General features: G+C 38.5%; 1 protein-coding gene and 1 pseudogene across 1 annotated transcript; both read left to right on the top strand.

Annotated features, from left to right (window-relative positions):
* Positions 1 to 30,871: 30,871 nt before the first annotated feature.
* On the top strand, positions 30,872 to 38,033 carry LOC101121840 (developmental pluripotency-associated protein 4-like). The gene is made up of 3 exons (XM_060400574.1): positions 30,872 to 30,943; positions 31,496 to 31,640; positions 34,994 to 38,033. Exon 3 carries the CDS (start codon positions 35,035 to 35,037, stop codon positions 35,932 to 35,934), a length of 900 nt encoding a protein of 299 aa, XP_060256557.1. The 5' UTR covers positions 30,872 to 30,943; positions 31,496 to 31,640; positions 34,994 to 35,034; the 3' UTR covers positions 35,935 to 38,033.
* Positions 36,240 to 38,601, top strand: LOC101105067 (poly(A) polymerase alpha-like; annotated as a pseudogene).
* Positions 38,602 to 72,089: the final 33,488 nt, after the last annotated feature.

Raw genomic sequence — 72,089 nt, 5'->3', positions numbered from 1 at the left:
TCTTCAGAGTAAGGATGGATTAATAGTCTCACCATGGCATCAATGAGGTAGAGTTACATATGTATCAAATTACATTTGCCTGTATTGAGTTACATCTGCATAAATGACATTTATATTGAATTCAATGTTAACCTAGAATGCTATTCCGAACAAATGATCTTTTAGGAGAGTAGGTGAATAAGGACATTTGTAGATAACAAAACAGAATTTGCTATTAACCACCCTCCTTGGACAGTATCTAACAAAAGAAGGAAGGTTGAATAAAGGTATTTTTTAATAATGAAAGTAAAATTTAGCAACTATTGACTGCATAAAAGCAAAAATGAAAATGATGGATAAAGTCATAATTTGATGTAGGTTAAATTTTTAAAATCTTTGCATTAAATGATTGTATCACTAACTCAATGGGCATGAGTTTGAGCAAACTCTGGGAGATAGTGAAGGAAAGGGAAACCTGGCCTGCTGCAGTCCATGGAGTCGCAAAGAGACAAGATTCAGTGGCTGAACAACAACAACAAGTAAATATAAAGAAATAAGAGTATACAAGGCCTCAACAGGTAGAGAAGAAAAGCATAGTCTTGAACAACAACATTCAATTCATACAGAAGCTGGGAAAGGTGAGGAGGATGAGGTGGGTCCCTAACAGTGGTCCTGCTGGAATGACGGCTCCAAACGGCTACCAGGTAGGCTGATCCTTTGAGACTGGAATACGGACTAATTAATACCTTAGCTCATCTGTTAAGCTCTTGTTGTCAACTCCAGGAAAACAGAAACAACTTGTAATACCACTCTTCAAAATTAATTGAGACGGGGCAGAGTTCACCTGAAATAATTTTGAGTCTAGGAGGGAAGGTTAGAATTAATTCAGGTGGATCTTGCATGAAGTGGCGGTTGTGAAACACTCATTAGCTGCAACTATCCTATTTTCTTTGGTACAAAGTATAGAGACTGATTAATTGAAAAGCATTTCCTATTGAAATGATGTACAATATCCTCTTATTCTGTTCTTTACAGAGTACATGTTATAAAAGAAAACTTACTGGAGAGGGAGATAAATTAGGAGTTTGGGTTTAGCATACACACTACTAAAAATAAAATAAAGAACAAGGACCTATTGGATAGCACAGGAAAATATAGTCAATATCCAAATATATCTACAATGGAAAAGATTATGAAAAAGAATTACATGTATATATAAAACTAGACCGCTTTACTGTACCACTGAAACCAACACAACATTGTAAATTCGCTGTAATTCAATAAAAAGTGGTTATAAAAATTCGAGAATTATATTTTTGTATAGAAGTCAAATATACTGCAATGTAGATTGCAAAGGCTTGTTTCAGTGTGTTTCAATAGTATTACTATTTTCAAGTGTAGATGCTCCAAATGTCAGCAAGAAGATATCAGGCCAAAAAGAATAAGATCTATTTTCCTCAAAAATTTATGCTTTCAATATGATTATGTCGTCTTGAAAAAGTTTCTAATTTTCATTTAATTAACATATGATAATATATTTAGGGAAATAAACTTACTAAAATGTCCTTTCATATTTATTTGTTTTTGTAGACAGGTGACATTAATTGATTATAATGAAAATTATAAATTACTCTATAATTTAAGGGTCTAATCAAAATAATTAGAACTCTCAGTGATTCAGTTATTTGATTTGATTAATTTAATGCATAATAATATTTCTATATAGAGAAATCAAAAAGTTTGGATGAAATTATAATAAGATAAAGATATCAAAAAAGTAAATCACAATTTTTATGAACTTGAAGGACCAAAATATCTTACATCTTGATATGATGTTAAAAGTTTCCAAACTTTCTAATATATTGAATTATATAAAATAAGGAATAATGACCACTTACAGATATTTCTGATTAAACTGATTTATTCTTTATAAACAGAATTTCTGTTGTAAGTTTGTCATCTTTCTCATTTGGCCTTGTAAATAGTATTTATTTGATTTGGATTTTGTTCAGTGTGAGATATTTTCTCTACACATTAAGCCTAATATTAAGAAATGTATCTGTTTAATTTTAGAATGTTTAGAAACTCCTTGTCATATGTTGCTTTTCTCATATTCATTGTCATTCAAGTCCCTGATTTTCTGAATTGTATCTGTCATCTTGTTTTGTCTTTGAAAAGACATTAACAATTTCCTTTATAACTTTTGATTTCACAGTGCATTGCTGGCCCCACAGAGCCTCAGGCTAACTTAGTGAATGTATGATTTATTTACTCACTTCTTATATCCAGTTGCTAACTTCTTTGCTTCTCTTTTGACTATATGTTTTAAGTGAAAAACAACAACAACAACAAAAAACACAACTTTGTTACAAGTAAAATAAATTAAGTTTTGGTTTGAATTTGCAAAATATTCAGCATTAATTAAAGAAAGTAAATACAAGTGATTCTTTCGCCCAGTAATTTTTTATCTGGTTAAGTTCTGCTAACAATATAATTCATCGTGTAAAAATGGCTTGATTCCTGCATCATTTATTATTACAGTGGTCTTTAAATACTGTCTGCCTCAAGAGTCTAGAACTCAGTTTGCATTATATGGCTGCTAAACCCTTATATTCCCAAATGAAAATAAAAGAATACCACCAAGAAAGAGGAAGATGACTCTGTGAGTATGTGGAGTGAGACAGAAACAAGGCCGTTCCATAGCCACAGGAATGCACAAACATCCCCTCTTCTGTTTGCCATGAACAATGTTTGCTTTTTGTTTTTTGGCCATAACAATCCTAACCATACTTCATTCCTCAGTGTCCTAGAGAAATATTATTAAAATGTATTGATATTAATAATTAGTTGTTGTTTAGTTGCTAAGTCATGTCCAAATCTTTTGCCACTTGATGGACTATAACCCACAAGGCTCCTCTGTCCATGGGATTTCCCAGGCAAGAATACTGGAGTGGATGGTCATTTCCTCCTCCAGAGGATCTTTCTGACTCAGGGATTGAACCCACGTCTACTACACTGACAGGAAGATTCTTAACATAATCATTATGTTAGTAATTGATCATATGATACTAATTTTACATTGTATGTTATAATACATATAACATATAATTATATGATATATTTTCATATAAATTTATATAATATAATATACATTGCAATATGTACTAGTAAAAAATAGTATATACTTTGATTATGTAATTGTACTTATATATATTACATAATTATAGTTATAATATATTTATATTTATAATTAGTTGTATAATATCAAAATAGTAACATTATTAATATTTATTGTAATCATAAAATTGTCTGTCTTTTGGACATGAAACAACAGACTGGTTCCAAATAGGAAAAGGAGTACCTCAAGGCTGTATATTGTTACCTTGCTTGTTTAACTTATATGCAGAGTACATCATGAGAAATGCTGGGCTGGAAGAAGCACAAGCTGGAATCAAGATTGCCGGGATAAATATCAATAACCTCAGATATGCAGATGACACCACCCTAATGGCAGAAAGTGAAGAGGAACTAAAAAGCCTCTCTATGAGAGTGAAAGAGGAGAGTGAAAAAGTTGGCTTAAAGCTTAACATTCAGAAAATGAAGATCATGGCATCTGGTCCCATCACTTCATGGGAAATAGATGGGGAAACAGTGGAAACAGTGTCAGATTTTTTTTTGAGGGGGGGCTCCAACATCACTGCAGATGGTGACTGCAGCCATGAAATTAAGACGCTTACTCTTTGGAAGGAAAGTTATGACCAACCTAGATAGCATATTCAAAAGCAGAGACATTACTTTGCCAACAAAGGTCCATCTAGTCAAGGCTATGGTTTTTCCAGGGGTTATGTATGGATGTGAGAGTTGGACTGTGAAGAAAGCTGAGCACCGAAGAATTGATGCTTTTGAACTGTGGTGTTGGAGAAGACTCTTGAGAGTCCCTTGGACTGCAAGGAGATCCAACCAGCCCATTCTAAAGGAGATCAGCCCTGGGTGTTCTTTGGAAGGAATGATGCTAAAGCTGAAACTCCAGTACTTTGGCCACCTCATGCGAAGTGTTGACTCATTGGACAAGACTCTGATGCTGGGAGGGACTGGGGGCAGCAGGAAAAGAGGACAACAGAGAATGAGATGGCTGGATGGCATCAATGGCTCGATGGACGTGAGTGAACCCTGGGATATGGTGATGGACAGGGAGGCCTGGCGTGCTGTGGTTCATGGGGTCGCAAAGAGTTGGACATGACTGATCAACTGAACTGAACTGAACTGAACAGAACTGAACTGAATTCAAGACTGACCTCTGCTTTCTTAAACCACCAACTTTAGAATTATCCAGTAGAAGTCCAAATGCCCTATAAATTCCTTTCCAAGCCCTTCTTCTGAGATGCCCAACAGCTGCTCTGGAGGGTGTTCACCTTTGCTGTGCCAAAACTAATAGACCTGACTCTGTTATGCAGCCATCTAAGGTCTTACTACAGGCCTAGCATCATTTCCTGCCACGTGTCTTTATTTCCTGGTCAGAAGGGCAATTAGTAGTGCCCCTGTGATCTTAGACTGTCTACACTGTGGGAACACAACGGCAACCATGTCATTTCTACTGCTTTGATGATTGAAAGAGAAGGTAATTGTGTGTGAATTATAAAATATCACTCAAATTGTAGTTACTAATGCTATCATATCCCATTTTCCTACTATTTAGGCAGAATTCCATTTTTGTCACCCAATATCCACGGCCACTTGTACTAGCTTTCACTGATAGAAAATTCTACTTTCTGCACTGCACTTAGAGGTAAGTCTGATTGCTTCAAATGTGTCATCAACAGTTTATTAATTGAAGATGCAGGGCTCAAAAACACATTTCTGAAGTTTCTCTACTTCTGTATATCTTATGACTGATGTTTATTTGGTAGACTCCATTGACTCTGATTTTAAGTAATTCATAAGAAGCAGAGTATAATTGGCAAGTTCTCTAACAAGAAGAATATTATGTTTCCTGAATACTGTTTGATTGTAAACCAAGTAATGTATCAAACATGTCAGACATTTATAGTCATGTTACTTAAGCAAAAAGCAGGATTCCATTTCAAACCTAATATCCAAATCTCCAGGGCTGGAATCCAAGCATCCTAACATTTTAGAAGTACCCCAGCTCCTGCACTAAAGTAGGGTTCCAAAGGAAGGTCTAGATAACTATGCTCTTGACAAATCTTATATACATCTTAAATTTCTAAAAAAGTTTCATCTTTCAAATCACAGAAGGGGGAAAAAAAAGTTCATGAGTCAAAACCATTTTCAAATAACCTGAACATTTTGTTTTAATATTTCCAAAAATACTATAGTATTTCAAGGAAAAGAAAGTCAACAAGCATAGTAAAATTTTCTTACTCCAAAAACAGTGATAGCAGTCATTGAGAAGAGACCTATGGTTGCCAAGAGACTTGTGGGAGGGGGGAGGATTGGAAGTTTGGAAGTAGCAGATGAAAACTATCAATATTACATATGGAATGGATAAATAGCAAGGTTCTACTGTACAACACTAGAAACTATATTTAAAATCCTGTGATAAGCCATAATGGAAAAAAATATGAAAAAGAATGTATATGTATAAATGAATCACTGCTCTGTACAGTGTAAGTTAACATAACATTGTAAATCAAGTATACTTCAGTAATCTTTTTTTAAAGGGATATAATAAATTATTCAGTTGTCATTTATGACATCTCTAGTAGATTGAAAGTTCTCTAATTCTTCGTAGCCCTACCATGATTTACATCAGGTTTAAAAATTATCATTAAAGTACACGTGTCTCTTTCAATTCTGGTTTCCTTGGTATGTATGCCCAGGAGTGGGATTGCTGGGTCCTAAGGCAGTTCTATTTCCAGTTTTTTAAGGAATCTCCACATTGTTCTCCATAGTGGCTATACTAGTTTGCATTCCCACCAACAGTGTAAGAGGGTTGCCTTTTCTCCACACCCTCTCCAGCATTTATTCCTTGTAGACTTTTGGATCACAGTCATTCTGACTGGCGTGAAATGGTCCCTCATTGTGGTTTTGATATGCATTTTTCTGATAATGAGTGATGTTGAGCATCTTTTCATGTGTTTGTTAGCCATCCGTATGTCTTCTTTGGAAAATGTCTATTTAGTTCTTTGGCCCATTTTCTGATTGGGTGGTTTATTTTTCTGGAATTGAGCTGCATAAGTTGCTTGTATATTTTTGAGATTAGTTGTTTGTCAGTTGCTTCATTTGCTATTATTTTCTCCCATTCCGAAGGCTGTCTTTTCACCTTGCTTATAGTTTCACATGTACCCCAATGTTCATTGCAGCACTATTTATAATAGCCAGGATATGGAAGCAACCTAGATGTCCATCAGCAGATGAATGGATAAGGAAGCTGTGGTACACATACACAATGGAATATTATTCAGCCATTAAAAAGAATACATCAGTTCTAATGAGGTGGATGAAACTGGAGCCTGTTATACAAAATGAAGTAAGCCAGAAAGAAAAACACCAATACAGTATACTAACGCATATATATGGAATTTAGAAAGATGGTAACGATAACCCTGTATGTGAGATAGCAAAAGAGACACAGATGTATAGAACAGTCTTTTGGACTCTGCGGGAGAGGGAAAGGGTAGGATGATTTGGGAGAATGGCATTGAAACATGTATAATATCATATAAGAAACGAATCGGCAGTCCAGGTTCGATGCATGATACTGGATGCTTGGGGCTGGTGCACTGAGATGACCCAGAGAGATGGTACAGGGAGGGAGGAGGGAGGGGTGTTCAGAATGGGGAACACATGTATACCTGTGGTGGATTCATGTTGATGTATGGCAACACCAATACAATATTGTAAAGTAATTAACCTCCAATTAAAATAAATAAATTTATATTAAAAATTATTAAGGTAGAAGAGGGATCAGAATTTTTTTTGGTTAATGGGTCATAGGGTTCAGTTCAGTTCAGTTAAGTTTAGTCCCTTGGTTGTGTCTGACCCTTTGCGACCCCATGAATTGCAGCACGCCATGCCTCCCTGTCCATCACCAACACCTGGAGTTCACTCAGATTCACGTCCACTGAGTCCGTGATGCCATCCAGCCATCTCATCCTCTGTAGTCCCCTTCTCCTCCTGCCCCCAATCCCTCCCAGCATCAGAGTCTTTTCCAGTGAGTCAACTCTTCACATGAGATGGCCAAAGTATTGGAGTTTCAGCTTTAGCATCATTCCTTCCAAAAGAAATCCCAGGGCTGATCTCCTTCAGAATGGACTGGTTGGATCTCCTTGCAATCCAAGGGACTCTCAAGAGTCTTCTCCAACACCACAGTTCAAAAGCATCAATTCTTCAGCGCTCAGCCTTCTTCACAGTTCAACTTTCACGTCCATACATGACCACAGGAAAAACCATAGCCTTGACTAGACGGACCTTAGTTGGCAATGTAATGTCTCTGCTTTTGAATATGCTATCTAGGTTGGTCATAACTTTTCTTCCAAGGAGCAAGTGTCTTTTAATTTCATGGCTGCCGTCACCATCTGCAGTGATTTTGGAGCTCAAAAAAATAAAAAGTCTGACACTGTTTCCACTGTTTCCCCATCTATTTGCCATGAAGTGATGGGATTGGATGCCATGATCTTTGTTTTCTGAATGTTGAGCTTTAAGCCAACTTTTTCACTCTCCTCTTTCACTCTCATCAAGAGGCTTTTTAGCTCCTCTTCACTTTCTGCCATAAGGGTGGTGTCATCTGCATATCTGAGGTTTTGATATTTCTCCCGGCAATCTTGATTCCAGCTTGTGTTTCTTCCAGTCTAGCGTTTCTCATGATGTGCTCTGCATATAAGTTAAATAAGCAGGGTGACAATATACAGCCTTGACACACTCCTTTTCCTATTTGGAACCAGTCTGTTGTTCCATGTCCAGTCAGGGTAAATATGTTAAACCTTTCAGTCATTCAGCTTCTATCTCAACTACTTAAGTCTGCCATTATAGCACAAAAGCAATCCTGGCAAACATAAGCGAATGGATGTGGATGTGTTTCAGAAAGTTTTAATTTACTAAAACAAGCACAGGCCTTAGTGTGCCAGTCCCTGACATGGAAGTTAAATCCTTTTTCTTTTTTTACTGAGTCAATTTTAATATGAATATGCTTTTGTTATACCATATTTTACAATTGATATAAATCTATTCTAATCATAATTCCCATGAAACCTATTTGTCAGCAAACTGATTGGTAAGAAAAATTGTTTCTAGGAATAAAACACACTTGTCAATGTTGAAAAAAATGTTAAATTATTTATTGAATTGGTAATAATATTCCTTCTGTTTTTTTAAATTGTCTATTTATTTTAAATTGAAGGTTAATTGCTTTACAATATTGTGCTGGTTTCTGCCATACATCAGCATGAATCAGCCAAAGGTATAGTTCTGTCCCCTCCCTCCTGAACCTCCCTCCCACCTCCCACCCCATCACACCCCTCTCGGTGGTTACATGGCCCCAGTTTGAGTTTCCTGCATCATACAGCAAATCCCCACAGGCTATCTATTTTACATGTGGTGGTATATATGTTTCCATGCCACCTACTCTCCTTCTGTCTTATGTTTTCGGTTTTTGACCAAGAAGCATGTGGGATCTTAGCTCCCCAACTGGGGATCGAACCCACAGCTCCTGCACCGGAAGGTGAAATCTTAACCACTGGATTGCCAGGGAAGTCCTTGGAAATCTTAACACATGCTTCATAAAATAGATTAGACAGTCTTGGAAGCTTGCAAATGGCCCTGATAGCTTCTTATCCTCAGGGTAACCATTAACTGATTGCATATTACGGATACAGTTAAGGTTAGTTGTACGACACTTGATCTAAGCCAAAAGATGTGTTTGGATGTGAACGTTGGACCATAAAGAAGGCTGAGTACCAAAGAACTGACGCTTTCAAGCTGTGGTGCTGGAGCAGACTCTTGAGAATCCCTTGTACTGCCAGGAGGTCACACTAGTAAATCCTGAAGGAAATCAACCCTGGAAATTCACTGGACATACTGATACTGAAGCTGAAGCTCCAATACTTTGGCCACCTAATGCAAAGAACCAACTCACTGGAAAAGACCCTGATGCTGGGAAAAATTGAAGGCAGGAGGAGAAGGGGATGACAGAGGATGAGATGGTTGGATGGTATCACCGACTCGATGAACATGAGTTTGAGCCAGGCCCACAAGTTGGTGAAGGACAGGGAGGCCTGGTTTGCTGCAGTTCATGATGTCACAAAGAGTCGGACACAACTGAGCAACTCAACAAAAACAAGGTTAGTTGTATTTCATGCCCCAATCAGAAATTCTATCTGTCTCTGTTCTGATTTTGTTTTATTTCAATAGATGGTTGGCATTATTCTTTTATTATTGTTTGAAAGTTCCTACTACGATTTACAAAGCAGAAGTTAGGTTTCTGGGGAGAAAGAACAAATGAGACCAGTTTCTCAGAATATTGTCAGAACAGGTTGTAGCAAGCACTTCTGAGATCTGATACAGGAAATAGGGTCAGAGGCTCAGGCTCCCAGAACCAGATGACATGGCTTGTGGAGCAGACATCTCACATATGGCCCTGAGTTAGGATTTCCAGGTTTAATGCTGAAGCAGATGATTTCAGGGGGTGAACTGCTGACTTAAGATGAGAAGAATAAAAATTAATTATCTCATTCTTGGATGGATCTGAAGAGGAAGGTTTAGCTGCAGTCATTTGACTTAAAATATGTTCACTATAGTTTTACTCTTCATTCTCTAGTTGGACTATGAGAAAACATTTTTAAAAGTCTAGTCATCAGGACTTCCTTGGTGGTCGAGTGGTTAAGAATCCACCCTCCAATGCAGGGGACATGTGTTCACTCCCTGGTCAGGGAACTAAGATCTCATGTGCCATTGGACAATTAAGCTCACATGTACCATCAAAGATCTCATAGGTTGCAGCTAAGACCTGATGCAGCCAAATAAATAAATAAAATCTAGCCACCAATTTAAACGGAATTGCTTGGGAGAATTGGAATGATACAACTTCTGAATAGTTATTTCTTCTAATTGAGCTCTCAGAATTCATAAAAAATACTTTACAGGAAATGTTATATGCATTCAGTTCAGTTCAGTTCAGTTGCTCAGTCGTGTCTGACTGACTCTTTGCGACCCCATGAATCGCAGCACGCCAGGCCTCCCTGTCCATCACCAACTCCCGGAGTTCACTCAGACTCACGCCCATTGAGTCAGTGATGCCATCCAGCCATCTCATCCTCTGTCATCCCCTTCTCCTCCTGCCCCCAATCCCTCCCAGCATCAGAGTCTTTTCCAATGAGTCAACTCTTCACAGGAGGTGGCCAAAGTACTGGAGTTTCAGCTTTAGCATCATTCCTTCCAAAGAAATCCCAGGGCTGATCTCCTTCAGAATGGACTGGTTGGATCTCCTTGCAATCCAAGGGACTCTCAAGAGTCTTCTCCAACACCACAGTTCAAAAGCATCAATTCTTCGGCGCTCAGCCTTCTTCACAACATGACTACTGGAAAAACCATAGCTTTGACTAGACGGTCCTTAGTCGGCAAAGTAATATCTCTGCTTTTGAATATGCTATCTAGGTTGGTCATAACTTTCCTTCCAAGGAGTAAGTGTCTTTTAATTTCATGGCTGTAGTCACCATCTGTGGTGATTTTGGAGCCCCCAAAAATAAAGTCTAACACTGTTTCCACTGTTTCCCTGTCTATTTCCCATGAAGTGATGGGACCGGATGCCATGATCTTCATTTTCTGAATGTTGAGCTTTAAGCCTACTTTTTCACTCTCCTCTTTCACTTGCATCAAGAAGGCTTTTGAGTTCCTCTTCACTTTCTGCCATAAGGGTGGTGTCATCTGCACATCTGAGGTTCTTGATATTTCTCCCAGCGATTTTGATTCCAGCTTGTGTTTCTTCCAGTCCATCGTTTCTCATGATGTGCTCTGCATGTAAGTTAAATAAGCAGGGTAACAATATACAGCCTTGACAGACTCCTTTTCCTATTTGGAACCAGTCTGTTGTTCCATGTCTAACTGTTGCTTCCTGACCTGCATACAGATTTCTCAAGACGAAGGTCAGGTAGTCTGGTATTCCCATCTCTCTCAGAATTTTCCACAGTTTATTGTGAGTTATGTGCATTACTGTCTAACTAAGAGTACCTAAGAAGATAATTCCCTTGAAATTACTGAGTAACTAAGAGTACCTAAGAAGATAATTCTCTTGATAATACAACATGCATTGACCATTCTTGTTTGAAAAGTAATTAACTGTTGATCTAAGTGGTTTTTTGAGTCTTTTGATTTTATGGCAAATTGTTATTTGGATAGATTAAAAAAAAAAAAAGGAACAAAACCAAACCCCATATATTCAGTCAGGCCATGCCAGAGATGTTATATTTGAAGGAAAATCACTTGATTATATATATATATATAATATAATATATATATAAAATATATATATTTTTCCTTAATTGTGTATATATATATATATATATATATATATATATATATATATATACACACAAGGAAATAAAGGCTATTTTCATACACAGAGATTATATGTGCAAATTCCTTCTACTAAACAAGTCTGTTGCTACTCGGGCTTACAGCATCCAGCCTTATAGGAACTATAGAATGTTATTTCCTGGCAGATGCCTTGGGGTACCTGGAGATTCTGGTTTCCAAGTTTGGAATGAATGACAAGAAAAGGACAATCAAGTTATATCTCACATGAGAAAGATGGTGAGTAAATAACTCTAGATACTTTGAAACTCCTGGTTTATTATTTATTGTTTTAATTTTGTCAACCATACCATAAGGATATTGTTGTATGTTTATCAGTATCATTTGTTGTCCCTGCATAAATGAAATAATAAAAATAGAACAAATCATTGGTTGAGAATAAGAGAAGCCACTAATCAAATCCACCTCTTTGTGGATGGCCACTGCATGTTCCTGGAAATGTGATCCTGCTATCTTGCCTTTATCTTCACCAAACATTTGGCTGTATGAGGAAAAAAAATAAAAAATAAAAAACAAAACAGACTAGGCCAAAACAGCTTATGTTTCTCAAAGTCTGAGATAAATAATCAACTATAAGAAATTCTTCAAAGCCATGAAAGTTAGAGCATTTCCAAAGCCTTGAATTTTGAGATTGGCCTTTTAGGACCAAAGATTTTTTTTTTTTCACTAAAATTGATTCAAATTTATCTAAATGGAATTATTGTTGACAATATTAAAATCTGAGCTATAATTACTACTTTCACACTGTATGCTTCAAACCAGCTGTTCTGAAAGTTAGACTCCCCAGCACATGATTTCCTATTACTACAAAACTGTCACTCAGGGCTCAAAAGTTGTCAATAATTTTTTTCTTTAAAGTCATGTAATGTACTGATCTCAGCAATACAGCAGTGAGTGGTGGCAGGAAGTGAGATCTTAATTCCCTGCCCAGGAATTGAACCTGGGTAGCCTGGATGAGAACCAGGAATCCTGGCCACCAGGCCAGCAAGGACTGGAGGCTAAACTGAATCTCTACCTCCAGTGAAAAATGCATTTATCACGGAGGCAGAAACTGTAAATGCAGGTACAAAGCTTACTGTTACAGACATAGAACAGCAACAAGGGGGAGAGTACAGACAGGAAAGGCAGAAGCAAGGCAGAAGCAAGGCAGAGATGAACACCCGGAGAGAAAGTGTGCAGAGTCCCCTGAGTGAGGAGGAGTGTCGTAAAGAGTGGTTTAAGTTATTTACACAGTTCAGTTCTTCCAGGTCTTTGTCTTCCTTCAGGCCAGTTATCTGTTCTCTTTTTCCACACCTGACCTATTATGGGACCCTCTCCTGGGGTGCAGGCACCCCTCAGCCAAGACGGAACTCGAAGTGAAGGCTTCTGGGATGAGCAAGACTGATTGTGGCCTGGAATTATCACCTGATTTTGACCCACTAGGAGCCTTTTCTGCACATGTGTAGTGTCTCCCTTGTTGCAAAAGAGCAGAGAGGGAGATCCTTTAATCCTTTACTCAAACAGGGTTTTGCCCCTATTTGTTCTTGCCATGACTACTACCTTATGGTGTTTGCAAGAGACAGACATTGGCTATTTGCTCTATTTCTGTTGCTGTTTCCATTTCAGAGGGTGAACAGGAGGCTGATTACAAATGCCTTAACCGGAGCCCAACTGTCTCTTGTCTCAGGAAATGTAAACAGGAGGCTGGTTGTCAGTGTTCAGCCTGGAGCCCATCTATCTCCTATGTCAGTGCTATCACATACCAGATAGTTCAAACTGGCAAATGCCTGAGATAGACACTAGTATTTCCAACTCCAGGGCAACTTTCAAACCTGCAAATTTTATGCTTATGAAAAGTGTATCATTTATGAACTCAGTTTTATGCCCATTAGATGCTTAATTTCACATGATTGAGACAGAGTGGACACTAATTATATCCCAACAATCTGTTTTCAATGAAGGGGTTGGAGGTAGAAATTCTTGTTTTATCCAGGGGAAAATTCAAAGAAATTACTACTTTTCTTTTTCATTCAAGATCAATTGATATCATTATATGTGTATCTGATAGTGAATATCATTGACTCACTTTTTAATGAATGTGCTAAGTGGCTTCAGTCATGTCTGACTCTTTGTGACTACATAGATCCTAGCCTGCCAGGCTCCTCTGTCCATGGGATTCTTCAGGCAAGAATCCTGAAGTGGGCTGCCATGTCCTTCTCCATTTTAATGAATGTTTGACTTATGAAAACAATGTACTTGTATATAAAATTTATTTCATTTTGATTATGGAATACATTTTTCCTAAGTGTCCAATATGCACCCAGCACTCTCCTGAGGGTCATGATCTATCAATGAACTAAGCGGACAGAAATCCTTGATTATTATGAATATTATGGTAGAAATATCATGTAAAAAATACTGGCAAACCATTCAACAATTCATTTAAAGTAGAAGACATTATGACCAAGTGAGATTTAGTCTAGGAACACAAGAATGATTTCAATATTAGGAAATTCAAAAGTATTATCTACTGTACTGATAGATCTAAGTATAAAAAAAAAATACAGGATCCTCTCCACTGATGCAGAGAAGGTGTGAGAAAAAAATCCAATGGGCTTTCTGATTAATAACAACAACAAACACAACTTAATAATATAGAATAGCATAGACACTCCCCTAATACAAAGTGTATATAGAGAAACCAGTAGGTGAGAATGAAATACTGTTAAGGAAGCAGTATGTAGCTGGTGAAGCTGGAATTCAGGATGTCAGTGTGAAGAAGGGAGATTAGATAAGCAAAAAAGAGTTTGCATGGTTTGTAGAGAAAATTTATTTTATCTTGATGATATTAGGAAACAAATTATGGTCAGCAGGGGATTTGATTAACTTTAGGTTTCATAAACAGCATTGTTTTCTATACATTGAGTGCTAAGTTGCTTCAGTCCTGTCTGACTCGGAGCCACTCTGTGGACTCTAGCCCTCCAGGATCCTCTAGTAGAACAAATTTGAGTCAAGGAGACATGGAGGTGATTGTAATAAAGAACGGTGGGGATCTGAGTGCAGGGAGGTGTGGACAGGATACTGAACACTTAGTTGGACTTTGATTAATGCAGTACTTAATTCACAGACAGAAAAAATAACCCAAATAATGTAATAGGGAAGAACAAATCTGACTCCATATGGGATATCTTTCTTTTAGCTTAACCTTTGTATTTTATTGCTTTTCCTACAAGTTAATCACAAAGGCATGTGGTTTGTAGTTTAGAGTATACATAATGGCTCATCTCTGGTCTTCCAGGCCTTACGGTTAAAATAAAATACCTTTGTTTAGCTTACAGGAAACATTCTTACCTGCTCTCCTATAAATAGGTATAGAAAAGAAGAAATGAACATATCTCCTTTTCAGTCTGGCAGAACCAGGAAATATTTGAGACCAATTTTTGCCTTTGTTACTGTATTGCCTTACCTCCTCTTCTTTGCTTTATAAAAGAAACTAGCATCCGAACTCAGGTAAGTTGGATCTTTTGAACACTAGCCCACCATCTTCTCGCTCTGCTGGCTTTCTGAATGAAGCTGCTATTTCTTGCCCTGACAACCTGTCTCTACATTTAATGGCCCATTGTGTGGCGAGCAGTACAAGCATGGATTCAGTAATGATAAAATTTACTCATCTTATTTTATTTAAAAATCTTTGAGGATCTTGAAATAACAAGGGGTCAATGTTTTTGGTTAAAATAATTATTTCACAATTCTAGGGATTAATAGAATATGAAGTAATAGGAAGTTTATGTTATGACTTCTGTCTTTTATTGATGTCTAAGATGTGGTTTTCTTTTGGGTTAATATTTTCTTGTTTTTATAATATTTGAAATGTTTTGTTAGATTATTTTTATTTGTATAGTTTAAATAAGTGTATAGACAACATACAGAAGAAGCTCTCTTAACTAAAAAGCAAACAAATAAAGCATATTGCACTTATTGCAAAAAAATATGTAATATGTGAGAAAAACTTCTCAGAGATACAGACTGTGTGACATGATTTTTTTTCTAGCATCTATACATTGTTATTTTCTAACCTCATGTATTTAATGACAGGAAAGAAAGAAATAACATATGCTTCTTCATATATTTACATTTTAAAATTATCCATACAAGGTTAGCATGTTCTCATTCTCCACTAGGCAAATTCTTTTATTTTCCTTTGATTATGGACAATGTACATAATTTAGGTTTCAAGATTCTCATCGTCTCAGTGGTTTCTACTATAATCAGAATCGTTAAAGAATACAATTAGAGACAAATGCAAGAAAGTATGCTATGAACTGTTAAAATGATGTGAAGTATAGCAGAATTTTAAGTGGGATACCATTGGATTTATGGGAGTGATGCAGGTGCATTGTGTCTTGAAAAATGTGGAAAATTTGGTTCAGCAGAGATGAAGTGTATTCTAGTCTTTTAGTTCAGAGCCTGAGTAAGGTATCCCCACCAAAGGAATGAATATTTATGTTAAATTAAAATGCTAGTAGGGATTCCATCCTCAGGTAACTGTTACAGATCCAGAAATTTTTTGTCATCTGTATAATGTTGGGCACCAAAAAATTTACTGCTTACTTTTATATTAATTTATTTTCAATGTTTGGGACTTGTTATTACTGAATTATATTATATATATAAAGCCTGATCTCTTTGTTGTCATTCTTCTCCATTTATTAAATAAATAAATTTTGAAGTTTGTCAACATGTTGTTGTTATTGTTCAGTTGCTAAGTCATGTCTGACTCTTTGCAACCCCATGGACTGCAGCACACCAGGCATTCCTGTCCTTCGCTGTCTCTCAAAGTTTGTTCAAACTCCATTGAATTGATGATGCCATCCAACCATCTCATCTTTTGTTGCCGACTTCTCCTCCTGCTCTCAATCTTTCCCAGCATCAGTGTCTTTCCAGTGAGTTGGCTCTTTGCATCAGTGGCCAAAGGATTGGAGCTTCAGCTTCAGCATCAGTCCTTCCAATGAATATTCAGGGTTGATTTCCTTTAGAACGGACTGGTTTGATCTCCTTGTAGAGATCATTTAATTCATCCATTTGGTGTTTACAGAAGAAAGGAGCTTTCCAGAAGAGTGTGGTGGTTCAGCATAAAATGTCCAATTTATTAAGAGCTGAGAATAGCTGACAATCAGAGGCTCTGATTCCTAAGAGTCCTGTTACTTCTTTTTTATCTAGTATCCACTTAGACAGATGCTCGGTAATTTCTCTGAAAGGTAAAATATTGAACATAACTGTGAAAGAAGTCTTAAAGAGTGCAAAAAGCATGGATTATTTTTTAACTAATAGCTGTGAGTTAGCAGAGGTTCATTTTGTGGTATGTCTTATTCTAATGAATAAATATATTGTAATTGACAAATACAATTAAATAAGTAATTTTTCTTGGTCAATATTAATATATATTGTATATGAGTGCAAATTTAAAAAAAATTGGTAGTTTGCTGTTCCAAATATAGATAGTACCTCTCAATGAACACTTAAATATAGTTTTAAGCATAAGAGCTTTTTGACCTGGAAATTTTCCTACAAAAATGGCATTATTAAACTTCATTTTCAAGATAAAGCAATTGAAGCCAGAATAATCATGTAAATTATGAAGATAATACAGTCCAGTAGTGATAATCTAAGATTCTAAATCCACTTGTGTGGCTCTCAGGTAAGCATGTCCACATTAATATGTTCCCCCACTCCACTTTTTAAAATTAAATATGATCTTTTGCTTCTATAGACTGATATTGAAGTTCAGCTTGTTTTTGCCTAAATGAAGTAAAAATATCAAGTCAGTGGATAAACTAGATTATTTTTCAAATGCATATATTTCATATTTTGCAGCCAAAGCATTGATACTTTTAAAGGAAAATGATGGAAACTGAGGAAAAACTATAACCATTTTATTTACAAAGTCATTGTTCTAAAATCAGAATCACCATTTACTTTGGCAGTAAAAACTTGCATTCTCGAAATTAATTTAATTTTTCCTATGGTGTTTAAGAAATGATTATCATTCTACCAAAACTTGGTATCTTTTTGCTATACAAAAGTTGAAATATTATCAACACTAATAATGAAAATATTTCCAACACACTCAAGGTATTGTCTAGAGCTATCACTTCTATGGTTGACTGATTTTAAAAATTTATGTTGATGCCTTCAATGAAGCATCTCAGTGATTCACTTAGAGAAAGGAAAATCTTTTTCTAAACCATTTAACTCTTAGTTTTAAATAATAGTTACTAGTTCAGTTCCCCTTACCCTAATAATAACCTCTATTTCTAGTATATTTTTCAGTTAAGGTGATTTCCTATCAACACTCTTGTTAACTCATAACACTCACTCTTGGAATTAGTGAGATGACTATGCTTGTGAAATGGGCTGAGTATGTAAAAACTATGCTGAGAATGAATGATGTTACTTATCTCTGATCTTTTCACTCTAAACTAATTGAAATTTTCCCCACCCCACACTTACTACTCCATGGTGTAACTCATCACAGATTTTACCACTGTGATAAAAGTCACCAACTTTAAGATTATTTTTCAACCAATAAGTTAGTTGAGTCTGCCACACATAAAACAAGAAAGTAAAAAGTAGAGATTTCTCTGGTGACTGCACTGGTCAAGGAAGATTTAACAAGATTAAAAACTGGGCTGTGTAGGCCCTCAGTTCAGTTCAGTTCAGTTCAGTCACCCAGTCGTGTTCGACTCTTTGAGACCCCATGAATCGCAGCACCCCAGGCATCCCTGTCCATCACCAACTCCCAGAGTTCAATCAGATTCACGTCCATCGAGTCAGTAATGCCATCCAGCCATCTCATCCTCTGTCATCCCCTTCTCCTCCTGCCCCCAATCCCTCCCAGCATCAAAGTCTTTTCCAATGAGTCAACTCTTCGCATGAGGTGGCCAAAGTACTGGAGTTTCAGCTTTAGCATCATTCCTTCCAAAGAAATCCCAGGGCTGATCTCCTTCAGAATTGATTGGTTGGATCTCCTTGCAATCCAAGGGACTCTCAAGAGTCTTCTCCAACACCACAGTTCAAAAGCATCAATTCTTCAGCACTCCCTTCTTCACAGTCCAACTCTAACATCCATATATGACCACAGGAAAAACCATAGCTTTGACTAGACAGACCTTAGTTGGCAAAGTAATGTCTCTGCTTTTGAATATGCTATCTAGGTTGGTCATAACTTTTCTTCCAAGGAGTAAGTGTCTTTTAATTTCATGGCTGCAGTCACCATCTGCAGTGATTTTGGAGCCCCCTAAAAAGAAGGTCTGACACTGTTTCCACTGTTTCCCCATCTATTTCCCATGAAGCGATGGGACCGGATGCCATGATCTTCGTTTTCTGAATGTTGAGCATTAAGCCAACTTTTTCACTCTCCTCTTTCACTTTCATCAAAAGGCTTTTAGTTCCTCCTCACTTTCTGCCATAAGGGTGGTGTCATCTGCATATCTGAGGTGATTGATATTTCTCCTGCAATCTTGATTCCAGCTTGTGTTTCTTCTAGTCCAGCATTTCTCATGATGTACTCTGTATAGGAGTTAAATAAGCAGGGTGACAATATACAGCCTTGACACACTCCTTTTCCTATTTGGAACCAGTGTGTTGTTCCATGTCCAGTTCTAACTGTTGCTTCCTGACCTGCATATAGATTTCTCAAGAGGCAGGTCAGGTGGTCTGGTATTCCCATCTCTGTCAGAATTTTCCACAGTTTATTGTGATCCACACAGTCAAAGGCTTTGGCATAGTCAATAAAGCAGATCTTTTTCTGAACTCTCTTGCTTTTTCCATGATCCATCGATGTTGGCAATTTGATCTCTGGCTCCTCTGCCTTTTCTCAAACCAGCTTGAACATCAGGAAGTTCATTGTTCACGTATTGCTGAAGCCTGGCTTGGAGATACACATTCTCAAGGAGAACTCTGAAGATTCATCTAGCTCAGATTAATCTCACTCTTCTCCATGACACTGGGCTGTGTTTCTTGAGCCTTAATATTACACTCATCAAAGCACATCTCTCTTACATATGTTGTGATGGTTCTGCATTCACCCGTACCTCCTATCATACCTTTCAGAGTGGTCCTCAACAAATTTGTGTGTTGAACTGAAAATGTACAAAAAGATAGGAGGAGGATCTGTCCTGATTTTCAATGGAGGAAGGGAAATTCTATATTTAAACAGTGTGTCAGGCTTTCAACAATGTGCTTTTCCATGTCTTAAAGTAGAAATCACTTAAAACAGATGTTATAACCATTGGTGTATTTAAAAATGAGTGAGAGAGAGTACTGCAACATTAAGAAGATTTTCTGAGGAATATAAGAGACTCAGTCAGTGAGCAGTCCAGTCTGATCTGTCTCCAAATACCTACTGCTTTCCACTTCTTTCTGCGAACTTCCCTTAGAAATATTATTCAGTAACAAAAGGTAACCCATATTCCAAATGGGAGCACATTGGTTTGTAATTGGGTTAGAAGTGTAGGGATCCCTTGTAAAATGTGTTCAGGCATTATGGGTTTGACTCAGGGTTTCTGCTTAGAATTTGGAGAACTGAGAATTTCACACTGAGTTCAGTGACAAATGACCCTATCCTTAAGAAATGAATTTCCCTTACTTAACACATTCATCACAGCACAGTTCTGGCTCTCAGTTTTGCTAGGCTAAGGAATGAGCCACTCACCTAGTTCTCCAACTGAAGTAAGAAATCTTGAAACATCAGTGAATTCAAAGGAAATTATTAAAACACCAACATCACAGTTCAACTGACGTTTTTGAACTGTGGTGTTGGAGAAGTTTCTTGAGAGTACCTTGGAAGGTACTGCAAGTACCTGCAAGGAGATCAAACCAGTCAATCCTAAAGGAAATCAACCCTGAATATTCATTGAAAGGATTGATGGAAGGCTCCAATACTTTTGCCACCTGATGCAAAGAGCTGATTCATTAGAAAATACCGGGGTGGGAGGTGGGAGGGAGTTCAGGATTGGGAACTCATGTACACCTGTGGCTGATTCATGTCAATGTATGGCAAAACCAATACAGTATTGTAAAGAAAAATAAAGTGAAAATAACAATTTTTTTAAAAAAGGAAAATACCACGATGCTGGAAAAGATTGAAAGCAGTAGGGGAAGGGGACATCAGAAGACGAGATGGTGCATGGCATCACCAACTCAATGGACCTAAGTCTGAGCAAGCTCTGGGAGATGGTGTGAGACAGGCAAGCCTGGTGTGCTACAGTCTGTGGGGTTGCAGAGTCAGACATGACTAAGCAACTGAACAGCAACAAAAGAATTGTGTTCTTTATGTTCATTCATAAGCATTTATTTGTTACAGACTTATTTTGCAACAGACAAATTGTCCAGACATAAAAATATAAGCTGAGAGATACTGACCAATCTGGGCGGTTCACAATCTACTTAAGTTACAATTGTATTGTTGACAATATAATTGTAACAAAGAAGAACAGATGAAATACAGAATTTAATGACATCAAGCTTTCCTTGCCTAAAATCTTTTCTCCGTCCCCCCACTGCATTAAAAATATCACCTCGTTAGTGTTTTTGTGATTATCATTTCACTATGCTTCTATTGATGACTGACAGCTCTTACAATTCAGAGGCATTTTCTAGAATGTAGCAGGTGTTCAATAAACACATGTTCACCAAGTCTGCTACTGATGATAAATGGACCTGGAGAGGGTTGGTTGGTATATTTGAAAAAGGTAGTTTAATTTGAATATAAAGGAGTGCCAGTTGAGGCTAAGGGAAATGTACGCAATGCTTTCTTTACTTGTTGTTGATCAGTTGCTCAGTCATGTCAGACTCTCTGTGACCCCTGTAGCACACCAGGCTTCCCTGTCCTTCAACATCTTGCAGAGCTTGCTCAGACTCATGTTCATTGTGCTGGTGATGCCATGCAAGCATCCTCTGTCATCCTCTTCTCCTCCCACCTTCAATCTTTCCCAGAGTTAGTTCAGTTCAGTTCAGTTCAGTCGCTCAGTCCTGTCTGACTCTTTGCAGGCCTCCCTGTCCATCATCCACTCCTGGAGTCCACCCAAACCCACGTCCATCAAGTCAGTGATGCCATCCAACCATCTCATCCTCTGTTGTCCCCTTCTCTTCCTGCCCTCAGTCTTTCCCAGCATCAGGGTCTTTTCAAATGAGTCAGCTCTCCACATCAGGTGGCCAAAATATTGGAGTTTCAACTTCAATATCAGTCCCTCCAATGAGCACCCAGGACTGATCTCCTTTAGGATGGACTGGTTGGATCTCCTTGCAGTCCAAGGGACTCTCAAGAGTCTTCTCCAACACCACAGTTCAAAAGCATCAATTATTATGCGCTCAGCTTTCTTTATAGTCCAACTCTCACATCCATACATGACTACTGAAAAAACCATAGCCTTGACTAGATGGACCTTTGTCAAGAAAGTAATGTCACTGCTTTTTAATATGCTATCTAGGTTGGTCATAACTTTACTTCCTAGGAGCAAGCATCTTTTAATTTTGTGGCTGCCATCAGTCCTTCCAATGAATATTCAGGATTGATTTCTTTTATGATTGACTGGATTTTATCTCCTTGCAGTCCAAGAGACTCTCAAGAATCTCCAACACCGCAGTTCAAAAGTTTAAATTCTTCAGAGCTTAGCCTTCTTTAGGTCCAACTCTCACATCCATCTGTGACTACTGGAAAAACAATAGTTTTGGCTAAACAGACCTTTGGCCACAAAGTAATGTCTCTGCTTTTTATTACACTGTCTGATTTTTTCATAGCTTTTCTTTCAAGGAGTAAGCATCTTTTAATTTCATGGCTGCAGTTAACATCTTCAGTGATTTTTTTTTACCTGTATCAATGATTTTCCACAATGCAACCTGCCAAAGACCTGCAACATACTTCTGAGAACCTTTGCACACTCATCTAGGGTTTTAATCAGACTGAAACAAACCAAAAAAATGTATATGTATTAAATTCTACAGGTATTTGTATTTAGTACTTTCTTAAATAGGCTCATGCTACTATAGCAATAAAATGGTTAGTTACCAATGTAAATAATAAGTGGAAGCTATTTGGAGGACAACTCATTTTCCTTTAGTGGGGATTCAATAAACAAATAGTTCTAAACATGAAGAAAATTTCACGTTTCTCTCTAGTGGTGACATAAGAAAGTAAGGCAGGTGATAGCCAGGATTTTATTCCATGAAAGCTGGCACACAGATTAGTGGGAAATAAAATGTAAGTTCTGTGTATAAGATTTGTGAGACTCCATGTATTTTCTTTTTTTATCCTTTAAAAATATTTAGCATACCTGCTTGAATATTGTAAACTTGAGGACAAAGGTAAAATTTATGAAGACAAGTGAAAAGACTCAAGCTGACCTCTTGGATTTGAAATAATAGATTATTAATTTTAGGCATATGACAGCACCTCTCTCAGAGTATGTTAGAAACGATTAAAGGAAAATTCCTTTGGCATTCGGAAGGCGTGGATATTTATGTATTGAACTGTGCCTCATGGTGCGGGGAGATGATAACTCATGGGACTTCTGAAACACTAAATATCAATGGGACTTGATTCCCATAATTATGTTCACACACACACACACACACACACACTCACAACTACTTCCCTTGTTCAAATATCCCTAGAAGCCCAGTCTTTCTCCTGGTAGGGAGCCACTTGAGTTGAGAAAGTAGCTGAGTGGAAAGAAAAGACTTATTTCCATCTTAATGAAGGTTTTCATGTTGGTAAAAATTGTGTTTTGTATTATTTTTGCACTCAAGCAACAAAAGTCAACTCTAGCTCGCTGAGGGGAAAGGATAATAAAAATATTTTTATCAGAAGAAGTATTAAAATCATTTAAAAAGTGAAGGAGGGTTAGAAATCAATGCTCTGCTAGAGTTTTGGGATCTTTTTACTATTTTTGTTGCTGCTGCTGCTGCTAAGTCACTTCAGTCGTGTCCGACTCTCTGTGACCCCATAGATGGCAGCCCACCAGGCTCCCCCGTCCCTGGAATTCTCCAAGCGAGAACACTGGAGTGGGTTGCTATTTCCTTCTCCAGTGCATGAAAGTGAAAAGTGAAAGTGAAGTCGCTCAGTTGTGTCCGACTCTTCGCGACCCCATGGACTGCAGCCCACTGGGCTCCTCCGTCCATGGGATTTTCCAGGCAAGGGTACTGGAGTGGGGTGCCATTGCCTTCTACTTTATAAGATAATTTGTCCCCAACTGGGTACCTGATTGCCTCTTATCATACTTCAAATCCCTAGCAGAATGTGGTTGGCTCAGTTCTGGTCCTGAGTCACTCACTCAGGAGTCTCTCACCTGAAGAACCAGGGGGTTATCTTAGAGGGTCCACTGGAGAAGCACTGCAGTATACAGTGCCTTGTAACTGATTTAAGTTATCTACAAATAGACATATTTTATGTCTATATATTTTATTGGAAAATACCTTATTGGAAATGACCCTGATGCTGGGGAAGATTGAAGACAGTAGGAGAAGGGGACAACAGAGGATGAGAAGACTGGATGGCATTACTGACTCAATGGACATGAGTCTGAACAGGCTCTGGGAGTTGGTGATGGACAGGGAAGCCTGGCATGCAGCAGTCCATGGAGTCACAAAGAGTAGAACAGGACTGAGAGACTGAACTGGACTGAAATGAGCAACTGGACATATTTTACTCAACCTTTCCAATATTTTAAATTGACTTAGGTGTCAATATTTAAAAATCAGAAGTCTCCAAATAAACAGTTGGGTATTGCTACCAAGTTGATCTACGAGACCCCCTCTAGGTCCCTTCGTCAGATCAAGACCACTTGTCCTGGCCAGGGAGGTCTTCTGATGTATTCACATAGCCAGTAATGAAACCAATGCTGAGACTGGAAGGGCACAAGCTTCATTCAATGGTCAAAGAATCTAGTTTGAAAAGCAACTTCTCAAGCTAATTCATCTGGAGATAAAAATATAGGAGATTGGAAGTAAAAGAGAGGGGTTTGGAAAGAATGGTAGGAATATTCATGACTTATCCAAGAACAAGCATGTGGTTAGAACCTAGAAGTGATGTAACACTTCTTTTCAGTCCTTATGTAGGCTGAAAAGTGTTGGACCACAAAGAGGACTGAATGCTGAAGAATAGATGCTTTTGAATCATGATGCTGGAGGAGACTCTTTTTTTTTAAATTGTTTTCACTTCACGATATTGTATTGGTTTTGCCATACATCAACATGAATCTTCCACCAGTCAGTCCCAAAGGAAATGAACCCTGAATATTCATTGGAAGGACTGATGCTGAAGCTGAAGCTCCAATACTTTGGCCACTTGATGAAAAGAACTGACTCGTTGGAAAAGACCTTGATGCTGGGAGAGATTGAAGGCAAAAGGAGAACGGGGCAGCAGAGGATGAGAGGATAGCAGAGGTTAGTTAGCATCACCAACTCAATGGACATGAATTTGAGTGAACTCTAGGCGATGGTGAAGGACAGAGGAGCCTGGTGTGCTGCAGTTCATGGTGTCGCAAAGAACCGGACGCTACCTAGCAAATCGACAGCAGCGATAACAATGGCTCTTCTGGTTCTTGTCATGACAATTGCTGACTGTCATGGCACTGGTTGGCGTGTCATTCAGCAAATACTAATATATTACAACCAGTGCCATGACAGTCAGGACGCTGCCATTTCTACCCAGTTCTTATTTTTTCTCTTGGCAGCTTCCTCCTGAAACTTAAATAAGAATAATTGTTCTCCATTTGAGGGAAGTGCAGAGGTATGATTCTGGGCCAACAACCTAGGAAACAATATTATTTTATAAACTCAATGATCAAGCAACATTGAGTCTATTTCCTCATGTCCTCCAAATACTTAAGCTGAAGACTGGTTGCCCTTTAGATGGGGAACCCATTCTCATGTAGGAGTGTGCTTCTTATCTAATAAACTCCAGTCTTCTAAGTTACTTACCTGCTTCTTCCAACATCTGAGTGTGTGACTCCCCCATACGTGAATGAAATGGATCTTAGAAGGGTCATTCTTCTGGGATGGACCAAAGAGCTCTCTAAGAGAAACTAGCTGTAAACTTCATATTAAGAGCAATGCAAATTAAAAAAAAAAAAAAACTAAAAAAGTGCAAAGATGATGTTTAAATCATGTTGCTTTAAGTTTTCTGTGTTACCATTACTTATATAGATAGGAAAAAACCCTACAATTTCTTCTAAACGTAGAAGGAAAGGAAAATATGTTGATTTTTAATAAAGAGCCATCTTCTATTTATAAGGCCTTTAAAAGGCAAGTGGGTTCCTAGAATGTGCTGACTACCATTTTTTTTCCCAGCTTCTCTGCTGTTCATTAGCAATTTCACATAAAGTAACATGAGATTCCCTGCTGTACCTATTAATTCATTACAGAACTGATTGCATTTTCTTTTTCACCTTTTTGAGCTATCTGATGCATACTTATTCCTCATAAAAATGTCTTCACTTGCCTACTTCTCTTTTGGATTTTATTTTAAACAAAATACTATTTTTTTCCCCTTTAGATGCATATTAACTTGCTACTTGTTCAAATCAGCTAAGTAGAAATTTTTTTTTTTTTAGCTGTCCTTTTCAAACTTTGTATCAAGTTCAAAGAGCTGATAAAGATATTTCTTTCAAGAAAGGAACCCAGGGATCGAACCCACCCCTCCTGCCTGGAAGGTGAATTCTTTACCACTGATCCACTGGAGAAGCCCATATATAAGTGTGAATACCAAGAAATATGGACACTTGGGACCCATCTTAGTGTCTACCTGCCACATTGTTGTACATAGTATAGTTCAGTCCTTTGTCAATCTTCAATCTATTGATCCAGTCAATATAAAATTTTAAAGCATACAAAATGCAAAAATAAAGCAGGTTTTTCATATTATTAAAATTTACCCTTAAAGTATAATAGTGCACTGAATTCAATATACTATTACATTTGACTTCAAGTAATTCTGCATTTGAACTTCACGATGGAGAATTACAATATGGATAACTGTGATTCTGGTAATCATATCTTAAACAATGTTTAAGTTAAGGTTGTTAAGTTAAGTCAATGTTGTGAGATACAACACTGACTCCTAACCTATTTTGTGACAGTGCTCCGTGTGGTTATTTCTGTTCAGTCACTAAGTCATTTCGACTCTGCGATTCCATTTATTGCAGCATGCCAGGCTCCTCTGTCTTCCACTGTCTCAAATAGTGGATGTTGTTCTAATTCATGTCCATTGCAGCGGTGATGCTATCAAATCATCTCGTCCTCTGCAGCCCCATTCTCCTTTTGCCTTCATTCCTTCCCAGGAGTGCCCATAGCATTCCTGAAAAAATTTACTAGGAATTTTCTAATTTATGCACAGAGTTGTAGATGTTTGGGTTAGAAATTGTGACCAAAGAAAGTGAGATGGTAGCTGCCCAACCTCCAAATTCCATGGCTGTGCTTGGATAAATTGGGAACTTCATTGCAAAATGAGGTGAATTAAGATACCATATATTATCCCTTGGTGATGTGCAGAAATGAATGAACTTTTAACAAGGCACTTCTGATTTGCAAATGGAAAAGCTACTTTCTAGGGATCAAATTAAGTATCTTCATTTAAAGGACAAATCAGCTAAAGTTGAATGGACAGAATTAAAAATTTCTATACAATAGATAATTTTTCTGGGTCAGCATTTTATTTTATATTAGTATAGAAGATATAAGCTTTAATCAAAAGCAATAACAAATACTGATTAGACAAAGTAATCCTTTCTGAAAACATATCGTAATCTCATTATAGCAGCCATTAGATTAACTATTTCACAAATAACAAATTTTCATGTTTACGAAATTTCCTCTTCAAGAGCTCTGCTAACCAAGTGATATTTTGTATCTGTGTGCTTCCAAAATAAGCATTTTGTCCTGTGAGTTTGAATTTTAATGTTATAGTCCATGTATTTGCTTGGTTCCTTTATTTGCCACAACCTGAATTTATATAATTTATTGTGTTCTCTAGTTTATACTCTCCAGGCTCATTTATTCAATATTCAGAGTCCATTTTAAAGGTAAATAAGAGGTTTACATGTGAAGTTTTCTTATCTTTGTGTCCAAGTTTGCTGTTATTGTGTCCAATGTTGAATCCATAATGTGGAAATATTGCTAAAATTGAAAAGCTAACATTATAATTTAGAAATGGTAATTCAGTTCTTAATTCCACCTTACGATCGTTAACTGCAATATGTCTTTGGAGTCTTCTGAAAGTATCCATCTATCAATTGCTGTATTTTCTTTTACCTTTAGTGAGAAGTACAGTTTGTCATTTATTTATAACTTTATGTACACTGTTGTGGGTTTCCCTGGTGACTCAGACGGTAAAGAATCTGCCTGCAATGCAAAAGATTTGGTTTTGATCCCTGGGTCGGGAAGATCCCCTAGAGAAGGGAACGGCTATGCACTCCAGTGTTCTTGCCTGGAGAATTCCATGGAGAGAGGAGCCTCACGGGCCACAGTCCATGGGGTCATAAAGAGTCAGACACAATGGAGAGACTAACATATATACATATATATACACACACACATATATATATAACTCCTTTATGTGTACTATTATAGTCACACATGATTTAAATAACATGCTTTCACACTCTTTTTTAAATAAAATACAGAATGAGAAATTTCATAAACAGATGTTCTAATATTTTCTTTCTTAACCCTACTGCAGTGTTTTTCATATTCAATTTTAGGAATCTAAAACTACTTCATTTTGAAGTTCCAACGAAATTGCATGTTTTCCTTTAGAGTTTATCCATATTGTTTAAAACGTTTGCTCTACTTGAAGTTGTCATCAGTGGTTTTAGCATTGAAATATACACTGCCTTGCTCTGAAATATGTTTTCATAGGTGTATGCAGTAAACTGCTAGAATATAATGTGATCTCTGATTCAGTTCAGATCCTATAAGATCTTATAATACAAACATTGTCATGCACAACAATAATTATTAAACTCTTGCTAATTTTGGCACTTGCGTAACCAGAGGTAGAGTTTTATTTAAAGTTGTAAATATGGCTGCCGTGGAATTGACCTGCCCCTCCTGCTGGCTCAGGTATGTGTGTGTGTGCTTAGTTGCTCAGTTGTGTCTGACTCTTTGAGACCCATGGACTGTAGCCCGCCAGGTTCCTTGGCCCATGGAGATTCTCCAGGCAAGAATACTGGCATGGGTTGCCATGCTCTCCTCCAGGGCACGTTCCCAACCCCGGGATCAAACCGGAGTCTCCTGCATTGCATGCAGGCGGTTTCTTTACCAGCTGAGCTACCAGGGAAGCCCAGCTCAGGTATGATTAGTCTCAATCAGAAACTCTCATAGTTAGATAAGTCTAGCTTTTCCTAATGAAAGATAAAGGTGATGCATTAAGATTGTTAATTATTTATTTTGGGGTTAAATTAGTTTGACAAATCCTTTTTAGAGAGTGACTTTTGAAAACAGGACAACTTAACAGAGTAAATTGCACTGCACGTATGGGATACAGTCCTACGTATCACTGAGGGTTAAGAACAGGCTTGAAAGGGAGGGGAAAAACATGCCCAGTATATTTGTTTTTCACAAGTCTTTTTCACTTAAAATATGTGTTCACTTAGTAGCATAGTATCATGGGTGGTTTGTGCATTAATAATTGAGAAAGGAAATTTAGGTATATAACACTAAATGACAGCCCACAAAATTGATCTTATTACTTAGTGAATTTTAAACAGCACTTGCAGCTTGGGTATATATGATCTTCTGGGGAAGAAAATAATTTGATTAAGCATAATGAAACCCAGGTTTTTAACGGCAATCCAAGTTAACAGTTGATAGTTAATTGGAGCCAAGATTGAATCCGAGCTAGGAGTATGGTTATAGGTACTTGGGTAATCTTTATATCAGTGCTGTTGTTCAGCTGCTAAGCTGTATCCAACTCTTTGTGACCCCATGAACTGCAGTACTCCAGGCTTCCCTGTCCTTCACTTTCTCCTGGAGTTTCCTCAGATTCCTTTCCATTGACCCAGTGATGCTATCTCATCCTCTGACACCGCTTTCTCCTCCTGCCCTCAGACCAGGGTCTTTTCCAATGAGTTGGCTCTTCACATCAGGTGGTCAGACTACTGGAACTTCAGCTTCAGCCTCAGTTCTTCCAATAAAAATTCAGGGTTTATTTCCTTCAGGATTGACTGGTTTGATCTGCTTGCTGTCCAAGGGACTCTCAAGAGTCTTCTCCAGCATCACACTTTGAAAGCATCATATCAGTGGATATTAATTCATTCTTCAAATTTGGAAAAGAAGACCTCTTATATGTATGAGAAAGGTTAACAAATTTGCATCTCATAGGTTATTTGCCTTTTTGCAAAAATACTCATTTAAAAATTATGTGAAAAATGTAAATTTTGATTAATTAGGACATTTTTGGTCTGCTTGCCATATAATTTACTTTCTGCACAATCTGATGTGTGTTTTCATTATCTTTATGAAATAAAAACTCATTGTTATTTGAAATTTCAGTTGTGGTCTTAACTGGAATGAAAAATGCACAAAGATCTTTACATTCTTAAAAAATAAAAACATTTACTCGAGAGAAGGAGCCTTTCCCTTGTGGACATATGGAACAAAGAATGCATAATTTAGGAAGAAAATATGCCTTTAACTTTATACACATATTTAATCTCACAAGCTAGATGTTCAGCTGAAATTTGTCTGGTAAATACAAGGTGAATACTTTGATAGTGTCATGCATAATGTGACTTGCTATATGTGGTAGGATGGGCTCCCTGCTTCTCCAGCATATGATAATTCAGGTTCAAATTGTATTTAATCATCAAGATAGTATTGAATAAAAGTTTTTTTCTTTGTAATTCACTTTGTGTTTACTACTTGAATCCTACAATCTAGATCTCATATACACAAACTACAAGTTTCTATGTGTATTATTATTCTATGTGTATTTCTATGTGTAAGTTACTATGTGTATTTCAAGGCTGATTTATGCTTATTAAAAATGTCTGCTACACCTAGTTTACTGTGATTCAGTAAAAAATTTCATATAGGCTGCACAACAGAGTTATAGAAAAATGCAGATAAAGCACTGCCACTTAACACATCACTACACTGGTTAAACTCTGAAACATTAATCAAAGCACATTAAGAGCTGAATTTGGAGTGTGTGGAAGGAAAAAAGGGATCTCTGAAAATTGACTGAAAGAAGAAGAGTCTGGCTCTAGAAACCTGTAATCACAGGGGTTCATGCTGGAAGATGCTGATCATTGCCATAGCAACAGACAGTGTGTGTTACATCATGGAAACAAGGAGTGTGAGACTGCTTGGGAGCAACATCCAGCCCGAGGGATGAATACAAAGCCATTATAGGAAAGGGTAACATAAAATGTAGTCACAGGTAAAGCTGAGCGTTTTGGAAAGGGCAATGACAAAAGCATATAAAGATGCATGTGAAGCTCATGAAAATTAAATTCTATTTTTATGTTGGGGTATTCATTTGTAACCATTCTTAATCTCTGTTATCATGGCTTATTTTCTTTCCTCCTTGGCTTTATCCTTTCCTTCTTCTCTCTCTCCTTCTCTACCTTCCTTACTTCCTTTATCTTTCTTTCTTTTACTCTCAACAAAATGGAGCTTCAAAAAGAAAGTTCCGATTTTTACCTATTTTATTTTCTAAGATGCTGTACTTGACACTGTTGTCAAGAAATATATAAAGATTTAATATTATGTATTGTAAATATTATTCTCATCCAAATATATGACTGGCTCTATAATGTAGAGTCATTATGTTAATGTTAAATGTATATTTTCCAAATATATGTACATCTATTCTAATACTGGGAAGCATATTAAATGCAAATGTGTTGATACATTATTAAGCAAGTGTTCATTTGTATAACACCCCCATATTTGTTCAAAACCCTATAATATACAGCTGTATTTTCCATAGTGATGGAGTAAGGTCAAAGTGGACTGATGTTGCCACAGAAAGCAGTGATGAATATGGACATAATATAATAAGCAGCTGTCTGAAGGCCCTAGGTGATGAAGAAGACAGGAGGGTATAGAATACTGTTTCTGAAGGAAGATATATGGTAAGTTCTCCATTGTTTTTCCCCAACAGTAATGCTCACATATGTTGCTTGGGAGTGGGGCAATAATAGAGGGACCATAGTATTTCTGGCCTCAGAAACCACACTTGGGCGTCAAGGTGAGTCAGCTAGTTTGAAGACAAGGCAAGGTCTATGACAACATTGTGAATTTGCTCTGAAAAGGCCAGAGAAAGGATCTCAGATTTCTGTCTGATCACGTTTTGGCCAATCCTTGAACCATTCCTGAGTGGAGCAGACTCAGAGTAAAATCAAACAGATCTGAACTGAGATTGAAGCTAATATCAAAAAAACAAATTTCATTTTGAGAATTGTCTGCTAAAACAAAAGACACATTACTGACAGATAATAATAATGGATTTTAGATTTCTCACATCTCAACATTCATAACACTTAGAACACTCTCAAAGACAATTTTCAAAAGAGAAGGTAAAATTATGAGCCTCATACAGGTAAAAAGATGAACACATTTGAAATATTTTGTTCTGTTTGTTTATCAAGAAGGGATCGGATACAAGTTATAACCATTTCAAAAGATATACAGCAGGGATATTGAACTGAGTGCTCAGATGGGAGCAAAATTATTTTTTTCCTGCAGCAGAGAGAAAAGTGAGTTGAACTTTTTACCAGAGAAAACAGAATTTGCAGATTTTTAAGTTAATTATGACTTACCAAGCTTTAGCTCAGAAGACAAGGACCTAAATCAAATTATCTGAAGATTGTCCTCTAGACAATGCACAGTTTTCCATTGAAATGAAACACAATCTAAAATTTCCTAACATAAAGAGGACCAGGAAACTGGGTAACATTCCTAATTGTCTCAAAAAGGCAACAACATGAGATCAATCTTGAAATGACCCATAGATTGAAATAAGGAAATAAAGACTTTTGAGAGCCATGATAAATATTCTTAGGGAAGTAAAAAAAAAAAAATTACTTAACTTTTTTTAAGAAATAGGAAATCTCATCAGATAAATAGAAGTAATAACAAAGGAAGACAGGAATTTCTAGAACTGAGAGCTAAAATACCCAAAATAAAATACAAACAAGTACAAACTGGATGAATTTAAAAATTGAAGAGAAACAACGGAGAAAAGAAAAATTGGTGAACTTGGATACAGATCACTACTAATTATCAAAGTACAAAGAGATAAAGCACTGAAAAAAAGAAAATGCAGAGACTCAGGAACTTTGAGATCATATCAAAAAGCTGAAAATACATGAAATTAAAATCTAATATGTTCAGAAAAATGTTTGAAGGAATAATGTCCCCAAATTTCCCAAATTTTATGAACTATACAAAATTATTGATTCAAGATTCTCGATGCAAACCTAGAATAAACACCAAAAAAGGTCACGCATAGGCAAACCATTGAAAGTCAGATGTTAATAGTGAATCTTGAAAGAATCAAGAGAAAAATATCATAATAAACTAAAAAAATGATTCAGCCAGAGACTTAAAGGAAGGAATCATGAACACCAAAAAACACTCGAGTAACATCGGTAAGGAGCTGACGTACTGAAATATGTTACCCCAAGATTCTGGATCAAGCAAAAGCTTTCTTGAAAGGTGAAAATGAAAAATATGTTTCTAGATATAAGAAAGTTAAGAAAATTAATTGCAAGAAGAATGTCACCACAAAAAGTTTGTAAAAACTTCTTCAGACTGAAAGGAAATTAGATTGAAACCTGAATCACCAGGAAAGTATGAATAATATCAGAAATGGTACATATAAAATATAATTTCCAAATTTTTTCATCTTTATGTTAACTGCTTTTTAATTTATGTGAATATTTAATAAAAATATGAGATTATACCATGAGTTTTATAGCATGTGTGTGTATATATATGTATATATATACATACAATAATATACTCATTAAATGACTCTGGAACTATTAGATATATATATAAAAATATTTCTTAAACGATACAAAAACACAAGTCATAAAAGAAAAATGTATAAAATGTGAAAACTGTTTCTTCAGTATTAAAACTTGCTTTTTTGAAGGCACAATTAGGAAAATAAAAGGTCAGCCCAAGCTTGGAATAATGTATTTGCAAATATCTTATAAAAGTTCTTTACCAAAAGTTAAGCACTCAAGTCTTTCAACTCAATGTTAAGATGATAACTCGGTAAAAAAAATGAGCAAAACATACAGAAACATCACACAATAAGATATACAAATGGCTACAAAATATTTATGAAAAGATGATCAATATTGCTTGCTCTTAATTAAGAAAACAGAGGCACATTCACAAGAATGGCTAAAATGAAAAGGCCTGGCAGTTTCAAGTGGTGACAAAGATAGGAGAAACTGTGATCTCATATGTTACAGATGAAAATGCAAACTGGTTCATTCAATTTGGCAAATAGTTTGAAAGTTTCCTATAAAGTTAAACATATACCTACCACGTGACCTGTCGATTTGACTCTCAGGTTGAAGTGAAAACAAAGACATATACAAATATTCATGCAGTCTTATTTATAGTATGCCCAAATTGCAAAGCACTCAGATGCTTATTAACTGCTGAATGAATTAACAGATTCTGGTATATCCATGCCTTAGAAATCAAATCAGAAATGAAAAGAATGAGCTGCTGAAACACACAAAAGCATGGATGAATCTTGAAATTATTATGCTAAATGAAAGAAGCCAGACACAAAAGACTACATATTGTATGATACAATTTACATTACGGTCTATAAAAGTCAACATTTGAGTGGCTATAAACAAACCAGTGGCTGACAAGGATTAGGGGTGGAACAGTTTTCAGTGCAAAGTAGTAGGAGTAAACCTTTTGAGGAGATATAAATATTCTATATTTTCACTGTGGTAGTGAGTCCACAATAATATACATTTACCAAAATTCAACAAACAGTGCAATTTAAAAGGGTGTGATTTATTGCATATAAATTATACTTCAATAAATCTTATTTTGAAAAATCTTTGCAGTTTTATGATGTGGGTGGTGAAACAATATACTATTCAATCATAACATCAAACACACAAAATTTGATGCATTATATTATGAAAATTATTGAGACCAGTTGAATTTGTACTAATGATTATCAATGAGATTATCTTAACTCTTTCAAAATATTTATTTAATATATGTGGTAGTTTTAACATCCATTCCATCACTTTTAATGATGTTTTCCTGAACATAAACATTCTGTTTTAAGTAGTAAGTAAGCTGAATAACAACTAGTATGTTACATAGGTAACATTTTGATTCGACCATTCACCCCAGAAATGCATATTAATCAATGAAACTTACTGAAAGTTATTTATTTGCTGTCTTCCATTTTATTTAAAATGACTAACGTGAGAAGTAAGGAGAGTCTTCATTTTATCAACCTTGACCTTTCTGAGCATGGAGAGCACAAACAAGGAGAACAACTCCAAAGAGAAATCTGAAGAACATACGAGTTGCAAACTCACATCAGTAGAAGGTGAAGAGGGACAGGGAACTTCTGGTGAAGCAGAGAAAGCAAAAAACTCAGCACAGGGGACCAGGAGAAAAAGAGATACAAAAAATAGCACAGCTTGCTGTCCAGGAGACACATCACAACACTGTGCCAGTGTGAAACCTCCGAAGACACCGACGCGGATCCCCATCCCCCCTCTACCTGAAGTCCTGCCGCCTGTCAACCTGATCCACAGGGATGTCATTCGTGCTTGGTGCCAGCAGTTAAAACTGAGCACCAAAGGCCCGAAACTAGATGGATATAAACGACTCTGTGAATATGCTTACCCTCATCAAAAAAACATTCCTGCCACAACACAGGAGGCCAGGATCCTGTCACTATCGAAAAGGATAAAGATAGAAAAGGGGGAACTACCACTGGAATGCTCTGTTGAGAAAACATCTTCTGATGGGGCTGCTCCTCTTGCACGGGGGCCACCTGCCCTTGAGGGAGCTCCTCCGCCTCTTGAGGCCGTTGTATCCACTTCTGCCCTCGACTCAGAAGCTGTGTTTGCCTCCTGGAGCAGAATGGCAGCCAGGGCCGTGAAGACGGAGTCAGTAGGATCACAAGAGACCTGTGAGGTCCGCTGGTGTGTGGTCCACGGGAGAAGTCTCCCAGCTAACACAGAAGGCTGGGTTCGTTTACAGTTTCATGCTGGGCAGGCATGGGTGCCTGGAAAAGGAAGGAAGGTGTCCGCATTCTTCCTGATACCTTCTGGTGATTTTCCACCCCCACACCTGGAGGACAATATGCTGTGCCCTGAGTGTGTACACAGGAATAAAGTATTAACAAAAAGCCTGCAGTGAGATCATAATACCAGTAAAAGGGTACAGCTATGATTATAATTAATGATAGAGAAGTGACTACAATCAACTCCACGGTGACTAGACAGCTGAACTCTGGGCCGCTTCACTCTCCATGCTTCCTGCTTCCAGGGTGCACAGCCTGCTTACAAGGTTACATGGAAAAAAGAAAGCCTGTGAACTGATGGGAAACAGAAGCAGAAGTGACTGTCTGTCCAAAAATGCCCAGCCCTAAGGGAGCAGAGGACAAATGAGATTGGGACATTTTAAAAATTCTAAGTCACTGAATGGAATTAATTTGCTTGAAAATGCCTCAAGTAAATCTCTACATTGGACAAGATGGATCTTATAGGCAACAGTTGAAATTTGGTCATGTACACCTTAACCAGATACTCAACCTTATCATCACCAGGCATGGTACAAACAGAAATGTGTTTCCTGACGTGATAGAATGTATCACTGACAATATTCTTGCCCCAAAGAATCTATTCACAGGGAAGCAATCAGTCCTGATTATGCCTCTTGTCTCAGCATAATTAGGTGAGCTTACCTTCATCTGGGTGTCAGTTACTTAGATGCACCCATCCATATGTAAATATTCGCAACCTATGCACTTAAGATGTCTATATTTTATGTGTATTTTATGTGTAATTTTTTAAGAGTTCCGGATTAAATGAACATTATAGTGCCTCTAGTAAAAAGGCAGCTAGAAAATTTTAAACTTAAAACTTTTATTTTAAAATAAAATTATCTAGGCCAGAGCAGGAGTGAGGTTGGACCAGGGCTGAGGCAGCCAAGGCCCCTCCTTCCCATATCAGCGGATCCTGCCCAGAGTATGGCTGGCTGCTGTTGCAGGCGAGGGGGCGGAGTATGACTGGGTCGTGCTGGCGCTGAGACAAAGCTGTTTCCAGTACAAAGCAGGGATCTCAGCAAACACACCCGCCGCAGAAGCACTATGGCATTACCTCTCCCTTCCGCTTAGCAGCCCCCAAGGAGACTAACTGCCTACTTACACAGAAACTAGTGGAGACTCTGAAGCCCTTTGGGGTTTTTTAAGAGAAAGAGGAACTTCAGTGCAGGATTTTAATTTTGGGGAAATTAACCTGGTGAAAGACTGGATACGAGAAATCAGTGAAAGCAAGAATCTTCCGCAATCTGTAATTGAACATGCTGATGGGAAAATGTTTACACCTGGATTTTACAGATTAGGAGTATATACAAAAAACTGCCAATATTGATGCGTTGTGTGTTGCAGCAAGACATGCTGATTGAAGTGACTTTTTCACCTCATTCTATGATAAGTTGAAATTACAGGGAGAAGTAAAGATTTAAGAACTGTTAAAGAGGCATTTATTTGTACCAGTTATCAAACTGTTTGATGGGATAGAGATTGATATTTTGTTTGCAAGATTAGCACTGCAGACTATTCCAGGAAACTTGGACTTAAAATATGACAGTCTGCTTAAAAATTTAGATATGTATAAGAAGTCTTAATGATTGCAGGGTTTTGATTTTGTTGCAAATCAATGAAGTGGTTTTACGAGATGTTCTACATCTAGCATCAAACATTGACAACTTCAGGTTAACCCTGAGGGCTATCAAACTGGGCCAAATGCCACAACATCTACTCCAATATATCAGGTTTCCTCAGTGGTATCTCCTGGGATACACCGAACTTGCCAGCTTTTTCAAATGCAATAGCATCAGCTCTTGTACATAAAGTTTTCTTGGTACTTTCTAAATGATATGTGTTTAGATTATATTAAAATAAAGTTGATTATAGACACTGAAAAATAGAATACAAAAAAAAAAATAAAATAAAATGACTAACGTAATACAGAAAAAGTATTTTAGTACCAAACACGCAGTCCAGTTTTCATACGATTGTCTCATGGTGATAACTGTCACAGTTTAGTAAATCTGATAAAAATAGCATAGTGTTTATGGTCAGAAAAATTTCATTTTGTATCCTAATTGTATTTGCATGTGATCTAAGAAGAATTACCTTAATGTATAAAACCTGAGTTTACAATGGTAAAACTTATTTATTAATGCCTTAATTGTTGTAAGAATTTACCACAAATATAGAGGCTTCAGTTCACTTCAGTCGATTAGTGGTGTCTGACTCTCTGCAACCCCATGGACTGCAGCATGCCAGGCTTCCCTGTCCATCACCAACTCCCAGAGCTTGCTCAAAGTCACGTCCATTGAGTTGGTGATGCCACCCAACCATCTCATCCTCTGTCAAACTCCATTCCTCCTGCCTCAATCTTGCCCAGCATCAGGGTCTTTCCCTGTGAGTCAGTTCTTCACATCAAGTGGCCAAAGTATTGGAGTCTCAGCTTCAGCATCAGTCCTTCCAAAGAATATTCAGGACTGATTTCCTTTAGGACTGACTAGTTTGATCTCCTTGCAGTTCAAGGGGCTCTCAAGAGTCCTCTCCAACACCACAGTTCGAAAGTGTTAATTCTTTGGTGCTCAGGTTTCTTTCTAGTCCGACTCTCACATCCATACACGACTACTGGAAAAACCATATCTTTGACTACATAGACCTTGGTCAGCAAAGTGATGTCTCTGCTTTTTAATATGCTGCCTAGGTTGGTCATAGCTTTTCTTCCAAGGATCAAGCTTCTTTTAATTTCATGGCTGCAGTCACCATCTCCAGTGATTTTGGAGCCAAGAAAATAAAGTTTTTCTCAGTGTTTCCATTATTTCTCCACCATTTGCCTTGAAGTGATGGGACTGGGTGCCATGATCTTCATTTTTTTGAACACTGAGTTTTAAGTCAACTTTTTCACTCTCCTCTTTCACTTTCATCAAGAGGCTCTTCATTTCCTATTCACTTTCTGCCATGAGGGCTGTGTTATCTGCATATCTGTGGCTACTGCTTTTTCTCCGGACAGCCTTGATTCCAACTTGCGCTTCATCCAGCCTGGCATTTCGCATGACGTATGCTGCATATAAGTTAAATAAGCAGGGTGACAGTATACAGCCTTGATGTACTCCTTTCCCAATTTGGAGGCAGTCTGGTGTCCCGTGTCCAGTTCTGTTGCTTCTTGACCTGCATACAGATTTCTCAGGAGGTAGGCAAGGTGGTCTGGTATTCCCATGTCTTGAAGAATGTTTCACAGTTCTTTGTGATCCACATAATCAAGGCTTTAGCATAGTCAATGAAGCAGAATTAGACGTTTCTCTGGAATTCTCTTGCTTTTTTTATGATCTAACGGATGTTGGCAATTTAATCTCTGGTTCCTCAGCCTTTTCTAAATTCAGCTTGAACATCTGGAAGTTCTCAGTTCATGTACTGTTGAAGCCTAGCTTGGAGAATTTTGAGTATTACTTTGCTATCATGTGAGATAATGGGTTAAAACAACATAAACTTAGAATTATGGGGGTCAAAATTTAAAATAAGTCTCATTGTATTATAGGCAATAGTGTCAGTGAGGCTTATTTCTTCTTAAGTCTGCTGTCCACTGGAGGGGGGGGGGAATGTAGAACTAATGGGTTAAGAATTATATTTTATTTGGTGAACTTCCTGAGGATTTAAACTCATGAGATAGCCTCTCAGATGTCTCTGAGGGACTATTCCAAAAAGGTGAGGGAAGAATTATATTCTATAGGAGTTTTGCAACAAAAACCAGGTAGTTGGAACATCAAATTGTTAATGTTAATTAAAGGAAACCAGATAACTCAAGTTAATGAATGTAGTGGTTTCTTTGTGCGGGAAGATGCAAGGGTCTGGGATCATTGAAACTGTCACTTGGATATGCACCTTAGCTGTCTAAGGGGCTTTCCAGGTGGTGCTAGTGGTAAAGAACCTGAATGCCAGTGCAGGGGACTTAAGACTCTGGTTCAATCCCTTGGTTCAGAAGATCCCCTGGAGTGAGAAATGGCAATCTGCTCCAGTATTCTTGCCAGGAAGTTTCCATGGACAGAGGAGTCTGGTGAGCTACAGTCCGTGGGACTACAAAGAGTCGGACAAAACCGAGCAACTGAGAAGCACATCTGGCTATCTGGAGCCAGTATCCTCTTCTTTCTGAGGCCCTTCAGGGGGCACACTGGAGGATGGCTGCAGGGGCTGAGGGCTTGGTAAAGGGGCAGTCTGCTTGTCTCCATCCCGAGTTCCTTCAGGGATCACTGTCTATGTTGGTTGTAGTGGGGGCTTTGTTTACAGATACGGCAGGCTATATTTTTCATCCAGAGCAAGAATCTATTTCCTCATGTCTTTTCCAGCTTCAAGAGGCCACCTGCTTCATCCTGGCCTTTTCCTCCATCTTAAAAGCCAGCAGGGCACCTTCAGATCTCTGACTTTCCTGCCTCCCTCCTATGAATACCCTTGTGGTTACAATGAGTCCAATGGGACATCTAGGATAACGTCCCCATCCCAAAATCCTTAAAGCAGTCAGATCTGCAAATTTTCTTTTGTCATAGAAGGTAACCTAGTCACATGTTCTAGGAATTAGGACAGGAATATTTTTGGAGTGGATGTCATTTAGCCTCCCACATCTGACAACCCTGAATTCTACCATCAGCTGGGCTTTCAATGGTGAGTAAAGAAAAATAATGTCCTTGACCTCCAGAGCTATACGGCCTAGTAGGAATTTCAGTAAATCCTAGCAAGGCAGTGTAGGACAAGCTATAATTTATAGGAAGTGGCTGGTACAAAACACCTGCAAGTTACAATAATGAACAAAGGGAAACTAATAAATATTATTTTATATTATAAAAATACACATGTAAAAGTCCACACAAAAAGTAGTAATGATTATGAAAATTCAGAAAATGTTCCTGTAAAAATTATATGAGAAGATGCAGATGAGATCAACTGCAAAGATGGAATGCCATTTCAGTAGTGATTTTTGTAATTCTTTTCTAATTGATGTGTGTTTATGCACAGACAATTAAGTAAATTGTATCTGATAGCTTTTTTGAGGGCTTCCCCAATGACAGAGCAGTAAAGAATCCACCTGTCAATGCAGGGTTCACAAGAGATGTAAGTTCAGTCCCTGGATCAGGAAGATGACCTAGGGGAAGCATTGGCAACCTACTTCAGGATTCTTGCTTGGGAAATCCCAGGGACAGAGGAGCCTGGTGGGCAACAGCCCATGGGGTTGCAAAGAGTCAGACACGACTGAGCAGAAAGCAAACTTTCTTTGAGCCCTCTTGCTGGCTGTGCAAAAACTGATATTTCATTTTGAAAGATGGATCCACAATTTGGTGGATGAAATATTGGAATTGAGACAGCATACCCAAAGTGGTTATTACTATATAGAACTTTTTGCATATGCTTTGATCTTGAGGAGACAGCCCTGACTGATAGCTTGAAGCAAAATTCTAGTTCCTTGCCTAGGAATCAGATGTGGGTAGCCTGGATGAAAGCCAGGGATCTTAGCTGCTAGACCAGCAAGGTTAGAGATTAAAAGCAAAGTTCCTCTGGCTCTTGCCCTGCTTGAAAGCAAGAATGTTTCAAGGAGGCAAAAACTGTGAAAAGAGATACAAAGCTTATTATTGGAGCCTGAGCACAGGAGAGCTCAGAGTGAAACTGTTTAGTTAGGACAGAAGCAAGGCAGAGATACATACCCAGGGAGAAGGGTGTGGGTATCCTCCTTAGTGAGGAGGAGCCCAGTAAAGAGACCGTTAAATCCTTTATCGCCTGGAGAACCCCATGGACAGATCATTCATAAATCATTTATAGAGGGCAGTTCTGGGTCTTTGTTTGCATGCGTGCTCAGTCACTCTTTGACTCTATTGCCCACCAGGCTCTCTGTCCATTGAATTTTCCAGGTAAGAACACTGGAGTGGGTTGCCATTTCCTTCTCCAGGGGATCTTCCTGACCCAGGGATCAAGCCCATGTCTCCTGCATTTGTAGGCAGAGTCTTTATTACTGAGCTACCTAAGAAGTCCCTGGGTCTTTGTTTACCTTTACTCAATTCTCCTGTTTCTTTTTCCACACTTGACTTGCCCTAGGACCCTCCCCTTGCCTGGGAAATCCCATGGACGTAGGAGCCTTGTAGGCTGCAATCCATGGGGTCGCCAAGAGTTGGACACGACTGAGAGAATTCCCTTTCACTTTTCACTTTCACACATTGGAGAAGGAGATGGCAACCCACTCCAGCGTTCTTGCCTGGAGAATCCCAGGGACAGCAGAGCCTGGTGGGCTGCCGTCTATGGGGTTGTACAGAGTCAGACAAGACTGAAGCGACATAGCAGCAGCAGCAGCAGGACCCTCCCCAACATGTGTTTGCAACTTTTAGCCAAGATGGATTCCAGGGCAGAAGCCCATGGATGCTTGGTATCATCTATTATAGGGTGGCGCCTCCTCCTTTTTGATCCCCAGGGAGTCTTTCTGAGCATGTGTAGTCAGGGAGGTTGCCTTGACTGCAAGAATGAAAATACATGGTCACTTAATCTTTTATCTGGCCAGAACTCAGCTCCTCTCTGCCCCTCCATTACTGCTATCTTAAAGCATCCTCCGGAGGCAAAGTCCAGCCCTTTACCTTGTTCCTGATGTTATTTCTATCTGGAAGTGTAAACAGGATGCTGGCTATAGGAGTCTAACCTGTAGTCCATCTATTTCTTGCCTCAAGAAATATAAACAGGAAGCTAGTTGTAAATGTCTAGCCTGGAGCCCACCATCTCCTGCCTCCATTTAACTAGAGTCAAGGCCTTCTGGTATACTGCTCTCTTAAGAACAAAAGTAGTTTGTGACATTCTGGGAGAAGAACGTGGAAGAAAATGTTAAGACTGATGGAGCATCAATTAGCTAATGTAGTACATGCAATCCAGGTTGTCATGGTGACGGTAGTGCTAAGAGAGGGAAGCAGAGTCCCTAAGGAGTACCACTGCCACATCCCATCATTTCAGCTCAGCCATGATCTGAAGAGCTTTGCTCAGTATTGTATAAAGTGGTTTTCTCTACCAGAAACACGTTTTAGACTGGAACTTGAGTTTTCAATTACCTTATTAAAATAAATAGGAGAGGGATAACTGCATCTATACTTATTTTCTTATATATTATTTATTCTTAAGAGCAAACTCAAAAATAAATTCACTACAGTTAAGCATCATCATTTTAAAGTTTCCAAATTGTTTATTTTACTATTCTTTTTCTTTCTAGCCAGTCAAGAAATTCACAACTATTACTTTGAAAAACTTAATGACATGTGAATTTTATCCTAGTTTCTAGCTAGTTTTAACGCATTAAGCTTTCTATGTGGTTCAGTGGCAAAAACTCTGCCTGCCTATGCAGAAGACACAAGAGACACAAGTTCAATCCCTGGGTTGGGAAGATCCCCTGGAGAAGGAAAGGGCAACCTACTCCAGTATTCTTGCCTGGGAAATCCCACAGACAGAGGAGACTGGTGGGCTACAGTCCATGAGGTTTCAAAGAGTTGGACATGACTGAAATGACTGCGCACACGCCCAATACACTAAGTAACCTGATAATATTGTTTGAAGATATCTCATACTCTTGGTGAGAATTCAAGTGTACTTAGCCCCTATAACTTATATTGAAAATCTCAAAAACAAAAAGTTAAGTGAATAGTTTTACCTACATGCATGATGATTTTATTATCAAAATCATGTTTTGCCATAGTTTTTATCTTTTTCAGTTCAGTTCAGTCCAGTCATTCAGTCAAGTCTGACTCCTTGTGACCCCATGGACTGCAGCACGCCAGGCCTCCTTGTCCATCACCAACTCCCAGAGTTTACTCAGACTCATGTCCACTGAGTCTGTGATGCCATCCAACCATCTCATCCTCTGTTGTCCCCTTCTCCTCCTGCCTTTATTTTTTTAAATTTAAATTTATTTATTTTAATTGGAGGCCAATTACTTTACAATATTGTATTGGTTTTACCATACATCAACATGAATCCACCACGGGTGTACACATGTTCCCAATCCTGAACCCCTTCCCACCTCCCTCCCCATACCATCCCTCTGGGTCATCCCAGTGTACCAGCCCCAAGCATCCCGTATCCTTCATCGAACCTAGATCAAGGTCTTTTCAAATGAGTCAGTTCTTTGCATCAGGTGGCCAAAGTATTGGAGTTTCAACTTCAGCATCAGTCCTTCCAATGGCTATTCAGGACTGATTTCCTTTAGCATGGACTGGTTGGATCTCCTTGTAGTCCAAGGGACTCCTAAGAGTCTTCTCCAACACCATAGTTCAAAAGCATCAATTCTTCGGCACTCAGCTTTCTTTATAGTCCAACTCTCACATTCATACATGAGTAGTGGAAAAACCATAGCCTTGACTAGACTGAAATTGTTTATCTTTTTAGATAAATATATACAACCATATGTTCCTCTGGTGAACCATTTCAGAATCAGTTGTAGGAACAATGGCACTTCACCTCTAAGTACTATAGCATGAGTTTTCTAAGAACAAGGATTGTTGTTATTCAGTCTCCCAGTAGTGTCCGACTCTTTGTAACACCTTGGACTGCAGCATGCCAGGCCTCCCTGTCTCTTACCATCTCCCAGAGTTTGCCCAGGAACAGTACAATGATCACATTCAAGGAATTTAGTGTTGATAACAAATTCATGTTTGCTCAATTGCCTAATAGGTCTTACGGCATTTTTAAAACAGATTGCAATTATAGTTAATATACTGAATTTAGTTTTCATATTTCTTTAGCTCTCTTTAATCTAGAATATTTCTCCTATAGCATTGATAATTTGGAAGAACCTAGGTTAGGTGTTGGGTAACTAGGTTTGCTTTTTTCCTCCTGATGTGTGTTTAGACCATCCTTGGTGATTTTGACTTGGATCATTTATTTTCTTCATTGTTAAAGTGTCATTTCCTCTTTGCAATGAATAATCTACAAGTTGATACTTTGAGAGTGTCTCATCATCCCCTTCATTCTGCTGCCAAGCTTTGAGTGACAAAGCTTGTTTTCTAGACAACTTTAAAAAAAAGTATTCAAGAATGCAATATTCCCTGAGTTATTGGGTGTTTCAAACTCTTTCCCCTATTTCTTGTTCCTTAAAGCACAACTTTGTTGAATACAAATTCTTTGGTCCACCCTTTGAACTTTAAATTTCTTAGAAATCTGATGGATTTCATTCTTGTGTTCTATATTGCTCTGAAAAAGTCTGGTGTTAGGTTGATTCTCTTTTTCTCCTCCTCCTTCTTCCATTCCTCTTCCTCTAACCTCTGTTTGTCCTTTGTAGATACCTTAGTATTGTTTTCCTGGGAATCCTGCTTGCTCATTTGTTTGTCAAAATCGAATCATTTTACTATGTTAGACTACATCATCAAGGCATTAATTTCCATATATACACTATGGACTGTTTCTATACAAGAGTCAACTCTATTTCTAGAAAAATTTTCATATTATGTTTCTTCTTACAGCATCTTTTTATGTATGATTCCCCTTGAGCCCAATCAGAAATAATAGTGATGCCAGTGGATATTGAGGATTTGGGTTGGTTTATATCATAGGTTTGCATTCCCTGGTGGCTCAGTGATAAGGAACCTGTCTGCAATGTAGGAGACCTGGGCTCAATCCTTGTTTTGGAAGACCTCCTGGAGAAGGAAATGGCAACCCCTCTAGTATTCTTGTCTGGGAAATTCCATGGACAGAGGAGCCTTGTGGGCTACAGTCCATGGGATCACAAAAGAATTGGACATGACTTAGCAACTAATCAGCAACAAATGTCACTGGTTAGGTGCCTTAACAACTGACTCTGATTTACAATTTAGCCTTCAGAATGTTTATTAAGGGTGCCCTTAAGATCAACACCTGTGACAGGTAGTGGAAGAAAGCATAGTGGGTGGCAGAGGAAAAAACAGAGCTGTGACAATTTCCCCATGGAATGATCTTGAGCTACAATGGTCTTTCAAAATTGTCCCAGTTAGGGCAGATGGCTATGTCTTCATAACAACTTGTTTCAATATTCTTGAATGTATGCTACCTGTGATAGGAATATCACCTTTGATGAGGCAGCTCTCTGCAGTTTGGCCACTTTTTGAAGTCGTTAACACCTGGATTTGTCAGTGGTATTGATACAGTGGAATGTTGCTGTTCAGTTGCTAAGTTGTGTCCGACTCTTTGCGGACCCCATGGGCTGCAGCTCACCAGGCCTCCCTGTCCTTCGCTATCTCCCAGAGTTCACCCAGATTCTTGTCCATTGAGTTGGTGAGGTTGCCTAGCCATCTCATCCTCTGTCTCCCCCTTCTGCTTTTGCTTTCAGTCTGTCCCTGCAACAGAGTCTTTTCCAATAAGTTGGCCTCTTGGCATCAGGTGACCAAAGTATTGGAACTTCAGCTTCACTGCTCTCAATGAGTATTCAGGGTTGATTTCTTTTTGGATTGACTGGTTTGATCTCCTTGCTGTCCAAGGGACTCTCAAGAGTCCTCTACAGGACCACAATTTAAAGGCATCAGTTCTTTGGTGCCCAGACTTCTTTATGCTTCAACTCTCACATCCATAAACTACAGTGGAATATAATTTTGTTAAATTGATTTTGTTCACTGGGGAAGAGAGAAATACTTTCATATATCTGTCACATCATTCCTTGTCATTGCTATAAAGCTATTACTTATTCCACCTGCATCCTGCTTTCCCTGTGGTGTCAAGCCTCTAAGGAGGACCCCTCATTCCAGGTTACCCCATTCATCCTGAGAAGCACTGCTTCCTCCTAGGAACTTATGCAATTTCAGGTTTCTTAACTTTCAATTTGCTGGAAATGGTTTCTTTGGCTTGAATTCTCTGGGAAAAAATAAAAGTCCTCCAAAGGAAGCTGGCAAGGAAGTTTAGAAACGAAAATAGGAAAGAGAAGGAAGTCAGGTGAGCTTGTGATATTTGGCTAAATTCTGTAGTTCCTCAGCATTGTAACAGTCTTCAGCAATGACACTGGACTTGTGAATTCCACACTCATTGTTTAGGGTCACCTTTAGTTCTTTGTGCCTGCAAGAAAAAGGACCCCACATGCCCAGAAGAGGCCCTCTAGAAAGCAGTACTGATGTTGGCTATTGGATGGAGTGGAATAAAGATACAAGCACATAAAAACACCATCAAAAGGAAGCTCAGAGGATCTTGGTGAAGAGCTGCCAGTATCCACTGAAGTTGCTCACTAGGAACAACCAGGTCTCAGACGGTTCTCAGATTACCTACACTCACGGTGGGGCTTTCCTACTTCTTGGGCTAACTTTACCTGTGCTTTGTCTCCTCCAGGCTCCTCCGCTTTGATATTCAGTTCAGTTCAATTCAGTCGCTCAGTCGTGTCGGACTCTTTGCGACCTCATGGACTGCAGCACGTCAGACCTCCCTGTCCATCACCAACTCCTGGAGTTTATTCAAACTCATGTCCATTGGGTCAGTGATGCCATCCAACCATCTTATCCTCTATCTTCCCCTTCTCCTCCTACCCCCAATCCCTCCCAGCATCAGGCTCTTTTCCAATGAGTCAGCTCTTCGCATGAGGTGGTCAAAGTATTGGAGTTTCAGCTTCAACATCAGTCCTTCCAATGAACACCCAGGACTCGTCTCCTTTAGGATGGACTGGTTGGATCTCTTTGCATTCCAAGGGACTCTCAAGAGTCTTCTCCAACACCACAATTGAAAAGCATCAATTCTTCGGTACTCAGCTTTCTTTATAGTCCAACCCTCATATCCATACATGAACCCTCATATCCATACTGGAAAAACCATAGCCTCGAGTAGATGGACCTTTGTTGGCAAAGTAATGTCTCTGCTTTTTAATATGCTGTCTAGGTTGGTCATAACTTTCCTTCCAAGAAGTAAGCATTTTTAATTTCATGGCTTCAGTCACCATCTGCAGTGATTTTGGAGCCCCCCAAATAAAGTCAGCCACTGTTTCCACTGTTTCTCCACCTATTTGCCATGAACCGTTTTGATGAGATTTCCACAAACTGCCTCCTTGACTTTCTTGCTTCTGAATGAAACTTGGATCCAATTTTGCTGTTTAGGTATTGATTTCCTATTTATATATTATTGAAGTTTGGAATATCCTCTGTCTCCTACTCATGCTGTTGTTCTTTTATCAAATATTTTTGTTTGACTTGTTGTGCTGTGTTGGTCTGTCTAGTTGTTTTGAGTTTGAGAGGAGAGATTTGGAATGAGGATATTTCATTTGGGAGGTGGAGTATGTTCTTAACACCGAGTTTATCACCGTGATTATTCCTTACATATATTTAGTACTTATATACTGTAAAATATTTTTAATTAAGTATTTTCTTCAAAACTCATTAGAAAGATGTTATGTTTTTATTAATATTACTTTTAAAAACAGAGGAGATTGAAAAAAAAAACAGAGGAGATTGTAGATTAATAAACTTAAATGAGTTGCCCTAGGAAAGTGTATTAGTCACTTAGTTGTGTCTGACTCTTGTGTGACCCTATGGACTGTTGCCCACCAGACCCCTCTGCCTATGGAATTCCCCAGGCAAGAATACTGCAGTGGGTTGCCATTCCTGTCTCCAGGGGATCAACCTGACCCAGGTATCAAACCTGGGTCTCCTGCATTGCAGGCAAATTCTTTACCATCTGAGCCGCCGGGGAATCTTGTTGCCCTTGGAGGCATGAGTGGAATTCGATAATTCAAGGCATATCGTCTCAGAGATTATAGTGATTCACCACTGAGTTACACCTGTAGCCCAAGTCATATGCCACACGTTTAGAAAGTTAAATGTTCTCATTAGTGGCTCAAATTCAAGCAAACCCATGTGAAAACTTCCAGATAGTTTGAAACAGTCAATCAACAAATTCGTTAATTCAAATTTTTATCATTTATAATGAGTTTAATCACATTCTTAGAAATTTCTGGATTTTTATACAGTTTTCTTCTAATCTTGAGTATGTTTTTAGTCTTATTAGAAAGACTCTATTCATTTTGGCTTAATTATGTGATTGGAATGATTGGAATTTGTGTTGTACTGTTCCTTCCTACAAATTTCTTAGTGTTACCCTTATAAGAATATATTCGTTTCATGAAGTATTTATGAGGTTATTTTGCCTAAATGGAATCTCTTTTCATTATATGTCCAGCCATTGAAATTGTTGGTAATGTTAATCAAACTCCATGTTTTCACATAATATGTTCTTATGATTTTTACAGTAACAAAGAGATTTTAATTCACCCACTAGAGCCCATTAATTTCAGCTTGCATTATGCTTATTGTAGATAAAAATTGGACTCAGCTTTAGATATAATCTTGGTGAAATTGAAGTCAGCAATTGAAGTTGACAAGTACTGTCTTTGATCTTTAAATTTTAAGGCAAAAATTCTCTGGGTTAGGTTTTCTGTCATATACTTCAACTTATTGGGCTTTATACAAATGTAGGACATGGAAGTAGTTTTTTAAAAAATGTTGCAGCCACTTTATTTTTATAGTGTTTATTTATTTATTGGCTGTGCTGGGTCTTCATTACTGCACACTGTCTTTTGTGTTTAAATTTTAAGCAAGAATTCTTTGGGTTAGGCTTTCTGTCATAAACTTGAACAGATTGAGCTTTATACAATGTGGGACATAGAAATATATATATTTTTAAATGGTGCAGCCACTTTATTTTTTATGTTATTTATTTATTGGCTGTGCTGGGTCTTCATTACTGTGCACAGGCTTTCTCTAGTTGCAGTGTGCAGGCTTCTCATCGTGGTGGCTCCTCTTGTGACGGAGCAGCCACTGTAGGTACACGGGCTCAGCAGCTGTGGTACACCGGCTTAGTTGCTCCAAGACACATGGGATCTTCCTGGACTAGAAATCAAACTGGTATACTCCACATAGCAAGCAGACTATCAACCACTGAGCCACCAAGGAAGCCTTGGAGGACAAAGAAACACTTAACTTCACATATTTATTTTCCCTTTTTAATCCAGTCGTTCAATGTAGTGGTACAATACTTACTATGGTCTTCTGGGAGTGCCCCCATTTTATACATTCATGTTAAATTTCTGCTAAACTAATAGGTGCTAATCATCTATGAAGAGTTAAGGTATGTCCCCCTTCAGAAGTATGTGCATAATTGTTCCTGGACCCAGTTTTAACATGTGTGTGTTTGTTGTGGGAATTTCTCCACACTTTCAACTAAGAATGTTCCAGAGACATCAGCTGGGCATCTTATAATTCAGCTCTGTTCTGACACTACCAGCGATCATACTAGATTCCACAGGTTCCATCCTACAAGACTGCCCCCACCTCCTCCAGACACCAAAACAATCCCAGGTGATCACCTGTGCTTCTGACTTGTGCTTAGTCACTCAGTCTGGCCTGACTCTTTGCAACCCCATGGATTGTAGCCCTCCAGGCTCCTCTGTCCATGGGAATTCACCAGGCAACAATACTGGAGTGGGTTGCCATGCCCTCCTCCAGGGGATTTTCTCAACTCAGGTATTGAGCCCAGGTCTCCCACATTGCATGCGGATTCTTTACCAACTGAGCCATCAGGGAAGCCTAAGAATACTGGAGTGGAAAGCCTATCCCTTCTCCGGGGGATCTTCTCAACCCAGGAATTGAACCAGGGTCTCCTGCATTGCAGCCGGATTTTTTACCAGTTTAGCTACCAGGGAAGCCCTGCTTCTGACCTACTGCCTGTAAATCAGAGGTTCTCAGGATCATCTCCTCAGGTTTAATTAATATGTTAGCACAGTTCACAGAACTAAAAAATATTTTATTTGATAGATTATTGGTTTATTAAAAAGTATATATCTCAAAAACAGTGAGATGGAAGAGTTGTGTAGGGCAAGGTGTGGGGAAAGAATTTTGAGCTCCCTTGATATGCATTCAGATCAGTTCAGTTCAGTTCAGTCGCTCAATCATGTCCAACTCTTTGCGACCCCATGAATCGCAGCATGCCAACTCCTGGAGATCACTCAGACTCACGTCCATTGAGTCAGTGATGCCATCCAGCCATCTCATCCTTTGTCATCCCCTTCTCCTCTTGACCCCAATCCCTCCCAACATCAGTCTTTTCCAATGAGTCAACTCTTCGCATGAGGTGTCCAAAGTACTCAGCTTTAGCATCATTCCTTCCAAAGAAATCCCAGGGCTGATCTCCTTCAGAATGGACTGGCTGGATCTCCTTGCATTCCAAGCGACTCTCAAGAGTCTTCTTCAACACCACAGTTCAAAACCATCAATTCTTTGGTGCTCAGCTTTCTTCTAAGGAGAAAGCGTCTTTTAATTTCATGGCTACAGTAACCAACTGCAGTGATTTTGGAGCCTAGAAAAATAAAATCTGATGCTGTTTCCACTGTTTCTCCATCTATTTCCCATGAAGTGATGGGACCAGATGCCATGATCTTTGTTTTCTGAGTGTTAGGCTTCAAGCCAACTTTTTCACTCTCCTCTTTCACTTTCATTAAGAGGCTTTTTAGGTCCTCTTCACTTTCTGCCATTAGGGTGGTGTCATCTGCATATCTGCATATTCTCCTGGCAATCTTGATTCCAGCTTGTGCTTCTTCCAGCCCAGTGTTTCTCATGATGTACTCTGCATATTAGTTAAATAAGCAGGGTGACAATATACATCCTTGATGCACTCCTTTTCCTATTTGGAACCAGTCTGTTGTTCCATGTCTAGTTCTAACTGTTGCTTCCTAACTTGTATACAGGTTTCTCAAGAGGCAGATCAGGTGGTCTAGTTTTCCCATCTCTTTCAGAATTTTCCATAGTTTATTGTGATCCACAGTCAAAGGCTTTGGCATAGTCAATAAAGCAGAAAATAGATGTTTTTCTGGAACTCTCTTGTTTTCTCGATGATCCAGCGGATGTTGGCAATTTGATCTCTGGTTCCTCTGCCTTTTCTAAAACCAGCTTGAACATCTGGAAGTTCATGGTTCATGTATTGCTGAAGCCTGTTTTGGAGAATTTTGAGCATTACTTTACTAGTGTGTGAGATGAGTGTAATTGTGCGGTAGTTTGAACATTCTTTGGCATTATGTGACTCTCCCTAAATCTCCTTTTGTTCACCAACTTGGAAGTTTTCCAAACCCCTTCCTTTCGGGGTTTTATGCAGGCTTCATTATATTAGCATGATTGATTAAACCACTAGCCATTGGTGATTGATTCAACATCTAGCCTCTTCCCTTCCCCAGAGTTTGATGGGTCAAGATTGACATTTCTAATCATTTAATAGCTTTTTTGGTTCTCCTTGCAACCAATTTCCAATCCTTAGGTGCTTCCCAAGGGGCACAACATAAATATAACAAAAGATATTTAAGATTCTCAGCATCTAGGAGACTCTAAGAGTTTTAGGAGCTCTGTAGTAGACCTAGGGATGAAGACCAAATATACATTTCTCATTCTAAATCATAATATCATGATGCAAAATCACAAATCTTAATGACTAAAAATATTGAAAGCATAAACACATAAATCCCAATTATGAAGATTTCAGAATAATTCAATGGAACTTTTCTTACAAATGGATGAATGGGAAGAACTGCTTTGCGGTGCCATACTATTCTTCCAAGGGTGTGAATGTCTGAAGTGCAGAAACACTGGCTTTGAATATTTCTAGGACTAATACAGCAGAATGGATTGTTGAATGAATTTGCTGAATAAATGAATTGATTAATCTATCCTATTTCTTTATTGATTGAGCCTGTCATCAAATATTTCTTGAGAAACCGATTTTTTTTTCCATTTTAACAGGCTCAATACTACTAATGAGATATGAAATCTGCCAATTTTTCATGTGGAGTTAAACATAAATTAATAGTAATGACTCCATTTCCATTTTATCTATTTATTAATTATTCTTTCAATCATAGTTTTGAAAATATTATTTTTCTTTTATAACAGATGGCTTAAACATCTGTATTTAGCCATTTTATTGTATCAAATGTGCAGTGTAAAGGGTATATGCTATCCAAATTCAGTGCAACCATTCAAGAATAAAATGAATTTGAGTTATTATCAACTGTTTCTACCAAATTTCCTTGAATGAAAAGAAATCTATTTGGCTTTAATAGCCCTCAGCTTTTGACATTTCTTTATAAGATGTTCTACCTTGATATTTTCATTATAAAAAAGTTTAATTTTCAATGTCAAATCTATCTATATCTGATACACACACACACACATATATATGTATGTGTGTGTATTGTGTGCTTAGTCACCCACTCGTGTCTGACTATTTGCAGTCTCGTGGATTGTAGCCCGTTAGGCTCCTCTGTCCATGGAGTTTTCCAGGCAAGATTACTGGAGTGGGCTGCCATTCCCTTCTCCACGGGATTTTCCCGACCCAGGAATTGAACCAGTCTCCTGCATTGCAGGTGGATTCTTTACCAACTGAACTATCAAGGAAGCCCATATGTATCAGAAAGAATATTAATTTCCTTTTGGGGCATACATATAATTCTTTAAATAGATTTTTTTTTGCTTAGGAAATTATATTAAACAAAATTAATAATCTTGATAGTTGTGACTTCTAATCTTCTGGATGAGTTTCAGTTGTATCTGCTAACGATTGCTCAGGCTTGATCCATGGCTCTTACGGCAATATCATTGAAATTCCTCAAAATGTTACATAGAACACTAAACTGTCATGGGAAAATGCAGTGTATCGGTTAGGAACACAGCTCTTAAAATCAGACTCTGGCCATGAACACTAGCATCCAGATCACCACTGGAAAGAAAGCCCCAGAGCTCCAGCTCTAAAGTCTCTTGTCTCAAACAACTGATGTTTGTGTGCATTAGAACTGCCCCTACTATTCTTTAAAACAAAGAAGACTGGGCCCCACCCCAGGGTTTCCTATTTAATAGGTCTGGTTTGGAGCTCAAGGCTTTACATTTTTAACATGTTTCCAGGGGTTACAAGTGAGGTTGTCTGTGCAGGGACCACCTTGGGAGGGAACTCTAAATCCAGGGGCTCTAAGTAAGCAGTTTTCCCAGCTTTACAACCGTTATTAGTGGGAAGGAAAAATAAATTTGGGGATCTTCAATGCTTCAGAAACATCCCCACTGCATACTCTCTTTCAACAATGATAGTCTTACCATCTTATCTGCCATAGAAACACTGTGAAAATTAATCACATCGGTGTTATATTAAGCCCTAGACTCCAGGTGAACCTTCATCTCCTGGATTCCAGTGCCTGGGCACTCTGTTTCACTTTTCCTTGTCCTATGTTTCTGGACTTTTCCAAAGTGTCCTCTGGGACTCACTGTTTGTCATCAACAAAATACTGCTTCTGCAGTATCCTCCAGTGAGGGCTGCTTTCTCTCCCACACTTCCTACAATTTGACCTGGAGGTGGGATAGCTATCTTTCCTGCTGTTTATTTCCATTTCCAAATCTTTCTTCTTTTTCCTAAACTCCATCACCAGTTTTCAATTACTTGTCATTGGGCTATATAATCTGATTATCCACCCTGGTGCAGTCATCTCTTAATATCTGATCAAAGCATCTTTACTCATTGAAGCTTTAATCACCCAGTTCACTTACTCTCTTTTGTAAAACTTCTGAGTTAATTCTTGGTAATTTCCATCTCTAGGTAGATAATCCTTTGAAAACTCTCTACTCCTAGCTTCTTGTATGATGGTAGCCTCCACACTTTCTCAGTCACTCTTTCTCAGGATATATCCTATTAGGTTTCCATTAACTATAACAACAAACCTTTCATTTTTCTTAATTTCATGGATCCTGCTCTGATCTTCACTCTTTCCTTCAAGCTCATTCACAAAATTTTCTACCACCTGGGGCCCTGCTGATTCTAGCAAACAAATTTGAACGATTTTCTCTATTCTGCTTTTTGTGTGTGTGCTCATTCGTGTCCAACTCCTCATATGGACTGTAACTCCCAGCATCTCCCATCCATGGGATTTTCAAGGCAGGAATGCTGGAGTGGGGTTGCCATTTCCTTCTCCAGTGGATCTTCCTGAACTGAGGATTGAACTCACGTCTCTTGCATATACTGCACTGGCAGGCATATTATTTACCACTAGTTCCGCCTGGGAAGCCCATTATGCTTTTTACTAAGGCTTCAAATTTTATGTAATTCAGACCACTTCTCACTGCCTTCACCACTGCTGCCCTGGTCCAAGACAATATCATCTCAGTTTCCTCATGTCTCCACCTCCAGTGCTGACCCAGTGGATTTTCAACAGAATAACTAGAGTTTAGAGTTTTCCTTGTAAAAAATATCTGTCATACATCAACATGAATCCACCACGGTTTTTTTTTTTTTAATATCTGTCAGATAATGTCAGAAATAATTTCCAATCTGTGCCAAATTAAAAGACAAAAGCTCCTGTTAATAGCCAATGTTGCCTCAAAAATGACTGTGGTCAGGAATATTTGCACTTCAGTGTCTTTACACAATTGTCTCCTTTGCTGGTGATCTTCGTTGCCAAAATATGCATATGCTTGGCTCCCTGGCCTCCTTTAGGTTCTTGCTAAAATGCCACCTTTCCACAGGATTTATTGATAAATCCAACTAAAGTTTCTGACCCAGGGATTCAACTCTGGTGGCTCAGACAGTAAAGAATCCACCTGGAATGTGGGAGACCTGGGTTCAATCCCTGGGTTGGGAATATCCTCTGGAGGAGGGCATGGCAACTGACTCCAGTATTCTTGCCTGGAAAATCCCCAAGGACAGAGGATCCTGGAGGCCCACAGCCCTTGGGGTTGCAAAGAGTCAGGCACAACTGAGTGACTAAGCACACACACACATAACTAAATTTGATTATACAGTTAAACAGATTAAAAGAAACCTGGCATAAGAAGAGGGAGAAAAATCAAGCAGGTCACCAAAACAGGAACCAGGAAAGCTGTCAAAAAATCTATGTCTCATAAATCTTCCATCGTACTGACTTTAAATACTATTTTAGCAAGGTAATTGTGGGAGATTTAAATGAAAATAAAAGAAGGACATAAGCATAGCAATTCACTTGTATCAATGTGTTCAGAAACTTTCCTAATTGCTGAAAATGTTGGATAATATAGATTTTTATCTTGAGATCCATGTGTCCAGCCAAGAAAAAGATCACAGTTATGAAGGATGAGGGGGGAAATGGAGGTTGAAAATGGGGCCAACTGGAAATCCTTGCTACAAGGGCATAAATAATATCTGAATAATTGTAGACATATAATATCATAAAGATAGTTATACTCCCAAATGATGGAGTATTCTTTACTAAATATTTGCACAGATTATTAAAACAAAGTCATGGAAATGACACTAACATGGTATGAGACAGTAAAATAATATGAGAATTAAAAATGAAAAAGAATTAATATAATTAGGGTGTTCAAAAATAGGTATGCAAGTTTGTGGCAGACTTTCTGGTGGAAAAGTATCACAAGTCTAGGGATAAGTAGACATATTGGAATAATCATCTTAATTATGTGGAGAAAAGATATCTTATCTCACATCACATATAAAAACATGTTCCCAAATATTAATGGTTTAAATGTAAAAGTACGAAATATAAAAATAAAACATAATGTGAAAAACAATCTTTATTACTTTAAATGGGGAAGAATTTAAGGCATTCCAACATTAAATATATAGGTAATCATTGAATAAATTTCACTCCATCAAAGTTAAGAATTTTTGACAAATGAACATAATAGACAAAGCAAAGGCTGACATATAGGGAGGTATTATTGCAATTTATGGGACTAACAAAGATTAAATACTTATATGCCTGTGTGTATGCTAAGTTGAACAGAGTTCAACTCTGTTCACAGAGTTCTGTTCAACTCTGTGTGATCCTATAGACCATAGCATGCCAGATACCTCTGTCTATGGGATTTTTCAGGCAAGAACACTGGAGTGCCCTCCTCAGGGGATCTTCCCAACCCAGGGATCAAACCCACATCTCGTACATCTCCTGCATTGGCAGGTGGGTTCTTTACCCCCAGGGCCACCACAGAATCCCAAATACTTATATACTATACGTAAAAGTGAAAGTGAAGTCCCTCCGTTGTGTCTGACTCTGTGACCCCATGGACTGTAGCCAACCAGGTTCCTCCACTCATGGGATTTTCACAGCAAGAGTACTGGAGTGGGTTGCCGTTTTCTTCTCCAAGGGACCTTCCCGACCCAGGGATTGAACCCGGGTCTTCCTCATTATAGGCAGATGCTTTACCATCCGAGCCACCAGGGAAGCCCGTGTGTGTACGTGTGTGCACCCACCTTTTTGGGTATGCGTGTGTACAGGTGCATGTCCATTGGTACTTGGTGATTTAGCCACAGTCTCTCTCCCATGACTTGGATCATGCACCAGTGTCCGCTGTCACTCAGTTTATCACCCCACACTGGCAAATCAGAAGCCCAATTTTTCATTTTATTTACCTATTTGTCACAAAGTTGTGGCATATGCATGTCTATGTGTTTCTCATCTAGTCTCAGATATAGTCATCATTGTCTGCCTCCTGAGTACATAGGAAGGCAGATTCTTGTATGCTTATATGTTGCCTTGCCATTAAAGATTAGATACACTCTGAATATATATGTAAGAAATGCTCTTGCAAAATTCTAAAATGCTGAAAAACTGATGTGAAGGCAATTAAGATTTTGTGGATTTCCACAGTATCTTTGAAATACATACCTTTGTTATACCTATATGCTTTGATTTAAAAACTAAAGTTTATTCAATATTTTTTTTACCGTTTCAATGAAAAATTACTCTAAGATGTTTAAATGCTTAGAGTGTAGCCTTCTATTTCTGAGACTTTTGGCTATTAACCCCATTTAATATATAGGTGATGCTATTTTAGACTGAGACCAATCAAACAATGGGAAGAGATATTTGATTCTATGGGGAATTTGAAGCTTCCTAATGGTTCCTCACTTCAGTTCAGTTCAGTCGCTCAGTCATGTCCAACTCTTTGTGACCCCATGAATTGCAGCACACCAGGCCTCCTTGACCATCACCAACTCCCGGAGTTCTCAAACTCATGTCCATCGAGTCGGTGATGCCACCCAGCCATTTCATCCTCTATCGTCCCCTTCTCCTCCTACCCCCAATCCCTTCCAGCATCAGGCTCTTTTCCAATGAGTCAACTCTTCGCATGAGGTGGTCAAAGTATTGGAGTTTCATCTTCAGCATCATTCCTTCCAATGGACACCCAGGACTGGTCTCCTTTAGGATAGACTGGTTGGATCTCCTTGCAGTCCAAGGGACTCTCAAGAGTCTCCTCCAGCACCACAGTTCAAAAGCATCAATTCTTCGGTGCTCAGCTTTCTTCACAGTCCAACTCTCATATCCATACATGACCACAGGAAAATCATAGCCTTGACTAGACAGACCTTTGTTGGCAAAGTAATGTCTTTGCTTTTTAATATTCTATCTAGTTTGATCATAACTATCCTTCCAAGGAGTAAGCATCTTTTAATTTCATGGCTGCAATCACCATCTGCAGTGAATTTGGAGCCCCCCAAAATAAAGTCTGCCACTGTTTCCCCATCTATTTGCTATGAAGTGATGTGACCAAATGGTTCCTAGGACTACATAAAAAATTTTTTTTTCTAAGCTCTGCAGATATTAACAAATATTTATATCATCTTTGGCAAAATGCTTTCACCTTCTTCGAGACATTTCATACAATATATTACAACTCAATGATCAAACTTTTAATATTTTTCTTACCAAGCATATACGTATAATTCTTTTTATACATTTTCAATTGATAAGTGATAGATTGTTTCCTATAATGATGCCTATCTCATGCAAAAGCTGTTTGATTTGTGCTTCATTTTTCATGTGTTTTATTGGCAAACACTTTAAAATAGCTTCATCAAATATAAATTACAATGATTAATATAGCATACAAAATTAAATAGGAATAAGTATTTGCATTAAAAAAGGCTAACATTTTAGTAATATAGCACAAGGGCATACAAAATGGTTTCCTTGACAACAAGAAATAATAAAAATTTATTTGTGAGTTTAAAATTATATTATCCCATAATTCTAAGCATATTCTATTGTCTTTATCTTACTGCAAGAAAATTCCTCTGTACTAAACAAAAGTAGGTAAGATAATCCTGCCATTATAAAAGAATAAATTTTACCCAGATTCAGAGAATACAAAAGAAATGGGGATAAACAAAATAGGTCTTATTCAGTTTAAGTTAAAAATAGTTATAAAAATATTCACTTAGTCTTTTTGAAAACATTAGTTTTTAAATAAATAAATATTACATAAAATGAACCTGAGATTAAGATTATTTATATCTGTTAGTTCCCCCAATACATACCAAATGTAGATGTTTTCATAAAAATAAAGAATCAGATAATGGATTTTATGCAATTATTTAAATTATTAATTAGCATTATCTTCCATTTGAACATAATATTGTTAGTTGCAAAATAGAAGCACTGCATCAGTATATTAATCAGATTTCTCCAGAAAATAGAACCAGTAGAATACATATGTATTAAGAGATTTAAGGAACTGGCTCATGTAATTGTGTGGACTGGCAAGTCCAAGATCTGTAGGCAAACTATGAAGTTGGAGATTAAGGTAAGAACTGATGTTGCAGTCTTAAGTCTAAAGGCTAGAAAACTAAAGCAGAATTTTTCTGTGTTACATTGTGGAGGTACAATTACTCTTCCCAGAAACCCAAGTCTTTGCTCTTAAGGCTCTCTGTTGATGGGATGAGCATTGTCGAGGGTCATTCATGACTTAGAATCAACTGATTATAAACTTTAAGCTTATCTAAAAAATGCCTTTATAGCAGCACTTAGACAAGATTTTGAGCAAACATCTCATTACCAGAGTCTAGTCAAATTAATGACATTAGTCATCACAAACAATAAATAAGATTTCAATTTCAAGTAAAAAATGCCACAAATCAAAATGACTTGAATAGTAAAGATACTTGTTAAGTAAGTTAAATCATGTCAAACTCTTTGTGACTCCCATGGACTGCAGCAAGTCAGGCTCCTCTGTCCTCCACTATCTCCTGGAGTTTGCTCAAATTTATGTGCACTGAGTTCGTCATGCTATCTAACCATTATTATTGCTTTACTGCCTGTTTTTGGATGTCTGCCTGTGCATCAGTTCAGTTCAGTTCAGTTCAGTTGCTCAGTCTTGTCCGACTCTTTGCGACCCCATGAATTGCAGCATGCCAGGCCTCCCTGTCCATTACCAACTCCCGGAGTTCACTCGAACTGATGTCCATCGAGTCGGTGATGCCATCCAGCCATCTCATCCTCTGTCATCCCCTTCGCCTCCTGCTCCCAATCCCTCCCAGCATCAAAGTCTTTTCCAATGAGTCAACTCTTCGTATGAGGTGGTCAAAGTACTGGAGTTTCAGCTTCAGCATCATTCTTTCCAAAGAACACCCAGGACTGGTCTCCTTTAGAATGGACTGGTTGGATCTCCTTGCAGTCCAAGGGACTCTCAAGAGTCTTCTCCAACACCACAGTTCAAAAGCATCAATTCTTTGGTGCTCAGCTTTCTTTACAGTCCAAATCTCTCATCCATACACGACCACAGGAAAAATCATAGCCTTGACTAGATGGACCTTAGTCGGCAAAGTAATGTCTCTGCTTTTGAATATGCTATCCAGGTTGGTCATAACTTTCCTTCCAAGGAGTAAGTGTCTTTTAATTTCATGGCTGCAATCACCATCTGCGGTGATTTTGGAGCCCAAGAAAAATAAAGTCTGACACTGTTTCCACTGTTTCCCCATATATTCGCCATGAAGTGATGGGACCAGATGCCATGATCTTCATTTTCTGAATGTTGAGCTTTAAGCCAACTTTTTCACTCTCCACTTTCACTTTCATCAAGAGGCTTTTAGTTCCTCTTCACTTTCTGCCATAAGGGTGGTGTCATTTGCATATCTGAGGTTATTGATATTTCTCCTGGCAATCTTGACTCCAGCTTGTGCTTCTTCCAGCCCAGCGTTTCTCATGATGTACTCTGCATATAAGTTAAATAAGCAGGGTGACAATATACAGCCTTGACGTACTCCTTTTCCTATTTGGAATCAGTCTGTTCCATGTCCAGTTCTAACTGCTGCTTCCTGACCTGCATACAGGTTTCTCAAGAGGCAGGTTGGGTGGTCTGGTATTCCCATCTCTCTCAGAATTTTCCACAGTTTATTGTGATCTACACAGTCAAAGGCTTTGGCATAGTCAATAAAGCAGAAATAGATATTTTTCTGGAACTTTCTTGCTTTTTCAATGATCCAGAGTATGTTGATAATTGGATCTCTGGTTCCTCTGCCTTTTCTAAAACCCACTTGAACATCTGGAAGTTCATAGTTCACGTATTGCTGAAGCCTGGCTTGGAGAATTTTGAGCATTACTTTACTAGCATGTAAGATGAGTGCAATTTTGCTTTAGTTTGAGCATTCTTTTGCATTGCCTTTCTTTGGGATTGGAATGAAAACTGACCTTTTCCAGTTCTGTGGCCACTACTGAGTTTTCCAAATAATAAGGACTTTGTCTACTTTAAAATAAGAGCTGAATGCATAATGAAAAAACTCATACAAACAGTTTAGAAAATTACTTCTGGGAATGAGCACTTTTAGGGTGCTGTGCTGTGTGCTGTGCTTAGTTGCTCAGTCGTGCCTGACTCTGCGACCACATGGGCTGTAGCCCACACAGCTTCTCTGTTCATGGGGATTCTCCAGGCAAGAAGACTAGAATGGGCTGTCATGCCCTCCTCCATGGCTATAATTTGTTTCATTCTGGAAAATGAAGTTGTTGTCCCCACTGGAGATCAACATTATCATGGAAAGCGTTTCTTGATTACTTTTTCGAAGTTCAAGAAAGTTTGATTAAAAGCTTATATAAAATAGTTTATTTAATCAAGATTTGCTAGCTCTTTGGTTTTTTGTTTTTCTTCTTTTTACTTGGCGAATTCATTCAACAGTTTGGAGAATGGATCAGTAGACTGAAATTATTTAGAGAAACATTTTTCCTGGAAGTGTATCTCTTACTGCATCATGTCTGGGCCAAGAAACATAGTGTGTTAGGAGAATGTGAACAAAGCCTCCATGTTTACAAATATAAGGTTCAAGAGTGCCTGGATTACAAATATAGTCTTTTAATAAAATGGCAAAGAGGTCATATGGGGAGATATTAATTAAATAGTTGAGGATAAGCGCTTCCAGGTGGCTCAGTGGTAAAGAATCCGCCTACCAATGCAGGATTCCTGGGTTCCATTCCTTGTATGAGTCCTCTCATCCCCACGTACCACTCAGCAGTTGGACCCCCAGGCTCCACAACTACTGAGCCTGGGAGCTGCGACTACTAAAACCTGCTCATCCTCAAGCCCCTGCTCCCCAACAATGGAAGCACCTGCAATGGGAAACCCTTGCATCACAGCTAGAGAATAGACCCTGCTCACCACAACTAGATTCTTTACCAACTGAGCTATCAGGGAAGCCCAAATGTACATTACATTTTGCCAAAAGCTTTTTCTGCATCAATTGAGATGATCATATAGTATTTTTTCCTTCAATTTCTTAATGTGGTGTATCACATTTATTATTTTGTGGATATTGAATGATCTTTGTATCCCTGGGATAATCCCACTTGATTATGGTGTGTGATCCTTTCAATGTGTGAAAAAGAAAGTGAAAGTGTTAGTTACTCAATTATGTCCAACTTTTTGTGACCCCATGGACTGTAGCCCACCAGGCGCCTCTGTCCATGGGATTCTCCTGGCAAGAATATGGGAGTGGGTAGGGGTTCACTTCCCCAGGGAATCTTGCCCTCTAAGGGATAAAACCCAGGTCATCTGTATTGCAGGCAGATTGTGTAACCATCTAATCCTGGTACCAGTGCAGCCTTTAATGTGTAGTTAAACTCAATTTGTTAGTATTTTGTTGAGGATTTTTCTTTCATGTTTATTAGTGATGTGGGTCTGTAATTTTCTTTTTTTGTGGTATGTTTGTCTGGATTTAATATCACGGGCCATATAAAATGAACTCAGAAGCATACCTTCCTCTGCATTTTTTGAGAATAGTTTGAGAAGGATAGGTGTTAACCCTTCTTTAACTGTTTGGGAGAATTCATCTGTAAAGCCATCTGGTGCTTGACATTGTTGAAAGTTTTTTAAAATTGTTGATTCTGTTTCATTACTGGTAATTTATAAAGCATGCTCCAAAGTGGCTATAGGAAGCAGGGACTTAGGGGAGGAGAATCTGGGTGAAGGGGATCAAAAGGTACACACTTCAGTTAGGAGAGAAATAAGAATCATGGATGCAACACTGTGATTGATATAATGAACACTGCTGCCTGTGATACACGAAAGTAGTTGAGAGTAAATCCTAATAGTAAACAAGTCCCAAACATGAAAAAATTAGAAAAGAACAAAGAGGACGAATCTATAAAATTGAAAGCAGGACAAAAATCAGTGAGACCAAATATAGCTGGTTCTGGGAGGAGATGCATAAAAATAAACATCTGTGCAGATGTGCTCAGTGAAAATGAAGATACACATTATCAATATTTTAAAGGCAAAGCTGACATCTTTAAGATCTTACATAGATAAAAAGACTAAGGGGAATATTATGAATACCTTTATACCAATCAGTTTGATAATAATTGAAATGAAATTTCTTGAAAGTCGCAATCTATCAAAGCTCTCTCAAGATGAAATAGGTTGTTTGAGAAATGCATTTCAACTGGAATCACCATTCCAGTAATCAGTACCCCTTTAAATCTTTTTTATGTCTTTTTATAACACTAAGCAGGCTTTTTGATGTTATAATTTTCTCAGGATAATTGCCATCAGGGTGGGAATCTGACATGTGTTTTAAATTTGGTTACTGAGGATCCTGAATTGAGAAAATATCTTTTTAAACTTTTGAACAGTTTAAAAAGTGAACAACGCATCTAGGTTTTGACCTGTATCTAACTACATTTCTAAGACCATAAAGGATTTATTCTGGTCCAGGGAGAGGTACTCAGGCTGTACTGCCATCCAGATGTGGAGACAGTTTCTGGGTAAGAGTGATTAAACTAAGGAAATAGGGGGTGGACTTGAAGACAGAGTTGTTTGTTTTGCACTTTAAGATATATCTTTTTACTTTGGGCTTTAACTTATAAGAATGACAAAACATTTTTTTCTATTGAATTTTAACACCTTAAGAAGCATTAATTTTTATAACTAAAATGTTGGCATTTTCTAAGTAACTGTGTTTCATGATTAAAACAGCTTTTTATAGCATTCAAATGGCAGGGCCCTGGAGGCTGTGTACAATTTGGAATACGATATAGTGGCTTCCCTGGTGGCTCAGCAGTAAAGAAAGAACCTAGAGCCTAATATGCAGAGTGAAGTAAGTCAGAAAGAGAAAAAGAAATATTGTGTATTAATGCATATATATGGAATCCAGAAAGATGGTATTGGTGAACCTATTTGCAGGGCAGCAATGGAGATGCAGACACATGGGACAGACTTGTGGACACAGTGGGGAAGGAGAGCGTGGGACACATTGAAAGAGGAACACTGAAACATATACATTGCCGCTTGTAAAATAGACAGCCAGTGGGGATTTGCTGTGTGTGCAGGGAGCTCAACCCAGTATTCGGTGACAACCTAGAAGGGTAAGATGCGGTGGGAGGTGGGAGGGAGGCTCAGGCGGGTGGGGATGTATGTACACCTGTGGCTGACTCATGTTGATATATGGCAGAAACCAACACAATATTTAAACTAATTATCCTCCAATTAAAAATACATTTAAAAAAACGTTTCAAAAAAAAAAAAAAAAGAAGAAGAACCTAAAATGAATGCAAGAGATTGCCTGAAATATTTTGCAGGAGATGTGGATTTGATCCCTGGGTCAGGAAGATCCCCTGAAGAAGGAAATGGCAACCCACTCCAGTATTCTTGCCTGGGAAATCCCATGGACAGAGGAGCCTGGTGGGCTACAGTCCATGGGGTCACAAAAAGTCAGACACAACTTAGTGACTAGGCCACCACTATAGTGTATGGAGTGATCTTCAGTCTTGGGTGAAGAGAGCATTGGGATTGATAGATACACAAATTTCAGAGCATTTGGGGAATAAATGATTACTAACCAAAAGCTACTATTACTGCAGGCAGGAATACCTTAGAAGAAATGAAGTAGCCATCATGGTCAACAAAAGAGTCCGAAATGCACTACTTGGATGTAATCTCAAAAATAACAGAATGTTCATTTCCAAGGCAAACCATTCAGTATAACAGTAATCAAAGTCTATGCCCCAACAAATTACATTGAAGAAGCTAAAGTTGAATGGTTCTATGAAGACCTCCAAGACTTTTTAAAGAACAAACACCCAAAAAAGATGTTCTTTTCATTATAGGGGACTGGAGTGCAAAAGTAGGAAGTCAAGAAACACCTGGAGTAACAGGCAAATTTGGCCTTGGAATACGGAATGAAGCAGGGCAAAGGCTGACAGAGTTTTGCCAAGAGAACACACTGGTTATAGCAAACACCCTCTTCCAACAACACAAGAGAAGACTCAACACATGGACATCACCAGATGGTCAATACCGAAACCAGATTGATAATATTCTTTGCAGCCAAAGATGGAGAAGCTCCACACAGTCAGCAAAAATAAGACCTGGAGCTGACTGTGGCTCAGATCATGAACTCCTTATTGCCAAATTCAGACCTGAGGTGAAGAAAGTAGGGAAAAACACTAGACCATTCAGGTATAACCTAAATCAAATCCCTTATGATTATACAGTGGAAGTGAGAAATAGATTTAAGAGACTAGATCTGATAGACAGAGTGCCTGATTGACTATGGACAGAGGTTCATGACATTGTACAGGAGACAGGAATCAAGACCACCCCCATGGAAAAGAAATTCAAAAAAGCAAAATGGCTGTCTAGGGAGGCCTTACAAATAGCTGTGAAAAGAAGAGAAGTGAAAAGGAAAGGAGAAAAAGAAAGATACAACCATTTGAATGCAGAGTTCCAAAGAATAGCAAGGAAAGATAAGAAAGCCTTCCTCAGCAATCAATGCAAAGAAATAGAGGAAAACAACAGAATGGGAAAGACTACAGATCTCTTCAAGAAAATTAGAGATACCAAGGGAACATTTCATGCAAAGATGGGCTCAATAAAAGACAGAAATGGTATGGACCTAACAGAAGCAGAATATATTAAGAAGAGGTGGCAAGAATACACAGAAGAACTGTACAAGTGGGCCTTAGAAAGCATCACTACGAACAAAGCTAGTGGAGGTGATGGAATTTCAGTTGAGCTATTTCAAATCCTGAAAGATGATGCTGTGAAAGTGCTGCACTCAATATGCCAGCAAATTTGGAAAACTCAGCAGTGGCCACAGGACTGGAAAAGTTCAGTTTTCATTCCAATCCTAAAGAAAGGCAATGTAAAAGAATCCTCAAACTACTGCACAATTGCACTCATCTCATACGCTAGTAAAGTAATGCTCAAAATTCTCCAAGCCAAGCTTCAGCAATACGTGAACCGTGAACTCCCTGATGTTCAAGCTGGTTTTAGAAAAGGCAGAGGAACCAGAGATCACATTGCCAACATACCATTCGCTGGATCATGGAAAAAGCAAGAGAGTTCCAGAAAAACATCTATTTCTGCTTTATTGACTATGCCAAAGCCTTTGAGTGTGTGGATCACAATAAACTGTGGAAAATTCTGAAAGAGATGGGAATACCAGACCACCCAACCTGCCTCTTGAGAAACCTGTATGCAGGTCAGGAAGCAACAGTTAGAACTGGACATGGAACAACAGACTGGTTCCAAATAGGGAAAGGAGTACTTCAAGGCTGTATGTATATTTTCAGCCTGCTTATTTAACTTCTATGCAGAGTACCTCATGAGAAACGCTGGGCTAGAAGAAGCACAAGCTGGAGTCAAGATTGCCAGGAGAAATATCAATAACCTCAGATATGCAAATGACACCACCCTTATGGCAGAAAGTGAAGAGGAACTATGAAGCCTCTTGATGAAAGTGAAAGTGGAGAGTGAAAAAGTTGGCTTAAAGCTCAACATTCAGAAAATGAAGATCATGGCATCTGGTCCCATCACTTCATGGCGAATATATGGAGAAACAGTGGAAACAGTGTCAGACTTTATTTTTCTTAGGCTCCAAAATCACTGCAGATGGTGACTGCAGCCATGAAATTAAGAGACTCTTACTCCTTGGAAGGAAAGTTATGACCAACCTAGATAGCATATTCAAAAGCAGAGACATTACTTTGCCAACAAAGGTCCATCTAGTCAAGGCTATGGTTTTTCCAGGGGTTATGTATGGATGTGAGAGTTGGACTGTGAAGAAAGCTGAGCACTGAAGAACTGATAGTTTTGAACTGTGGTGTTGGAGAAGACTCTTGAGAGTCCCTTGGACTGCAAAGAGATTCAACCAGTCCATTCTAAAGGAGACGGGTCCTGGGTATTCTTTGGAAGGACTGATGCTGAAGGTGAAACTCCAGTACTTTGAGAAGAGTACTTTGGGAAGAGTTGACTGACTGAAAAAGACTCTGATGCTGGGAGGGATTGAGGTCAGGAGGAGAAGGGGATGATAGAGGATAAATTGGCTGGATGGCATCACCGACTCAATGGAAGTGAGTTTTAGTGAACTCCAGGAGTTGATGATGGACAGGGAGGCCTGGCGTGCTGCAACTCATGGGGTTGCCAAGAGCGAACACGACTGAGCGACTGAACTGAACTGAACTGAACTAAACCAAAACCAGTTTCTGGAAGACACACAAAGGTGTACTGGTTAGTTTGGGGAGAGGAGGGTCTTGTGAACGTAGGAACAGACTAGCAAGGATATGGTACTGACAGTCTCTGAGAATGAAAAAAAGTCATGTAAAAATAGGTGAGGCTAAACCCCATTTTTACATATGTTTAAAAATATTGGCAAAAGTTAGAACAGTACTTTATACGCTAGTAAAGTAATGCTCAAAATTCTCCAAGCCAGGCTTCAGCAATACGTGAACCGTGAACTTCCTGATGTTCAAGCTGGTTTTAGAAAAGGCAGAGGAACCAGAGATCACAGCCTTATATTTCTATGCCACAGTAGTTTTAACACTACTAATGGCACCCCACTCCAGTCGTCTTTCCTGGAAAATCCCATGGACAGAGGAGACTGGTAGGGTGCAGTCCGTGGGGTTGCTGAGGGTTGAACTCGACTGAGCAACTTCATTTTCACTTTTCACTTTCATGCATTTGAGAAGGAAATGGCAACCCACTCCAGTGTTCTTGCCTGGAGAATCCCAGGGACGGGGGAGCCTGGTCGGCTGCCGTCTATGGGGTCACATAGAGTTGGACACGACTGAAACGACTTAGCCTATGTCTTTGCGTACTTTCCCAAGTGAGAAATGGTCCCTGAGCTGTGAAGAGTTTAGCCACAACACCTGACCAGGTGGAGGCTAGTACATTCTTCTCTCACTTGGTAGCCAGCTCTTGAGAGTTGGTCTTCCATGAAACAAGATGCATAAAGAGCAAACTTCAATATTAGAAGCACTTTGTCAAACCGCCTAAGCAGGGCTCAATATAACACAATATTAGGACGTCTGGTGTTAATTGCAGGCACTATAAGCTTTATAAATAATAATGCCAACAATCTCACTATTGATGTTATTTTCGATTTTCATTAGGTTCACATTTAGCATGTGGAGAAAGAGGACTGTTATTGAAAATTTTCCCTTAATATCGTCCCATCTTTTTCCATCTCCAGGCCATCCATTTTTGAAACATCAGTGTGAAATGGTAAATGTTACTGTGGACTCCTTAAGTAACACTAATTGGGTTCAAGAGGAAATTCATTCATTATCAAAAGTAATAGTTTGAAATATGTATTAAAGAGATGAATGTTTAATGTCTGGTTGTTATTATATGATTTAAAATTCAATAAGCATTTGTCCTACATATTATAGAGCCAGTATTTTATATGATGATTAGAACAATTACTATTCATTAACATTTTATTTTGCCGTCTTCCGTTGTCAAGGCAACCTTTCATTCTCTTCTCAAGTACTAAGCAGTAGAAAAGAATTATAATTTCCTAGTCTCATTTAAATAATTGGACTTGTTTTTAAAAAGAGACTTTGTTTTCCAACCCTTATTCATTATAATTATTATTCATTATAATTACTATTCTTTAAAAGGGTATAAGATTAACTTTAAGGCTTTATAAAAAAAAAAAGGGCACCAACATCTCAAACATAGAGAAGTTTCACAAAGAAAATTATAATAAAACTGTTTACTTGGTATGCTTGTAACATTAATAGCACTATTATAAAATATGTTACAAGGATGTTTACGTGTATATTTTAATGAGATAGTAATTCAGTGTGCGATTGAATCTTACTAATAGCACATTACCCTGAGCAAAGACATGCAATGTAATCAGTAATGACAAGCTGTCCTGCTTTCTTGTATCAGGCTGGCTATGCCAAGGTCAATACTCTTGCCAGGCTCTTGCATATACTATCTATTAGGTAGTCTTCTGGTATAATTAATTAGCACATTTGTTTGTGAATTACTCCTACAAATACTATTAAAGGTCTGTCAGGTGCTGCGTACTAAAGGTAAGCCTAAGATAGGAGTAGGACAAATGATTTCTCTGTGATCACGAAGCTTAGAGCTACCTCTTTATCTATTTCTGGAAAAGGAAGCAACATTCAGCTACACAGAGAACATAAAAGCATTTTTGGCCTTGTGAAAACTTGAATTTAGCATTCATTTTAAACTTTTAAAATTTACTCGCCATAACTTTGGATAAGATCATATTATTTTGTGTAAAATCTTTAAAAATAGGAGGATACATGTTTAAAAATATCCTTAATCACTCTATTTCCCATTTTTTACTTTAAACTTAAATATCTACAATTTTTGTGTATCCTCACTGTTGTTACTGTTCAGTTGCTAAGTTGTGTCTGACATTTTCAGGACTCCACAGATTGGAGATTGCTAGGCTCCTCTATCCATGGGATTTTACAGGCAAGAATACTGGAGTGGGTTGTCATGCCCTCCTCAAGGGGATCTTCCTGAATCAGGGATCCAACAGGAGTCTCTGGTATTGGCAATCAGATTCTATACCACTGAGTCACCAGGGAAGTCCTTAGTGCATCCTCAGTTCAGTTCAGTCCAGTTCAGTCGCTCAGTCATGTCTGACTCTGTGATGCCATGAATTGCAGCACACCAGGCCTCGTTGTCCAACACCAGCTCCCGGATTCACCAAACTCATGTGCATCGAGAAAATTATAATAAATGATGCCATCCAGCCATCTCATCCTCTGTCGTCCCCTTCTCCTCCTGCCCGCAATCCCTCCCAGCATCAGGGACTTTTCCAGCAAGTCAACTCTTCGCATGAGTTGGCCAAAGTATTGGAGTTTCAGCCTCAGCATCAGTCCTTCCAATGAACACCCAGGACTGAACTCCTTTAGGATGGACTGGTCGGATCTCCTTGCAGTCCAAGGGGCTCTCAAGAGTCTTCTCCAACACCACAGTTCAAAACTATCAGTTCTTCAGTGCTCAGCTTTCTTCCCAGTCCAACTCTCACATCCATACATGACCACTGGAAAAACCATAGCCTTGACTAGACAGACCTTTGTTGGCAAAGTAATGTCTCTGCTTTTGAATGTGCTATATAGGTTGGTCATAACTTCCCTTCTAAGGAGTAATCAGCTTTTAATTTCATAGCTGCAGTCACCATCTACGGTGATTTTGGAGCCCAAGAAAAATAAAGTCTGCCAGTGTTTCCACTGTTTCCCCATCTATATCCCGTGAAGTGATGGAACCGGATGCCAGATCGTTTTCTGAATGTTGGGCTTTAAGCCAACTTTTTCAATCTCCTCTTTCACTTTCATCAAGAGGCTTTATAGTTCCTCTTCACTTTCTGCCATAAGGGTGGTGTCATCTGCATATCTGAGATTACTGATATTTCTCCCAGCAATCTTGATTCCAGTGTGTGCATCTTCCAGCCCAGTGTTTCTCATGATGTACTCTGCATAGAAGTTAAATAAGCAGGCTGACAATATACAGCCTTGAGGTACTCCTTTTCCTATTTGGAACCAGTCTTTTTTTCCATGTCCAGTTCTAACTGTTGCTTCCTGACTTGTATACAGATTTCTCAAAAGGCAGGTCAGGTGGTCCAGTATTCCCATCTCTTTCAGAATTTTCCACAGTTTATTGTGATCCACAGTTAAAGGCTTTGGCATAGTCAATAAAGCAGAAATAGATGTTTTTCTGGAACTCCCTTGGTTTCTCGATGATCCAGCGGATATTGGCAATGTGATCTCTGGTTCCTCTGCCTTTTCTAAAACCAGCTTGAACATCAGGAAGTTCACGGTTCACGTATTCCTGAAGCCTGGCTTGGAGAACATTTAAACATTAAGAACATACATATTTTGATTTTTAATCTCACAACACTGAGAAGCTAATTACTACTTTCTCCTGAGTTGTCTATGTAAATACAGATCTTAGAGCTATTTCACTGTCTCGTCCTACAGCATTAATTAATTACTTTATAACTGCTGTCCAGTAGTCCAAGGACTTTTGCTGTCATCTCTTCACTCTTGTCAGAGTAGTCGTTTAATATCTCTCCAAACTTTATTGTTATGAAAAATACCTTAGAGAATGTGACCGTAAGGGTCTCCTTATACACACTGCAAGTAGCTTTGAATCACTGCCAAGAAAAGACTTGCTACAGCAAATTACACGCCCACTTTGTTGGGGGAAGAGGGCTTCCCTCTGAGGTAAAGAATCTGCCTGCAGAGCAGGAGGTTTGGGTTTAATCCCTGGGTAGAGAAGATCCCCCAAAGAAGGGAACAGTTACTGCCTCCAGTATTTTTGCCTGAAGAATTCCATGAGCAGAGGAGCTTGGCAGGCTATAGTCCATGAGGTGGCAAAGAGGTGGACACAACTGAGTGACTAACACTTTTGCTTTCACTTAGTAGGGGAAATGAGTTGCTCAATGGGAGTGAAATTTCATGTATGTTAGGTGAATAAGCTCTAGAGATCTGCTGTACAACATGGTGTCTGTAGGTAAAAATTTGTTAAGAGTATAGACCTCATGTTAAGTGTTCTTATCACCAGCGGGAGAAAAAAGAAAAAAAGAAAAGGAAAGGAAAAATAACCCCCAAACCAAAGGATTGCAAGGACACCCTGGGAGGTATTGGCTACATCTGTTTCCTTGACGGTGGTCGTGGCATCATGGGTATTTGCATATGTCCAAACTCATCACATTAAATATGTGCAGTCATTTACATACCAATTATCCCTCAATAAAGCTGTTAAAA

Source organism: Ovis aries, chromosome 16, assembly GCF_016772045.2.
Source record: "Ovis aries strain OAR_USU_Benz2616 breed Rambouillet chromosome 16, ARS-UI_Ramb_v3.0, whole genome shotgun sequence".
Taxonomy (NCBI): Eukaryota; Metazoa; Chordata; class Mammalia; order Artiodactyla; family Bovidae; genus Ovis; species Ovis aries.
The sequence above is the reverse complement of the archived record's forward strand: the minus strand, read 5'-3'. Positions and strand labels throughout refer to the sequence as shown.

Coding starts and splice junctions, on each gene's coding strand:
- LOC101121840 (XM_060400574.1), top strand. CDS start 35,035: ATGGAGAGCACAAACAAGGAGAACAACTCCAAAGAGAAATCTGAAGAA.